The 71565-nt window shown below is 39.5% G+C and overlaps 5 protein-coding genes and 1 non-coding gene across 14 annotated transcripts in view; 4 read left to right on the top strand and 2 right to left on the bottom strand.

The window, feature by feature from the left end:
• The first annotated feature begins 37599 nt into the window (after positions 1 to 37599).
• LOC130743335 (ankyrin repeat-containing protein At5g02620) lies at positions 37600 to 41959 on the top strand. 7 transcript variants are annotated; one of them, XM_057595538.1, is made up of 5 exons: positions 37600 to 37740; positions 38092 to 38211; positions 38448 to 39006; positions 39528 to 39937; positions 41050 to 41959. In XM_057595538.1, the coding sequence occupies exons 3-5, from the start codon at positions 38682 to 38684 to the stop codon at positions 41926 to 41928; spliced, it is 1614 nt and encodes a 537-aa protein (XP_057451521.1). In that variant the 5' UTR covers positions 37600 to 37740; positions 38092 to 38211; positions 38448 to 38681; the 3' UTR covers positions 41929 to 41959. The 7 variants fall into 7 exon arrangements, with proteins under 7 accessions (XP_057451521.1, XP_057451517.1, XP_057451523.1 ...); XM_057595534.1 differs by having other exon boundaries at positions 38444 to 39006; XM_057595540.1 differs by lacking the exon at positions 37600 to 37740 and adding an exon at positions 37752 to 37876.
• Positions 41960 to 43225: 1266 nt separating this feature from the next.
• On the bottom strand, positions 43226 to 52829 carry LOC130743334 (probable NOT transcription complex subunit VIP2). Of its 3 annotated transcripts, XM_057595531.1 has the most exons (15): positions 52623 to 52828; positions 52017 to 52153; positions 50833 to 50941; positions 50586 to 50758; positions 50241 to 50289; positions 49914 to 50126; positions 48441 to 48650; positions 48256 to 48357; positions 46593 to 46681; positions 46279 to 46464; positions 45681 to 46106; positions 45552 to 45604; positions 45407 to 45448; positions 43613 to 43757; positions 43226 to 43479 (listed from the first exon to the last, which is right to left on the bottom strand). In XM_057595531.1, exons 2-15 carry the CDS (start codon positions 52032 to 52034, stop codon positions 43429 to 43431), a joined length of 1866 nt encoding a protein of 621 aa, XP_057451514.1. In that variant the 5' UTR covers positions 52035 to 52153; positions 52623 to 52828; the 3' UTR covers positions 43226 to 43428. The 3 variants fall into 3 exon arrangements, with proteins under 3 accessions (XP_057451514.1, XP_057451513.1, XP_057451515.1); XM_057595530.1 differs by having other exon boundaries at positions 49914 to 50289; XM_057595532.1 differs by lacking the exons at positions 48256 to 48357; positions 48441 to 48650 and having other exon boundaries at positions 49914 to 50289; positions 52623 to 52829.
• On the top strand, positions 50833 to 50913 carry LOC130709686 (small nucleolar RNA snoR35). The gene has a single exon (XR_009010163.1). It is a non-coding gene; the product is annotated as a small nucleolar RNA snoR35 (small nucleolar RNA).
• Positions 52830 to 57020: 4191 nt separating the features above from the next.
• LOC130743333 (receptor-like protein kinase HERK 1) lies at positions 57021 to 60358 on the top strand. The gene has a single exon (XM_057595529.1). The coding sequence runs from the start codon at positions 57539 to 57541 to the stop codon at positions 60050 to 60052; it is 2514 nt and encodes an 837-aa protein (XP_057451512.1). The 5' UTR covers positions 57021 to 57538; the 3' UTR covers positions 60053 to 60358.
• Positions 60359 to 68813: 8455 nt separating this feature from the next.
• On the bottom strand, positions 68814 to 69185 carry LOC130744330 (uncharacterized). The gene has a single exon (XM_057596520.1). The coding sequence runs from the start codon at positions 69183 to 69185 to the stop codon at positions 68814 to 68816; it is 372 nt and encodes a 123-aa protein (XP_057452503.1).
• A 1095-nt stretch (positions 69186 to 70280) lies between these two features.
• Positions 70281 to 71565, top strand: part of LOC130743332 (uncharacterized) — a 3874-nt gene continuing 2589 nt past the window's right edge. Inside the window, exons 1-2 of the mRNA XM_057595528.1 lie at positions 70281 to 70743; positions 71343 to 71565. The exon at positions 71343 to 71565 is cut by the window's right edge and continues 45 nt beyond it. Coding sequence (XP_057451511.1) covers positions 70567 to 70743; positions 71343 to 71565 — 400 coding nt within the window. The 5' untranslated portion in view covers positions 70281 to 70566. The remainder of the gene's footprint in view (positions 70744 to 71342) is intronic.

The following is a 71565-nucleotide window of genomic DNA, read 5'->3' as shown; positions in this document are numbered from 1 at the left end:
TCCGAGGGTATCCGTAAGCTTAAACCCTGGAGTAAATCATGGAGGGGCAATTTAGTATTTCCCCACTTTTAAGTGGGGTGGCAATTCTAATTCAAGGGTGGGAAATCTAATTCCCTTTGCACGATATATGTGTTCCTCATCTCTACTCTAACAGACTAATGTTCCTTTTGTCCTTTGTGTATTTATCTTTTACATATAAAACTAAACTTTTGTATATATACTTTATCAAGCGATCAGTATGATGTGAAAAAGGAAGATTCTTAGATGAGCAATCAACTTTTTTCTAAAAGTATAACTATACCATATTATTTTGCATTTACTATAAATAAGAAGTAAGCTGTTTTCATTAGCTATCTTCTCGATACATCGGAAAACTTCATTAACTATCTTCCTATTCAACATCTTCAAATAATTTTTATGTGAAGGTGCGAAAAACACTAGAAAGGGGGGGGTTTGAATAGAGTTTTTGAATCTCGGGTATACTTTTAAGCTTTTTCAAAACTCAAAGATAAAAACTAAGTGCTGAATAATAGGAAGTAAAGCACACAAGTATTTTATCCTGGTTCACTTGAGATAAAAGCTCAAGCTAATCCAGTCCACCTGTGAAGGTGATTTCTTCCTTCTTCTGATGAAGGCAATCCACTAAAATCAATGAGTGTTACAACTGCACTTTGCAACCTGCTAAGTGACTAACAATACACTGATTTTCTCACTAGTATCCTCTTAAGAAGCTGATCTACCGATCCTCTTAAGACTAGCTAAACACTGAATCAGCCTTGATTCAGTCCTCTCAAGATCCGACCAACCTTGGTCTCTTGATGAACTTTACAATATGATGTAAAAGGTTTCGGGTTTACAATGAGTGCTTCTAACAAGCGAATAGTAAACTCAGATGTTTTAAGAACAGTGAAGAAATAATGCTAAGAGAATGGTTCGTATGTGTTGAATATTTTCAGCAAAGTTTCTTGGCTTCTTTCTTCTTTCTTCAGCCTTTATATACTCCAAGACTTGTGATGTAGCCGTTGCTAGGGTTTTATCCGTTGGAGTGACTATTCTGTAATATCAGACTGCTAGGCTGTACAAGGTAGGTGGCGGACAGACTGAGACTTGTACGACGTTGTACTGTGATAGCGACCTGTCCTTTCACCAGTTGACTTGTGATGAAGGAGCTTCAGATGAACGTTGGTGAAGCTTCTGATTATCGTCAGATTGAAGCTTGGATTCTTCTGACCTTGCAACTTCTGCTACTGAACAAGTTTCTCAGAACTTCTGATCGTCAGAGCTAGAATAGCTTGGGTCTTCAGAACCAACTTCTTGCAGGTCTTCAGAACTTGAGTCTTCTGCTTCTGGACCGTTCCACTGGAACATCTGGTCTTCAGAACTTCTGACTTGAGTTCTTCAGATCTTCTTGAGAGCTTCCATCTTCAGAGCTTCTGAAGTATTTGCCACTGTTCAGAACGAACATGGTAGGTTAATGAGCTCTCTTTTTAGTAACCCTTGGTTCTTCTTCTTCTGAACGAATAGGCTTGGGTCAGATTCAGAACCTGTTTGTCACAACTCAAAAGGACAAACGTTAGGGTACCACAATTGTTCATCATCACAAACCTTAATTGTAATCATCAAAACATAGAGATGCAACCACTGATCAAACCTTGATCTTACAATCTCCCCCTTTTTGATGATGACAAAACAAGTATTTTGATGAACAATTTTTACACAATAAACTGAATACACAGGAAAGGAAAGATCAGAGATTAAACTTATCCTTGTGTAACGGTTTGCAATGCTCTTTCTGAATCTGGGTTAACACCTGATTCTGAGCTAGGGTCTCCCCCTGACTCCCCCTGAATCTATGACTTGATGAATCAGTGAATAGTCTAGATTCGGAGTCTGGTTATCTGATCAGAATTTACGCTTGAAGGGTTGTATACACATCAGAAGTGATGGTTCAGAACTTAGCGTATATCACATAATAGCATAGAGTCTTGTCTAGATATAATTGGAATAAGGCGTCAGAAGCAAGATTGGTTCACGATAAGAACAAAATGTATTCCTTATCTGAGACGCTTGACAATATCTATGTGCTATAAGTATTGATACTTGTTCTCCTCTACTGGTTTTATATAATATAAAAATTTATCAAAACCAATATATGTACTCCCCCTTTTTGTCATAATCAAAAAGAGTGAAAAACAAAACCAACAATAACAATAACAGGAAATGTTGCAAATAAATTATGTTATTATTACTGAACGGAGAAGAAGTACAAAGGAGAGAGAGGAATGAAGAAGACTAATCCTAGATAAATAGGAACGCTCGAGAATTCTTCAGGGAGAGAAGTTGAAGGTGGAGAGGACGAATGTCCTTATCAATTGAAGCTAACTGAGTAGCCAGTTCCTCCTTCAAGACAACATTCTCCTGGACCGCCTCTGGATCCGCTTCATCGTTATCTGCTTCATATTCCAGAAGCATGCAAATGCCCTAGAACTGATCTTCAACGTCCTTCCGACGATTGGTCAGGCGGAGGAGGTCATTCAGAACTTCTTGAAGGTTCTGAAGACAGTGAGTCTGATGAGAAGTGAGCCAGCATTTCAGAAGAGACTCAATCTTCTCAAGAGCGTGAGAGATCTGAGAAGAAGGTAGATTGACACTCCATGGAAAGACTTGGTCGAATACCAGAGTCTTGAGTTCAGATATCAAATTGACAGTAGTCATTGTGAGTTGGAAGAGATAAGAATAGAGAAGAATGAGATTGAATGTGAAGGGGAAGATGGACGCAGTGAATATAAAGAAGAAAAGTAACAGAAAAACATGCATAAAACTTATCAATCATAAACGCATGTGAGTTACTTAATGGACGGTGCATTGAATCAGAGAATGAAAAAAAAAATTAACACAAACAACATGAAATAAATTCAGTCATAATGAATAAATGCATGCATGATAGATGTGGGGGATTCATGGCTTGGAAGAGGAGGGAAGGTTGTCCATTAGGTATTTCATGATTGCTTCCATTTTGCCTGAGGATTCTTGAATTTGCTTGCTTTGCTCATTCTGAACACGTCCTTGTTCTTCAACCATCTGAAATAACCGCTGCTGATCATCCTGAATCCTGTCAATCCGGGCAGCAAGAACGGCAACTTCTGGAGCTGGAGCAGAAGTGGGAACTTCTGATGCTTGTGGATGAGTAGCAGCTTCAGCTTCTGAAGTCATGACAGTATCAACTTGAGTCGGCCCTTGCTTCTCAACCTCATGAATATCTGCATCTTCCAGAATGACTATACCATCTGTGCTTTCTTCTTCTTCCTCTGCTGAGAGCATCACAGCATCTTCTGAGGTACATTCAGAGACAACCCAAGGGCTTCCAGCCATAGCCCTTCTCAAGGGTTCACAAACCTTGTGCAGCACTCTCTGCCTCTGCTCATAGGCCCTCTCAGATGCATCATGAACTCGTAGTCTTTTCTCCCTGCTAAGTTGCTTCTGAAGTGCATAACCTTTGCCTTCTGACCATCTCTCAAAGGCAGACCATAGACCATCAACAAGAGAGGCATCAAACTGATTATCAGTTACCTAATACAGCCATTTCAGTCTTCTGGTGGCCTCTTCAGAAAACTCCTGAATGAGTTGAGTAAGATTCTGAGGATGGAAGGAGGTGGCCAGGGTCAGAACAGGTTGAGGAGTTCTGGCAGCATTGGAGCTTGAAGCATTTGATTCATCCATGTGCTCTGAAGGAATGGAATCAATCTCGTGGTCCTTCTCTACGCCTGAGTGATCTGATTCATCCATGTGCTCAGCTTCAGAGATAATATCTGGCCTTTGCCTTGAGGTGACAGTCTTCTCAGGTGAAGTGAAACTCAGATCCTGTGAGTTGACTGCTGAGTAATTGGACAAAGATACATAAGAGGTCTCAGCAGCATCTGGAATCCGATCTTCAAAATTGGAAGCAATTTGTTGAAGGGGCTTCACATTGAAGGGCGGCTCAAGGATCTGGACATCATCATCTTCCTTTTCTTTCTCAGCAGGGATCTCACCAGTCTGGGTTATGAGGAAGGTGTGTGGAGTGGTTGCAGGCTTGGGAGAGAACTTTTGAACTAAGGTTCTCAGAGTGGCCTCATGTTGAACAATACCTTGAATGAAGGAATTGAAGGGAGGTATTGGTTCAGTTGGGATGGATGTGGAAGAGGTGTAAATTGGAGTTGAATGGATGGCTGTGGTAGCTGTTTGGATGGGAGATTTGGGAGCTTGAGGTGCAGCTTGTGTTTGAGGTTGTGTTTTAGAGTGAGGTTCAGGTTGAAGAGGTTTGGTTTGGTTTGTGGTAGGTAGAGAGGTAGATATAGGCAAAGGTTGCTCAGGTATAACTACTAAAGCAGATTCAGAATTAATGCTTTCAGTAATTACCTTACTGGGGCTTCTGATGGGTGAGGTTCTGGTGAGACTTGCAGTCCTTACTGGATCAGAAGTGCGTTTAGATCTTCTTTCCCTCTGTACTTCTGGAGTTGGTTCAGATGTTTGTTCTGCTGCTGGTTCCTTCTGCTGAAGTGGTCCCCTCAGAGGAAGCTTCCTTCTCTTTACTAGGGGAATAGCATCAGAATCAGTGGATTCTTCAGCATCTGAAGCTTCCCTTATACCCTGAATCACAGTCTGGATGATCTCATGGTCATCATGCTCATCTTCCTCTTCCTCAAGAATGATTTTGCGTCTCTTAGCCAGAGGCATGTCTTCATCTTCAGTTTCCTCACTTGAGAAGTCTTCCCATGTATCTTCTGAGCTTTCAGAATCAGACATTTGTTGTTGTTGAGCTGAGGTTCTCTTCAGAGGCCGTTCAGGAGATGGTTCCCTGATGATCACAGTCTTGGAAGCAGCCTTCTTCTTTGCAGGTTCCTCTATCAGAATCCCTTTGCCCTTAGGATCTGAGGGCTTGCTGCTTGTTGCTCTCCTGGATTTCCTGGTAGTCAGCTTAGGAGGACTTTCAGGAAGAGTGTTAACAAATTCTGTAAGGGTGATAGGATCTCCTTGTCTTCTGAGCATCCTTACATATTCCAGAATGCATGCTGGATTGTCCTTCTTGGACCAAATGGGAAAGTCATCAATGGGGTAATACCTCCGACGAACTTCATCAGAAGTGTCTTCTTTGGGAGTAACTTTAATCTTCTCAATGATCTGCATTTTCTTCAACTTTGTGCCATTGAGAGCATCACCAACTGTCATGGCCAAATCTTCGTGAAGTCCAAGATCTGATAGAGTCTTGACAAGCTTATTTTGGATGAAGATGTCTGACAGCAGCCTTCCATACGGAATGTAAGAGATGAATCTCTTGTTCTCAGAACCAGTTGTGGTCCTTGATTTCTCAACACACTCCTTCAGATAATTGAAAAGTAGGAATGGCAGACATATAAGCTCACCAGTTGAAATGTAGTACATGATTACCTTCTGAGTTGCATTCAGGTAATCAGTTCCTCCAGTTCTGGGGTGAATGCAGTGCATGAAGATCTTTTGCCAAATCTTCATCTCAGACTTCAAGTCCTTAATGTTGTACTTGGTTTTCTCATAAGACCAGTTATCATAGAGCGCCTTGTTGACCACGGTCCTCATTCCAGCAACATTTGCTTCAACATTCTTGATCCTTTTTCCCTGCTGAAACTCCATACCCAGCAGTTTTGCTATAGATTCTTTAGAGATCACAATTTTCTTGTCCAGTACATGGGAGACGACGTAGTAGTCGTTGCAAACTGCATTCTTCCAGAACTCGACAACCAATTTGTGATAGATTGGACCAACGAGCCTGTTGAAGTACCCAGACCATCCTTGCAAATTGACTTGGTTCCTAATATCAAACCCATGTTGAGCAAGATTATCAAAATCAACTCTTGCTTCGCAGCACACACTCAGTTCTTCCACTTTCTTTGCACAGGTGACTACATTTGGTGCATTCAGAATCTTCTGTGCTTCCTCGAATCTTTGCTTCTCTTGATCTTTGGCAGTTTGCGTGGTAGAAGCAGAAACATTCGCCTTAGGTTTCCTCGATTTTCCCATAATTCTTAGAGATGGAGGTTTAGGGTTCAGAGAGAGAGGAGATGTTGGAGGAAGGAATATGAATGAATGCAATGCACACGGATAGTTTCAAAACCGTAAGTGTAAGTGAGTGGGAGATCGTGTGTGACAGTGCATATAGTGGGTTTAATGGTAACCGTTGACAGTTTTTCTAAGAAATTAAAGGCAAAATCAACGGTTATAAAATATATAGTCTGAAAATAGCATAGTAGAGGAGAGTAGACATCATCATTATAGCAGATATACCACGCGACTCAAGGAACTATGTCACAAATGAAGTGACACGTGTATTGTTGTCTACCACGGAAGTTTAACTAGTGGGTTAAGTGCTTCTGATCGAGTAACTTCTGAAAGGGGTAACATCTGATGACTTCAGAGGTACCATGGTCAGAAGTTCTGAAGAAAACCTTACTCTGCACAAAAATCCATGTTCAGGTTTTCAAGAATAAATAAAAACCTATCTTCTGCTAAGGGCTTAGTAAAAATATCTGCCCACTGATGGTCAGTATCAACATATTCTAATGATAGAGTGCCCTTCTGAACATGATCACGAATATAATGATACTTTACCTCTATATGCTTTGCTCTTGAATGTAGAATAGGATTCTTGCTGAGTGAGATAGCAGCTGTGTTGTCACAGTAGATAGGAACCTTCTTCATAGACAATCCATAGTCCTCTAGATGGTTCTTCATCCATATGGTTTGTGTACAGCAAGTGGCAGCTGAGACATACTCTGCTTCAGCAGTTGATAGAGCAATTGTGTTCTGTCTTTTGCTTGACCAAGATACAAGATTCGATCCAAGGAAATGGCAGCTTCCAGAGGTGCTTTTCCTTTCCACTCTATCTCCAGCAAAGTCAGCATCACAAAAACCTGAAAGTGTATACTCTGATGTTTTTCTATACATCAAGCCAAGGTTAGTAGTTCCTTTCAGATATTTGAGGATCCTCTTAACAGCAGTTAAGTGAGTCTCTCTAGGATCTGATTGGAATCTAGCACAGAGATGCACACTAAACAATATATCAGGTCTAGATGCAGTTAAGTAAAGAAGAGAGCCTATCATTCCACAATAGAGCTTCAGACAAACCTTAGAGGAAACTTCCTCTTTCTCAAGAATGCATGTTGGATGCATTGGAGTCTTTGAGATGTTGCAGTCACTCATGTTGAACTTCTTCAGAAGTTCCAAGGTGTACTTCTTCTGATGGATATAGGTGACTCCTGGTCGTTGATCTATTTGAATTCCCAGGAAGTATTTAAGTTCTCCCATCATGCTCATTTCAAATTCAGCCTGCATTAACTTAGAAAATTCTTTGCACAAGGAGGGATTAGCAGAACCAAAAATGATATCATCAACATAAATCTGAACTATAAGAATGTCATTCTTATAGGTTCTGCAGAAAAGAGTATTGTCACCTTTACCCCTTACAAACTCATTCTGTAGAAGAAAGGAGCTGAGCCTTTCATACCATGCTCTGGGAGCTTGCTTCAATCCATAGAGTGACTTCTTGAGCTTGTAGACATGCTCTGGGTGTTTGTCATCTTCAAAGCCAGGAGGTTGCTTGACATACACTTCTTCTGAAATGTAGCCATTGAGGAAGGCACTTTTGACATCCATCTGATGGAGAATGATGTTGTGATTTACTGAGAAGGAAATCAGTAGCCTTATAGCTTCAAGCCTTGCTACAGGAGCAAAGGTCTCAGTGTAATCAATTCCCTCTTGTTGACTGTAGCCTTGAGCTACCAGTCTTGCCTTGTTTCTTGTTACTTCTCCTTTTTCATTCAGCTTGTTTCTGAATACCCACTTGGTTCCTATGACATGGAAACCTTTGGGTTTGGGCATTAAGGTCCATACATCATTCTTGGTGAACTGATCTAGCTCTTCTTGCATTGCTTGAATCCAGCTTTTGTCTTCAAGAGCTTCATCAACTGATTTCGGCTCAATGAGAGACACAAGTCCCTTCAGACTCAGAAGAGTCTCTTCTGAAGGTTTGAGCATAGACCTGGTTCTGACGGGAGCATCTTTGTTGCCAATGATCAGTTCTTCTGGATGAGAAGCAACTATTCTTTTCTTCTTCTGAAGTGGATCAGAAGTTGTTGGAAAATCTTCAGATGCTTCTGCCTCTGGAGCAACATCCTCTGGGCTTTTCATTAGTTGATTTGCTTCTGAACAGTCAATGCTTAAATCTGCAAATCTTTCAAACAGCTTTGACTTTTCTGAGCCAAGCTTATCATCAAATCTAATCTGGATGGATTCCTCAACAGTTTGATGAATAATATTATAAATTCTAAAACCTTTAGATCTTTCAGAATAACCAAGAAAATAACATTTTAAAGCTTTAGAATCGAATTTACCCAATTGCTCCTTAGTGTTGAGCATGAAGCAAGTACTTCCGAATGGATGGAAGTAAGAGATGTCAGGTTGTCTTCCTTTGCATAGCTCATAAGGAGTTTTCTCCAGAATTGGTCTAATGGAGATTCTGTTCTGGATGTAACATGCAGTGTTGACTGCTTCTGCCCAGAAGTGTTTGGCCATACTTGATTCTTGCATCATGGTGCGAGCCATCTCCTGAAGAGTTCTATTCTTTCTTTCAACTACTCCATTTTGTTGAGGAGTGCGAGGACAAGAGAAGTTGTGAGAGATTCCTTGAGAGTTGAATAATTCTTCAAAAGCTTTGTTCTCAAATTCTCCACCATGGTCACTTCTGACAGTAATCACAGAAGACTGAAACTCCTTCTGAACTTGGGTAATGAAGTTGGTAAACACAGTATGTGTTTCATCTTTGTGCTTTAGGAACTTTACCCATGTCCACCTGCTATAGTCATCTACAATAACTAACCCATACTTCTTTCCTCCAATGGATTCAGTTTTCACTGGTCCAAAAAGATCAATGTGAAGTAGCTCAAGGGGCCTTGTTGTAGATACCACATTCTTTGCTTTAAAAGGCTTCTTGGTGAATTTACCCTTCTGACAAGCTTCACATAGAGCCTCTGATGAATACTTCAGACGAGGCAATCCTCTGACGAGATTTAGCTTGCTAAGTTGAGAAATTTTCCTGAGACTTGCATGTCCTAGACGTCTGTGCCAGATCCATTGCTCATCATTAACTGACATAAGACACTTGACCTTCTGAGATAGCAGTTCAGAGGATCTGATTTTGTAAATATCATTTTTTCTCTTCCCAGAAAATAAAACAGATCCATCTGTTTGACTAACAGCTTTGCATCCGGTTTGATTGAAGATCACATCGTAACCTTTGTCAGCAATTTGGCTTATGGAGAGCAAGTTGTGAAATAATCCTTCCACCAGAAGTACATCATTGATAACTGGAATTTTTCCATCTCCTATGGAACCTTTTCCAATAATTTTTCCTTTCTGGTTTCCTCCAAAGCCAACGTCTCCTCCTGACTTAAGCGGTGACAGTTCTTGGAATATAGACCTTGTGCCCGTCATGTGTCGCGAGTGTAAGATCAAGTTTTGATCTAGTAGTACAACTCTATGTTTTGATGATTACAAGTTAACCTTTTGATATGAACAATTGTGGTACTCTAACGTGTTTTTCTGAGTGTGCTATTTACAGGCTCTGACCTCAACTCAATCTCACACAAAACAGAAGCACTGTGTATAAAGAGTGACCCAAGCAACGCTTTCGCATTCACCATGTTCAGTATGAACAGTGGAAAAGCTTCAGAAGTTCTGAAGCTATACAAACTCTGATGTGGACTCAGTCGCTAGAAGCTCTGAAGATCCAGAAGTTCTGATAACCAAGAAACACTGAAGGTTCAGATGTTCTGATGGTGTAGAAGACTCTGAAGATCCAGAAGCTGAATAGTGGAAACTCTGAAGTCCAGAAGCAAGAAACTCTGAAGGCCATGTTCTTCCCTCTGAGTTCAGAATCAGAAGATACAATGGTCAGAGGATCTGTGCTTTCCCTTTGACTCTGATCAACCGGCTACACAAGTTCCAATATGAAGTATTCCCCTGATCAGAAGTCTCCTAGGTTAAAAGGTCAAGTCGCTATCCAAGTACAAAAGCAAGTGTACCTTCCTGACGACCTACCTAACGTTCTCAGCCACAGCAGAAGCTGGATTTTCCAGAACTGCCCTCCAACGGTAGCATTTCCCATGCAACGCTCAACCCTAATCCTTGGAGTATATATAGAGGCTGAAGATTGAAAGAAGCGGCTAAGAAAAAGAAATACACACGCGCAAGACATATTCAAAATATTCTAAGCTTTCTTTCATCTGAAATTCATTGTGTTTACTATTAGCTTTTTAGAAGCAAATCTCTTGTAAACAATTCTTTGATAAACAGTTTGTTTAGTTCCTTTAGGAGATCAAGGTTGATCGGATCCTAGAGAAGACTAAGAGAGTGAATCTTAGTGTGAGCTAAGTCAGTGTAATTGTTAGTCACTTGTAGGTTTCAAGTGCAGTTGTAACTCTTACCTGATTAGTGGATTGCCTTCATTCTAAGAAGGAAGAAATCACCTTAACGGGTGGACTGGAGTAGCTTGAGTGATTTATCAAGTGAACCAGGATAAAATCCTTGTGTGCTTTTCTATCTCTTATCTTTAGCACTTAAGTTCTCGAAAGATTTGTCAAAATCTTTAAGGTGGAAGTTTTGTTCTGAAAACGTTATTCAAACCCCCCCCCCTTTCTACCGTTTTTCATACCTTCAATTGGTATCAGAGCGCAAGTTCTGATTACCACACCTAACAGTGTTCAGTGATCCGGGCCGGTGTGAAAAACAATGGCTGCCACCACCAGTGAAACTCAAAGAGATGGTTACAACGCAAAGCCTCCTATGTTCGATGGTCAAAGGTTCGAATATTGGAAAGATAGACTGGAAAGTTTATTTCTGGGTTTCGATGCAGATCTCTGGGATATTATTGTGGATGGCTATGAGCGTCCAGTTGATGCAGATGGCAAGAAGATCCCAAGGTCAGAGATGACTGCAGATCAAAAGAAGCTGTACTCACAACATCACAAAGCAAGAGCAATTCTTCTAAGTGCTATTTCCTATGAGGAGTACCAGAAGATTACAGATCGTGAGTTTGCTAAAGGGATTTTTGAATCTCTGAAGATGTCTCATGAAGGAAACAAGAAAGTCAAAGAATCAAAGGCATTGTCTTTGATCCAAAAGTATGAATCCTTCATCATGGAGCCAAATGAGTCCATTGAAGAAATGTTCTCCAGATTTCAATTGCTTGTAGCTGGCATACGACCTCTCAACAAGAGCTACACAACAAAAGATCATGTCATAAGGGTCATCAGGTGTCTTCCTGAAAGTTGGATGCCTTTGGTGACTTCAATAGAGCTCACGAGAGACGTTGAGAATATGAGTTTAGAAGAACTCATCAGCATTTTGAAATGCCATGAGCTGAAACGCTCAGAGATGCAAGATCTGAGGAAAAAGTCCATAGCCTTAAAATCCAAATCTGAAAAGGCTAAGGTTGAGAAGTCAAAGGCTCTTCAAGCTGAAGAAGAAGAATCTGAAGAAGCATCAGAAGATTCTGATGAAGATGAGCTGACTCTGATCTCCAAGAGACTCAACCGCATCTGGAAGCACAGGCAGAGCAAGTTCAAAGGCTCTGGAAAGGCAAAAGGAAAGTATGAGTCCTCAGGCCAGAAGAAGTCTTCAATCAAGGAAGTCACATGTTTTGAGTGCAAAGAATCTAGGCACTACAAAAGTGATTGTCCAAAGTTGAAGAAAGACAAGAAGCCAAAGAAGCACTTCAAGACGAAGAAGAGTCTGATGGTGACATTTGATGAATCAGAGTCAGAGGATGTTGACTCTGATGGTGAAGTCCAAGGACTCATGGCAATTGTCAAAGACAAGGAAGCAGAGTCAAAGGAAGCTGTTGACTCTGACTCAGAATCAGAAGGAGATCCTAACTCAGACGATGAAAATGAGGTATTTGCTTCTTTCTCTACCTCTGAACTGAAACATGCTTTGTCTGATATCATGGATAAGTATAACTCTTTATTGTCTAAGCATAAAAAGTTGAAAAAGAACTTATCTGCTGTCTCCAAGACTCCTTCTGAACATGAGAAAATTATTTCTGATTTGAAAAATGAAAATCATGCTTTGGTAAATTCTAACTCTGTGCTTAAGAACCAGATTGCTAAGTTAGAAGAAATTGTTGCATGTGATGCCTCTGATTGTAGAAATGAATCTAAGTATGAAAAGTCTTTTCAAAGATTCCTAGCTAAAAGCGTGGATAGAAGCTTAATGGCTTCAACGATCTATGGCGTAAGCAGAAATGGAATGCATGGCATTGGCTATTCTAAACCAATTAGAAATGAGCCTTCTGTGTCTAAAGCTAAATCCTTGTATGAATGCTTTGTTCCCTCTGGTACCATATTGCCTGATCCTGTACCTGCTAAAATTGCTAAAAACCCTCTTAAAAAGGGATCTTTCTCTATGACTAAATATCATGCAAATATTCCTTTAAAATATTATGTTGAGACACCCAAGGTGATCAGAACCTCTGGGGTAACTAACAAAAGAGGACCCAGAAAGTGGGTACCTAAGGACAAGATTATCTATGTTGCAGATATCCTTGATAGCTCCACTGAAACACCAATCATGGTATCTGGACAGTGGATGCTCGCGTCACATGACGGGAGAAAAGCGTATGTTCCGAGAGCTGAAACTTAAGCCTGGAGGCGAAGTTGGCTTCGGAGGAAATGAAAAGGGTAAAATTGTTGGTACTGGTACTATTTGTGTAGATAGTAGTCCATGCATTGATAATGTTTTATTGGTAGACGGCTTAACACATAACTTATTGTCTATAAGTCAATTAGCTAACAAGGGTTATGATGTTATATTCAATCAAAAGTCCTGCCGGGCTGTAAGTCAGATCGATGGCTCTGTTCTGTTTAACAGCAAGAGGAAGAACAACATTTATAAGATCAGATTATCTGAGTTGGAGGCTCAGAATGTGAAGTGCCTTCTGTCTTTTGATGAAGAGCAGTGGGTATGGCATAGACGGTTAGGGCATGCCAGTATGAGAAAGATTTCTCAGCTGAGCAAGCTAAATCTTGTCAGGGGCTTACCCAATCTGAAGTTCGCTTCAGACGCTCTTTGTGAAGCATGTCAGAAAGGCAAATTCACAAAAGTCCCTTTCAAGGCAAAGAATGTTGTCTCAACCTCAAGGCCGTTAGAACTTCTGCATATCGACCTGTTTGGACCAGTGAAAACTGAGTCTATAGGTGGCAAGAGATATGGGATGGTTATCGTTGATGACTATAGCCGCTGGACATTGGTAAAGTTTCTAACCCGCAAGGATGAGTCTCATGCTGTGTTCTCTACCTTCATTGCTCAAGTGCAAAACGAGAAGGCTTGTAGGATTGTGCGTGTCAGAAGTGACCATGGTGGAGAGTTTGAGAATGACAAGTTTGAGAGTCTGTTTGATTCCTATGGAATTGCACATGATTTCTCTTGTCCCAGAACTCCTCAACAAAATGGTGTTGTTGAGAGGAAGAACAGAACTCTTCAGGAGATGGCTAGAACCATGCTCCAAGAAACTGGTATGGCTAAGCACTTTTGGGCAGAGGCAGTAAATACAGCATGTTACATTCATAACAGAATCTCTGTGAGACCAATTCTGAATAAGACTCCTTATGAATTGTGGAAGAACATAAAACCCAACATTTCTTATTTTCATCCTTTTGGCTGTGTTTGTTATGTTCTCAATACTAAGGATAGATTGCATAAATTTGATGCTAAGTCTTCTAAGTGTCTATTACTTGGTTATTCTGATAGATCTAAAGGTTTTAGATTTTATAATACTGATGCTAAGACTATTGAAGAATCTATTCATGTTAGATTTGATGATAAGCTTGACTCTGACCAGTCAAAGCTAGTTGAAAAGTTTGCAGATTTAAGCATTAATGTTTCTGACAAAGGCAAAGCTCCAGAGGAAGTTGAGCCAGAGGAAGATGAACCAGAGGAAGAAGCTGGTCCCTCTAACTCACAAACTCTGAAGAAGAGCAGAATCACTGCAGCTCACCCTAAGGAATTGATTCTGGGCAACAAAGATGAACCAGTCAGAACCAGATCTGCCTTCAGACCCTCTGAAGAGACCTTGCTGAGTCTGAAAGGATTGGTGTCCTTAATTGAACCCAAGTCCATAGATGAAGCTCTTCAGGACAAGGATTGGATTCTGGCCATGGAAGAAGAATTGAATCAATTTTCCAAGAACGATGTTTGGAGCTTAGTGAAGAAGCCTGAGAATGTTCATGTTATTGGAACGAAATGGGTATTCAGAAACAAGCTAAATGAGAAAGGAGAAGTAGTCAGAAACAAGGCAAGGCTAGTTGCTCAAGGCTACAGCCAGCAGGAAGGAATAGACTACACTGAAACATTTGCTCCCGTAGCAAGACTGGAGGCAATTAGACTGTTGATCTCCTTCTCAGTAAATCACAACATAGTTCTACATCAGATGGACGTAAAGAGTGCCTTCCTAAATGGTTACATCTCAGAGGAAGTCTATGTTCATCAACCCCCAGGTTTTGAAGATTAAAAGAAACCAGACCATGTGTTCAAATTGAAGAAATCACTCTACGGTCTGAAGCAAGCTCCCAGAGCATGGTATGAGAGACTTAGCTCATTCCTTCTGGAGAATGAGTTTGTAAGGGGTAAAGTAGATACAACTCTTTTTTGCAAGACTTATAAATATGATATCTTAATTGTGCAAATTTATGTTGATGATATTATATTTGGTTCTGCTAATCAATCTCTATGCAAAGAATTTTCTGAGATGATGCAGGCTGAATTTGAGATGAGTATGATGGGAGAATTAAAGTACTTTCTGGGAATACAAGTTGATCAAACACCAGAAGGAACATATATCCATCAGAGCAAGTACACTAAAGAACTTCTGAAGAAGTTCAATATGCTGGAATCTACTGTGGCCAAGACTCCAATGCATCCTACATGCATTTTGGAGAAAGAAGATAAAAGTGGTAAAGTATGTCAGAAGCTCTATCGTGGAATGATAGGTTCACTTCTATACTTAACTGCATCTAGGCCAGACATATTATTTAGTGTTCACTTATGTGCTCGTTTCCAATCAGATCCAAGGGAAACCCACTTAACTGCTGTTAAGAGGATCCTAAGGTATCTGAAAGGCACCACTAACCTTGGCTTGATGTATAAGAAAACATCAGAGTATAAGCTTTCAGGTTATTGTGATGCTGATTATGCTGGAGATAGAACAGAGAGAAAAAGTACTTCTGGAAATTGTCAATTTCTGGGAAGCAATCTAGTCTCATGGGCAAGCAAGAGGCAATCAACCATTGCACTATCAACTGCAGAGGCAGAATATATCTCAGCAGCAATATGCAGCACTCAGATGCTCTGGATGAAACATCAGCTGGAGGATTATCAGATCCTTGAGAGCAATATCCCAATCTATTGTGATAACACTGCTGCAATCTCATTGAGTAAGAATCCTATCTTGCATTCAAGGGCAAAGCACATTGAGGTAAAGTATCACTTTATTAGAGATTATGTACAGAAGGGCGTACTTCTTCTGAAGTTTGTTGATACTGACCATCAATGGGCAGATATCTTTACAAAGCCCTTAGCAGAGGATAGATTTAATTTTATTCTGAAAAATCTAAACATGGACTTTTGTCCAGAGTGAAGATGGATCAGAACCTCTGACTATGATACTTCTTGATCAGAAGATGTCTAGTCCAGAAGGTAACTCAATCAGAGTGTGTGTGCCCACTGGTACTGACTCTGAAGCTGAGACAACAACACGTGTGTCAGAATTTCTGATGCATAATTCCTTGTGCCCGTGTGACAGTCTGTTATGATTGCGTGTAGATATGCTTATCTCCTGTGTGTGATTGTGTATTTTACTGTTACTATCTATCTTTAATTTTCAACCGTTGATCTTAAAGTGCTTTTTGAATCAACAACGGTTATTTGATAAAACCCACTATACACACACGTTCTCGTTCACTTCCGGTTTTCACTCTCGCACTCTCTGCTTTTCAAAACCGCCTCTTTCTTGATTTCTCTCTCGATCTCTCTTCATCCTTCAAACTTCATCTTCTACCTCAAACCTTCAACCTCTTCAAAATGGTGAGACAAACCAGAAGATCTACTGCAGATGCACCTCAGTTCCCTCACATGGAAGTTGGTTTGGCAACGGGTCAAAGGGGCTCTGAGAACCCAGCACAAGAACAAGTTCAAGTTCAAGAGCAGATTGTTCCAATTGCAGAACGGGGCTGTGCCGTTCACTGCGTATTTTCTCCTGAGGAACTCCAAGTCCTGGCAGAATGGAGATTCGACCTCGACAACCTGGCTGCAAATGGGTTTGATCTTCGTCCTGAAGTCCAAGCTCAAGGTTGGGGAAACTACTTCAACCGACTTCGAGGACCGGTGTATGAGAAGTTGGTCAAGGAATTCTGGAAGCACGCCGACTGCGATGATACTCAAGTGGTATCTCATATTCTTGGCAGGAAGATCATCATCACGGAGAAGTCATTCGTGAATCTGCTAGGTGCAGACACTGCTTATGGGTTTCGATTCCAATTCACTGAGTCGAAGCTGGAACCCAGCACCAAAGACAAAACCAACCAGGCCCTGTACACCACTTTCAAACCGGGCAAGACAAGTTACAAGGTGATGGACCTTCACCCCAAACTCAGGATCTGGCACAAGATCCTGCTCAACTGCATCAATCAGAGACCGAAGGGCAGTTCCCCAGATTACATCAACTTCAACCAGAAGGCGATGCTGTTTTTCATTCAAGACAAGAGGAAGATCTGCCTTCCCTACTTCCTGTTCTCCTACTTGAAGGAGTGTATCCGGAAGTCTAGGACTACTGCCTCAATCAAGTCAGCAATCAAGTATATCCCCTTTGGGAGACTGCTGTCTGATCTCTTCATTGAGAGTGGCCTCATTCAAGACCTGATCAATGCTGGTTGCACAGAGGACTTGAGCACAATTGTCAGCGATGTCTTCACTGCCAACTCTCTGAAGAAGATGGGTTTGGTCCAGAAGAAGATTGCTCCTGCTCATGAAGACACATCTTTTGAGATCAGAGGAAGAAGGATGCCTCTGAATGACTACCCACTGTGGACTCAAGCAGACAATCTTGAAGCCATCAGATGCTAGGTTGAAGACCTCAGGGCTCAAGGATTCGAAATTGATCTTGATGATTTCTTCAGCAGACTGCCGCCAGCTCCAGAGTTTCCTTCTCCTCCCAAGAAGAAAGCTCAGAGGAAGATGGTTCTGGAAGAATCCTCTGAAGAATCTGATGTCCCTCTGGTCAAGAAGACAAAGAGAAAGCCTGATGATGGTGATGATAGTGATAGTGAGGATGGTCCTCCAAAGAAGAAGCAGAAGAAGGTCAGAATCGTGGTGAAGCCTACTCGGGTGGAACCAGCTGCTGCAGTGGTCAGAAGGACTGAACCTCCTGCCAGAGTGACTCGATCATCAGCACATTCAAGTAAGCCTGCACTTGCTTCTGATGATGATTTGAATTTATTTGATGCACTTCCTATTTCTGCCTTGCTTCAACACTCCTCAAATCCCCTCACTCCTATTCCTGAATCCCAACCAGCCGCACAAACCACCTCTCCACCACATTCCCCACGATCCTCCTTCTTTCAACCTTCTCCTACCGAAGCACCTCTCTGGAATTTGCTTCAGAACCCAACCTCTAGGTCAGAAGATCCAACCTCTCTCCTTACCATTCCGTACGACCCATTATCTTCTGAACCCATCATCCATGACCAATCAGAGCCCAACCAAACAGAACCACAACCCAGAACGTCTGATCACTCTGCTCCCAGAGCATCAGCACGTCCTGCTGCCAGAACCACGGATACAGACTCTTCAACAGCCTTTACACCTGTATCCTTCCCAATCAATGTTGTTGATTCTTCTCCCTCCAATAACTCTGAATCAATTAGAAAATTCATGGAGGTTAGAAAAGAGAAGGTGTCTGCCTTGGAAGAGTATTACCTTACCTGTCCAAGCCCTAGGAGATATCCTGGCCCTAGACCTGAACGTCTAGTTGACCCAGATGAACCTATCTTGGCCAATCCTATCCAAGAGGCAGACCCCTTAGTTCAACAAGCTCACCCTGTCCCTGACCAACAAGAGCCCATTCAACCAGACCCTGAACCCGAACAATCAGTGTCTAACCAATCCTCGGTTAGATCACCTCACCCTCTGGTTGAAACTTCAGACCCTCACCTTGGAACCTCTGAACCCAATGCTCCCATGATTAACATTGGTTCTCCACAAGGTGCCTCTGAAGCTCATAGCAGCAATCACCCAGCCTCTCCTGCACCCAACCTCTCCATAATTCCCTATACTCACCTTCAACCCACATCTCTCTCTGAGTGCATCAATATCTTCTATCATGAAGCCTCCTTGAGGCTCCGCAATGTGCACGGTCAGACTGATCTCAGTGAGAATGCTGAAAATGTGGCTGATGAGTGGAACAATCTGAGCACTTGGCTAGTGGCTCAAGTTCCGATTATGATGCAGCTCCTGCATGCAGAGGGCAGTCAGAGCATTGAGGCTGCAAAGCAAAGGTTTGCTAGAAGGGTGGCTTTTCATGAACTAGAACAGAGAAATAAGCTTCTTGAAGCTATTGAAGAAGCCAAGAGCAAGAAAGAACAAGCAGAAGAAGCTGCACGTCAAGCAGCAGCTCAAGCTGAACAAGCCAGACTTGAGGCAGAGCGACTTGAAGCTGAGGCTGAAGCTCTTAGATGCCAAGCACTTGCACCAGTTGTGTTTACTCCTGCTGCCTCTGCTTCCATTCCAGATCCTCAAGCTGCTCAGAATGTTCCTTCCAGTTCTACTCAGACAAGCTCATCCAGACTCGACATCATGGAACAACGTCTTGACACTCATGAATCCATGCTGATTGAGATGAAGCACATGATGATGGAACTTCTGCGACGCACTGACAAACCTTAGTTTTAGGATCTCTTCTTTTTCTTCTTTTTCGTTACCTTTGTTTTCCTTTGTTAAACTCTGTTTCTTTTTATTTATTTCTTCTCTTTTGTTCGTTTGTGATTATATATGCATAACTATATACTTATGTCACATATGTTTGCTCAACTCGTTTTATTCATAATTGTTTTGTGTTTACATCATATTTCTTTCCATCATATAATCTAGATTGGAGGATCTCTCCTCATTCTTCTGCACTCCTGGCGCTGCTCTGACCTATCCTTCTCCAGACGCTCCAGTACATGCTGGATGTTGCTGAGCCTGATCTTTAGCTCATCCAAACTCTCTTTCTCTTCCAGCAGCTTGAGTTCAAGCCGGCTGAGTTCTTGCACCTCCTCCACGAAGGCAAGAAATTCCTTCAGGTCTCTCTCCAACTCTGGACGCAGGTCCTCTTCCAGCAGTGTCCGTGTCAGCTCCGCGATGGTAGTTGCACCCTCTGGATGCCTGATGTTCAGGAACAAGTCTTCTTCAAAGGCCTTCTTCCTCAGCTCTTCTAGTGCTACGTTGTATGATGCCATTTTTTTCTTACTGAAAATTATTCGAGGTGTGAAGCCTACCTTTGTCTCCAACGCTTTTTATAGGCTTCACTTTCTCTCTGAAAGTTAATGCTCTTACAGTTTCTCGAGGTTAAGTTCTTGGTAACTGACCCTTCTATTTACTCACTTGACCGGTGGTAAACGTTCATCCCTTGCATTAACTCTTCTATTTATTTTCGCCTAACTCTGATTCTTACATCGTTTTCATTTTCTTTTAAACTTAGACCTTCTCTAAGGGGGAGTACCTTGTACTTCAAGCTAAGTTTTTCACACCCCAAGCTTTTTGCTTATGACAAAAAGGGGGAGTAAACCCAGTTTATGATTTGTAAGATGTGTTAGTGTGACTTATTTTTCTTTTGGAGATTTTAAGAGTTCCACCTTCATGACCATAGATGTGTCACTGGGCAAATACAAGGAATACATTTCACTTCTTCTGAAGTGATTCTAAGTTGACTCTGATACCCAAGACTCTGATACCTTGTCCCTGACTCTGATCACTTATGCGCTCTGATTATTCGTTTTTCATCTATGTCATAAGCTTTTCACTCTGAACTCTTATATTTTTTAGCTCAGAATCTAGACTTTACTAACGTTTTCATCAAGTATTAGATTCAGGGGGAGCTAAGCTCAGAATCAAGCAGTGACTTGAATTCAGAATGAGCAAGATAAACTATTCACATCAGGATAAGTCTTATTCTATATCTCTAAACTCTGAGTGAATTCAGTTTAATGTTTAAGAATTGTTCATTAAAAATCTTAGTTTTGTCATCATCAAAAAGGGGGAGATTGTAAGATCAAGTTTTGATCTAGTAGTACAACTCTATGTTTTGATGATTACAAGTTAACCTTTTGATATGAACAATTGTGGTACTCTAACGTGTTTTTCTGAGTGTGCTATTTACAGGCTCTGACCTCAACTCAATCTCACACAAATCAGAAGCACTGTGTATAAAGGGTAACCCAAGCAACGCTTTCGCATTCACCATGTTCAGTATGAACAGTGGAAAAGCTTCAGAAGTTCTGAAGCTATACAAACTCTGATGTGGACTCAGTCGCTAGAAGCTCTGAAGATCCAGAAGTTCTGATAACCAAGAAACACTGAAGGTTCAGATGTTCTGATGGTGTAGAAGACTCTGAAGATCCAGAAGCTGAATAGTGGAAACTCTGAAGTCCAGAAGCAAGAAACTCAGAAGGCCATGTTCTTCCCTCTGAGTTCAGAATCAGAAGATACAATGGTCAGAGGATCTGTGCTTTCCCTCTGACTCTGATCAACCGGCTACACAAGTTCCAATATGAAGTATTCCCCTGATCAGAAGTCTCCTAGGTTAAAAGGTCAAGTCGCTATCCAAGTACAAAAGCAAGTGTACCTTCCTGACGACCTACCTAACGTTCTCAGCCACAGCAGAAGCTGGATTTTCCAAAACTGCCCTCCAACGGTAGCATTTCCCATGCAACGCTCAACCCTAATCCTTGGAGTATATATAGAGGCTGAAGATTGAAAGAAGCGGCTAAGAAAAAGAAATACACACGCGCAAGACATATTCAAAATATTCTAAGCTTTCTTTCATCTGAAATTCATTGTGTTTACTATTAGCTTTTTAGAAGCAAATCTCTTGTAAACAATTCTTTGATAAACAGTTTGTTTAGTTCCTTTAGGAGATCAAGGTTGATCGGATCCTAGAGAAGACTAAGAGAGTGAATCTTAGTGTGAGCTAAGTCAGTGTAATTGTTAGTCACTTGTAGGTTTCAAGTGCAGTTGTAACTCTTACCTGATTAGTGGATTGCCTTCATTCTAAGAAGGAAGAAATCACCTTAACGGGTGGACTGGAGTAGCTTGAGTGATTTATCAAGTGAACCAGGATAAAATCCTTGTGTGCTTTTCTATCTCTTATCTTTAGCACTTAAGTTCTCGAAAGATTTGTCAAAATCTTTAAGGTGGAAGTTTTGTTCTGAAAACGTTATTCAAACCCCCCCCTTTCTACCGTTTTTCATACCTTCAGCGAGCATCCACTGTCCAAGTACCATGACAGGTGTCTTAACTGAGCTGCATAAGATGTCTCATCATCATTCTCAGAGTCTGAGTCATCTTCTGAAGCTTCAGCACCTCTGCTAGTGGTAGCGATTAGAGCCTCCACAGCTTCATCTTCTTCTGACTCAGCTTCATCAGAATCAGTTGCATCAAAGGTTATGAGAGCTTTCTTCTTGAAGACTTTTCTTGGCCTCTTGTCCTTCTTAAGCTTGGGACAGTCACTCTTGTAGTGCCCAGATTCCTTGCACTCGAAGCAAGTGACTTCCTTTCCTGATGACTTCTTCTGACCAGATGAAGATTCATATCTTCCTGAGCTTTTCTTTGGTCCTTTGCCCTTGTTGTTTCTGTTCTTCCAGAGTTTGCTTAACCTCTTTGTGAAAAGAGACATAGGCTTTTGCTTTGTCAGACTTTGACTGTAACACCCCGATTTCGGTGGCGTCACTTTAGTAACTCAAAAATAAAATAAAGCGGAAAAGCAGGTATTTTTTTTTTCGTTTTGTACAAATAAAAAGACTTGTCGAAATAAAGACTCAACCCCAATCGCGATTAACAGCGATTAATATACAATACAAGCACAGCCCTCGCTGCAACTCAAAACATCGTCACAAGTGTCCTCAAGTGACGGAAAGTAACACCAAGTAACTAAAAGTATTGTCCAACGGCAAACAAGTACGACTCATAAATAGAGTCATAAGTTTTATAAATACAGTCCTTCGAAAAGTAAGCCAGCCCAAAACGGCTTCCAAAAAGACTCCCTACGTCCGACTACTCCATGCGATTCCCGTCTACTGAGAACCACACCGAAAGCAACCTGCCGGAAACTACCCGGTCCCAAAAGTACAAATGACGAATCAGAGCTATGACAGCAACAACCAGCTCAAAAGACTCTAACCACCCATAGCCCACACTACTATCATCGACCCTTCCTCGATCAGGCATGAAGTCCGGGTCCTCGTCGAAGGCTTCAGTAATAGTCATTTCGCTCCGGGTCTTTCCCGCACAACGAATCATCACGAACCGGCTGACGGACGCCTGGCAGCAGGCCGACCGCCCAAACACAAACATACAAACAAAGCCAAGGTGCGAGGGTTAACTCACAAAATATAATAGATAATACAAGCAACATGTGATGAATTAAGGGGTATATATATATATAGGTTGTATATATACATATAAGTTATGTATCGTCTACCCTAAGGTATATACATAACATGTTATCAGATCTCTAGTAACAACACAATATTCAATATCTCAACAATTCAACAAATAACATGACAATGTTCACCAATATCAAATCATCAAAATCTCAACATATGAAGTTAGGTGATAAGGTTAGTCAAACAATGTATCGTCCTCCCAACGCACAAGTGTCTAACTAAACAAATGTTCCCTGTCGTTTTCCCTAGGGTAAACGACGATGAAATCTCACGCTTCCATGAAGTCTCACGCTTCCATGAAGTCTCACGCTTCAATGGAGTCTTACGTTTTCACGAAGTCTCACGCTTCAATGAAATCTCACACATTCACGAAGTCTCACGCTTCAGTGAATTTTCGCGCATTCACGAAGTCTCACGCTTCAGTGAAGTTTCGCGCCTTCATGAAGTCTCCCGCTTCAATGAAGTTCCACACCTTCACGAAGTCTCACGCTTCAGTGAAGTTGCACGCCTCCGCAAAGTCTCCCGCTTCAGCAAAGGTGTACGCCTCCGCAAAGTCTCCCGCTTCAGCGAAGGTTCCCGTCTCCACGAGGTCTCCCGCCTCAGTGAAGTTTATGCTTTCACGAAGTCTCACGCTTCAGTGAATTTGCGCACTTTCACGAAGTCTCACGCTTCAGTGAAGTTCCATGCTTTCACGAAGTCTCACGCCTCAGTGAAGCTTCTCGGCTCATCCTTTGGATGGCTAAATAAACTGCTCAAAGAGCGAAGGAGTACCAATGTACTTGGAAACTTATAGTTCCCCCGGCTTATCCTTTAGATAGCCAAACAACAAACTGCTCATCGAGCAAAGGAGTATCAACATACTCATAAACTTATTAGTTTCCCCAAAACTTGGATTCGGCGACACTTCTCATTTTCCAAAACTAATTTCCCAGCCCTAAGCTTTCATCTGACATTGTTATCATTATTAAAAGGGTTCAGAGGTTGTTTAGTGTATTATGAATTTTCCTTGTAAAATAGTTTCCATTTCGTTTTATCTCTAATCTTATGAGTTTAAAAGCCCATCATCCCAAGTAACTCCCAGAGAAGGTCTCGATCCACTAAAATAATAAGGGTCCGAACCTCGATTCGTCCCATCAAACTTTTCCAAAATCTCATGATAAATTTGGCATAACTGCTCGTTATCCTCTCTGACGTACAACAGATATATGTGTAATTTCATAATCAAAGTAACACAATCCAACAATCATGGCACATATATCAACACGTCCTAGATTAACCATTTAGCACATAGCATATAGGGCAGATATCACACATCCTAGATTAACCAGGTAGCATTTAGCATGTGAATCAACCTCAATAACAATCAAGCAATAAAAGATTATCAATTGTCAGCCGTAGCCTCAGAAAACGTTTTTCCCAGTCAAACACAATCAAGTGCATAACAATAAATCAAGTCGAATTCATCGACACCTAAAACATTAGCTAGCAAGGTAAGTTGCCCTCACCTCGAGTTGTTCCAGTCTCGCGGTGTAGGTCTCGCTCACAAGCTTGTTCAGTCAATCCCAAAGTTTCCACAATCGAACCTTTGAGCAACAAAGCAATAATGAATCAAACCAAGTCGATACAGTCGAAACAATCCTAACTAATGTTCGACAAAGCTCAAGAAGCTTCAGAGTACAACATTTAGGCACGAATGGAAGGGCTTTCCCCGAATGGATGAGTTTTGACTCGATTCAAGTTTTGTACAAAAACACTTTATTCGCTAGAACGTGCATAACTCGAGCTACAGAACTCGGAATGACACGAAACCGGCGCCAAAATTTCGACAATTGAAAGAGCTACGCAATGGCTCAGGTCATAGAGACCCAAAAATTATTTTTGGACACGGTACCCAAGCAAATAAGTTTCGGCCACTATGGAAAATAGGGTTTTCGAACTTTTTCTTCGATCTAAATCAATTCCTAGGTATTCTTAGGCGATATCTAGGCCAGGGAAACTCTCAGAAAAATTATCGGGTCGAAAATTGTCGCAGGGGTATTTTGGTCATTATTTTTAGCTCGGAAACTCAAAATCAGAATTTCGAAAAACAAATTAGATGAGCTCGATCCTAACGACATTTATAACAACTAATCCTACTAAAGCTAAGCTCAGTCGTGAATTTTCAGCTTAAAGAACGGAACTTTACCCAGAAATGGGTTTTTCCAACAGAAATTGATCCCGGCGGCATTTCGGCGACATTCAGCAGAAAACAACCGGATATTCATGCTCTAGAGCACGTAGGCAATAAGTTTAGACACTGAAATCAGCTTATTTGGACAGTTTTACAAAAAGCTCAAAACTTTGAGCACAGAAAGACATAGAGAAAAGCGACAGAATTGACGATCAGAAGTAAGGGATAGCATCAGTACCTCGATGTCTACGCGTAGCAACGAACGGAACGACGATCGGTCAAGATTTGGAAAAAAAATCACTTTTCCTCCTTTCCTCCAAGAGCTCTCGGCCGTGTGTGTGTGTTTTGGGATTTTTTTGTTTTTTTTTTCATTTTTCATACTATATATAGGAAATGGGAAATGCGGAAAAATGAGAATTTCGCGATTCCGATTTTTCCTACTGATTCCAATGTATTTTAGACACGATATTCTTCCCGCTGAATCTTCTAATTCTCCAAAAAAATATCAGTATGATTTTTTGTTTTCGGGGCTTGTTTTTAATGTGTACCGGCTTAAAATGCACTTTATACACTTTATGATTTTGACCTCGGATGCAGAAACTTCCTTCTGAAGAAAGATTCGGAACGTCGATTAGAGTGGGCGATCGCGGATGAAATCTTTATTTGAAGCTCCGAATGGAAAAAGTCTTCATCGTCCGTCGATTTTAGGGTTTCTGAACTATCAGGGTTTCGGTTTCGGCAAACTTCCGAGTATTGGAATTTGGCGTTCGTACATTCTAGGGTTTCGTATCGAAACGCTGGTTATGGAAAGGAATAAGAGAAAGTCTTATATTTCTCTAGAAGATTTTTGGAAAATTTCCTATAGTGTTCCAAGGGTGGAAGTTAGTTGGAAATTATATTCCTATAGTGTTCCAAGGGTGGAACATAGTTTTGTTTCCTAAGGTTCTTGTCCTAGGTTTAAATGCGAATATTAGTCGTGCTATAACTCTTATCGACTTTGATACCATCTTTAGCCTTTCTTGAACTTTCTCCTTCACAAATTCATTCCATCCATGTACCCCTTGTTCAGGTTTTTCCCTTCACGTTACATCAAATTAATCGTGAAAAGAAATTTTATTCTGTTCATTCCAAACTTAAAAAAACTGGGTCTCACATTACTACCCTCCAAAAAGAAAGTTTCGTCCTCGAAACTTAGGGTTCAGCAAAGACTCCGAATATTATTCCTTGGTCTCTTCATCTAACTCCCATATAGCACCATGAAATCAATCTTCTACTTAGTCACCCTTCAAATTAAACCTCGACTTGAGCCTTAATACCTAGTGCATCACTAGACTCATCCCCTTGAAGATCAACTTATACTATATCTCAAGGGACTTAACTAGTCATTTTATCATTCGATCCTTCAACTTTCCGAGGTTTAACCGTTATCGTAACCGCTAACACCACTAAATTCCTTATGCGTACATGAATCTCAGCTCACTAGGTCAACCTTAGCCCTAGGATCCTCATTCAACTTAGTAGAATTCATTGGTTAACTCTAGTATACCTCATCAGAATCCATAACAAGGTTCCATTCGCTCTTAGACTCTATGAAACTTGCCCAAATATAACGACTTCAAGTATTCATCTTAATACTAGAACTTTCCTTTCTGTATCTCAATCACCATCTCGTCAATCAACTTCTTAATCCCCCAATCAAGTTCTGGCAAACTTCGAGTCCTACACACCTTAGACAGAAATCCATAGATTTAAAACCTAAACCTTCACCAAGTTTGGTCCTCTAATGACCCTTAATCCTTCAATACTTCTTAAGTGAATATCCATTTCTTAAAACTATAACTCCTTCGCTTACACAAACGACCTGATAAGTGTCGTCATGCTCTCACACTCACAACTTGATCCTGATATCCATAATCATAACTTGTTATGCTAACATCATTCAAATCTTATCACATGGTTCATTATGTCCGCAATCTCATAATCAACATCAATAGATTACCAACTTATAACCAACCTTAACACTCTACACAACTCAGAATTTCTTTACTTCAAGATCTCTCTTATACTATACCTCAATGGTCTTAACCCGCAACTCATCTTCAGATCTCCAATCTCCCACTAGTACGTGATTCTCAACTCTCAAGGTCAATCTTAACCCTAAGATTCCAATCCCACTTAGTAAATCTCACTTAGTAATCTGAGCATATTTCTTTGAAATCCATATCAACAACCTCAAGGATTCAACTTATGCTAAAACTTTCTTTTTCTAACTTAATCATTGATTCAACACTTAGTCACTCCAGCAAACTCCTGACAATTCTCTAAGTCTTACACATTCAATTTAAACTTCATGGGCTTAAAATCTAAACTTTTATCTAGTTTGCATCGGTAATGTCCTTTGACCCTTCAACGCTTTTCAAGTGAAGATTCATCTCTTAAGACTATAATGTCTCCACAAATTAATCATGCACTTAGCAAAACTTATTCCTCGAACTCGACTACAACAATCTAGTTCAAAGTTAATTCTTCTCAATCTTACTACTATCAAGCTATCATCTATAACCTGATTAAATCCAACCTATTTGGTCTCTAACAATTCCACTCAGTAATCACATAACCTATGACTTCATAACTTCCGAGAAAATACCTAATATTTTTCCAACATTAAATCTCTTGACTTAGTCTACCTCTACTTGGAGTAATCACACGAACCAACCAATTAATGTCTATACGACAATCATCAACTTCCAAAGGCTCAAATCTTAATCTTGTACAATCAAGTGCTTAATACAAACTTTCCTCCCAAATCCGACTAAACCTCGATCAATTCAAATTCATCTTACACATCCTTCTATCAAAGTCCATTACCAGTTCTGATTCCGAATATCACCCCCTCAATATTAAGTTGATCAAGCCTAATACATCGAAGGTGAAATTTAGAAAAACCCACTGGAACAGTCAATGAGTTCCTATCATCCAGTAGTCACAGTTATCCCGACATCCCATCCTTAACGGTCCCGCTACGGAACTACGCACCCTCAACATAACGCGTATACTATCCATATGGAATCTCTCTAGGATTCGTTCCCCAGCTACTATCTTCCTTATAATCGCATTGGTGGAAGACTACTTTCTAGACTTAGTGTGTTATTCTAAACCTCGTGTAACTTCTATAGTTAAAACACGAGCGGCAGTCAAATAAATTCTTAGTAGGTGTAATAACTGTAAGGTCAAAGCTCAAATAGTATAACGAAGTTAGGCGTGTTGCACTAGAATGAGAAAGAATAGTTAGAAGGTTACCATCGTTCTTGCGCTCTCCTCTGGTTAACCCCTCATCTCCTTCACCGTCCATGATATAAACCCTTCCTCTAGTAGCAGGGCGCTTTCCCCTTGCAACATTGACAGACGGCTCCGCCTTGGGTGCCCTACACTGACTGGCGTTGTGCCCCGGTTGGTTGCAGTTGAAACACTTGGGCCTCGATTCTGAGCACGCACTTGCATAGTGCCCCAACTTTCCACACCTGAAGCATTTCACGTCTTGGGTTGCAATCTGGTTTCCCGTTCCTCCAGCAGCAGCCGTAACCATAGGCTTGTACGATCCTGGGGTAAACCTTTCCCCCACAGGACGCTGATAAGGCTTCTCCATCTGAAATTTTCCTTTTCCTTGATAGCTCCGGGAACTCGACCACATTGGTCCCCCAGTTCCAGCCCGGTCCATCCTCCTATTCTTCATCAGTTCCACCTCGGTGGCCTTCTCAACCAAAGCTTGAAACCTCATAATCCCCAATGGCCTCACTGAATCTTCGATGTCTGCTCTCAGCCCATTTAGAAATCGCTTACACATGTAGCGTTCATCAACATTGTTGTTGAAAAACTGGAAGTGCTTAGCCAATGATTCCAGTTTGGAAGCATACTCAGGTATGGTCATGCTTCCTTGACAAAGGGTCAGAAATTGTGCCTCCCGCTCGTCTCGAGCGCTAGTTGGAAAGTACTTCTCTAGAAATGCAGCACGGAAAGAGTTCCAATTTACCTCTTCGTTGTTAGCTTCCATAATTCCTCTGGTACCCCTCCACCAGTACTCAGCATCGCCCAGCAGCAGATAAGTTGCCAGGCCCACCTTGGCCCCCTCCGCCGTCTGCAGTACTTCGAAAATCTTCTCAATCTCTTGGATCCATAGATCTGCATTGTCCGGGTCAGTCCCACCCGTGAACTTGGGTGGATCCTGCCTTCTAAAATCATTCAGTCCCCTGTTCTGGTCCAGGGCTGCTTCCCTCTGAAGCCGGTGTAGCTCACGTGCATCCTCAGCAGCACACCTATGTGCATTGTCATTCGTTTGTACCGTCATTGCTTGGACCAAAGTGGCCACCATCTCAGCAAGTTGGTTCGCGTTCACCATGTTCTGTATTCGTTTAGCAAACAGTCAGTACCAATCATAAGATAGTATCTAGCATAACTATACAATATGATTAAGCAATAACTTCAATCAATTCTAAGCGAAAAATCGCTTGCAGACAATCAATTTTTTTACTCTTTACAGAGTCACACAACCTAGCACAGAAGACCTATTCCCCAAAGACTCCCGAAAGACTCGACAAGCTCTGATACCACAATGTAACACCCCGATTTCGGTGGCGTCACTTTAGTAACTCAAAAATAAAATAAAGCGGAAAAGCAGGTATTTTTTTTTTCGTTTTGTACAAATAAAAAGACTTGTCGAAATAAAGACTCAACCCCAATCGCGATTAACAGCGATTAATATACAATACAAGCACAGTCCTCGCTGCAACTCAAAACATCGTCACAAGTGTCCTCAAGTGACGGAAAGTAACACCAAGTAACTAAAAGTATTGTCCAACGGCAAACAAGTACGACTCATAAATAGAGTCATAAGTTTTATAAATACAGTCCTTCGAAAAGTAAGCCATCCCAAAACGGCTTCCAAAAAGACTCCCTACGTCCGACTACTCCATGCGATTCCCGTCTACTGAGAACCACACCGAAAGCAACCTGTCGGAAACTACCCGGTCCCAAAAGTACAAATGACGAATCAGAGCTATGACAGCAACAACCAGCTCAAAAGACTCTAACCACCCATAGCCCACACTACTATCATCGACCCTTCCTCGATCAGGCATGAAGTCCGGGTCCTCGTCGAAGGCTTCAGTAATAGTCATTTCGCTCCGGGTCTTTCCCGCACAACGAATCATCACGAACCGGCTGACGGACGCCTGGCAGCAGGCCGACCGCCCAAACACAAACATACAAACAAAGCCAAGGTGCGAGGGTCAACTCACAGAATATAATAGATAATACAAGCAACATGTGATGAATTAAGGGGTATATATATATATATATATATATATAGGTTGTATATATACATATAAGTTATGTATCGTCTACCCTAAGGTATATACATAACATGTTATCAGATCTCTAGTAACAACACAATATTCAATATCTCAACAATTCAACAAATAACATGACAATGTTCACCAATATCAAATCATCAAAATCTCAACATATGAAGTTAGGTGATAAGGTTAGTCAAACAATGTATCGTCCTCCCAACGCACAAGTGTCTAACTAAACAAATGTTCCCTGTCGTTTTCCCTAGGGTAAACGACGATGAAATCTCACGCTTCCATGAAGTCTCACGCTTCCATGAAGTCTCACGCTTCAATGGAGTCTTACGTTTTCACGAAGTCTCACGCTTCAGTGAAATCTCACACATTCACGAAGTCTCACGCTTCAGTGAATTTTCGTGCATTCACGAAGTCTCACGCTTCAGTGAAGTTTCGCGCCTTCATGAAGTCTCCCGCTTCAATGAAGTTCCACACCTTCACGAAGTCTCACGCTTCAGTGAAGTTGCACGCCTCCGCAAAGTCTCCCGCTTCAGCAAAGGTGTACGCCTCCGCAAAGTCTCCCGCTTCAGCGAAGGTTCCCGTCTCCACGAGGTCTCCCGCCTCAGTGAAGTTTATGCTTTCACGAAGTCTCACGCTTCAGTGAATTTGCGCACTTTCACGAAGTCTCACGCTTCAGTGAAGTTCCATGCTTTCACGAAGTCTCACGCCTCAGTGAAGCTTCTCGGATCATCCTTTGGATGGCTAAATAAACTGCTCAAAGAGCGAAGGAGTACCAATGTACTTGGAAACTTATAGTTCCCCCGGCTTATCCTTTAGATAGCCAAACAACAAACTGCTCATCGAGCAAAGGAGTATCAACATACTCATAAACTTATTAGTTTCCCCAAAACTTGGATTCGGCGACACTTCTCATTTTCCAAAACTAATTTCCAAGCCCTAAGCTTTCATCTGACATTGTTATCATTATTAAAAGGGTTCAGAGGTTGTTTAGTGTATTATGAATTTTCCTTGTAAAATAGTTTCCATTTCGTTTTATCTCTAATCTTATGAGTTTAAAAGCCCATCATCCCAAGTAACTCCCAGAGAAGGTCTCGATCCACTAAAATAATAAGGGTCCGAACCTCGATTCGTCCCATCAAACTTTTCCAAAATCTCATGATAAATTTGGCATAACTGCTCGTTATCCTCTCTGACGTACAACAGATATATGTGTAATTTCATAATCAAAGTAACACAATCCAACAATCATGGCACATATATCAACACGTCCTAGATTAACCATTTAGCACATAGCATATAGGGCAGATATCACACATCCTAGATTAACCAGGTAGCATTTAGCATGTGAATCAACCTCAATAACAATCAAGCAATAAAAGATTATCAATTGTCAGCCGTAGCCTCAGAAAACGTTTTTCCCAGTCAAACACAATCAAGTGCATAACAATAAATCAAGTCGAATTCATCGACACCTAAAACATTAGCTAGCAAGGTAAGTTGCCCTCACCTCGAGTTGTTCCAGTCTCGCGGTGTAGGTCTCGCTCACAAGCTTGTTCAGTCAATCCCAAAGTTTCCACAATCGAACCTTTGAGCAACAAAGCAATAATGAATCAAACCAAGTCGATACAGTCGAAACAATCCTAACTAATGTTCGACAAAGCTCAAGAAGCTTCAGAGTACAACATTTAGGCACGAATGGAAGGGCTTTCCCCGAATGGATGAGTTTTGACTCGATTCAAGTTTTGTACAAAAACACTTTATTCGCTAGAACGTGCATAACTCGAGCTACAGAACTCGGAATGACACGAAACCGGCGCCAAAATTTCGACAATTGAAAGAGCTACGCAATGGCTCAGGTCATAGAGACCCAAAAATTATTTTTGGACACGGTACCCAAGCAAATAAGTTTCGGCCACTATGGAAAATAGGGTTTTCGAACTTTTTCTTCGATCTAAATCAATTCCTAGGTATTCTTAGGCGATATCTAGGCCAGGGAAACTCTCAGAAAAATTATCGGGTCGAAAATTGTCGCAGGGGTATTTTGGTCATTATTTTTAGCTCGGAAACTCAAAATCAGAATTTCGAAAAACAAATTAGATGAGCTCGATCCTAACGACATTTATAACAACTAATCCTACTAAAGCTAAGCTCAGTCGTGAATTTTCAGCTTAAAGAACGGAACTTTACCCAGAAATGGGTTTTTCCAACAGATATTGATCCCGGCGGCATTTCGGCGACATTCAGCAGAAAACAACCGGATATTCATGCTCTAGAGCACGTAGGCAATAAGTTTAGACACTGAAATCAGCTTATTTGGACAGTTTTACAAAAAGCTCAAAACTTTGAGCACAAAAAGACATAGAGAAAAGCGACAGAATTGACGATCAGAAGTAAGGGATAGCATCAGTACCTCGATGTCTACGCGTAGCAACGAACGGAACGACGATCGGTCAAGATTTGGAAAAAAAATCACTTTTCCTCCTTTCCTCCAAGAGCTCTCGGCCGTGTGTGTGTGTTTTGGGATTTTTTTGTTTTTTTTTCATTTTTCATACTATATATAGGAAATGGGAAATGCGGAAAAATGAGAATTTCGCGATTCCGATTTTTCCTACTGATTCCAATGTATTTTAGACACGATATTCTTCCCGCTGAATCTTCTAATTCTCCAAAAAAATATCAGTATGATTTTTGGTTTTCGAGGCTTGTTTTTAATGTGTACCGGCTTAAAATGCACTTTATACACTTTATGATTTTGACCTCGGATGCAGAAACTTCCTTCTGAAGAAAGATTCGGAACGTCGATTAGAGTGGGCGAACGCGGATGAAATCTTTATTTGAAGCTCTGAATGGAAAAAGTCCTCATCGTCCGTCGATTTTAGGGTTTCTGAACTATCAGGGTTTCGGTTTCGGCAAACTTCCGAGTGTTGGAATTTGGCGTTCGTACATTCTAGGGTTTCGTATCGAAACGCTGGTTATGGAAAGGAATAAGAGAAAGTCTTATATTCCTCTAGAAGATTTTTGGAAAATTTCCTATAGTGTTCCAAGGGTGGAAGTTAGTTGGAAATTATATTCCTATAGTGTTCCAAGGGTGGAACATAGTTTTGTTTCCTAAGGTTCTTGTCCTAGGTTTAAATGCGAATATTAGTCGTGCTATAACTCTTATCGACTTTGATACCATCTTTAGCCTTTCTTGAACTTTCTCCTTCACAAATTCATTCCATCCATTTACCCCTTGTTCAGGTTTTTCCCTTCACGTTACATCAAATTAATCGTGAAAAGAAATTTTATTCTGTTCATTCCAAACTTAAAAAAACTGGGTCTCACATTGACTTAAGAGCAATAGACTTGTCTTTCTTCTGAGGCTTGTCTCCTTTGAGTTCAATCTCATGGCTTCTGAGATGACTCACGAGCTCTTCTAACTTCAAAGAGTTCAAATTTCTGGAGAGTTTCAGGGCAGTGACAAAAGCTCTCCACTCCTTAGGCAAACTTCTGATAATCTTCTTGACATGATCACCAGTAGAGTAGCCCTTGTTTAGCACTCTGATTCCAGCAATCAGAGTTTGAAACCTTGAGTACATCTCCTCAACGGTTTCACCAGATTCCATCTTAAACTGCTCATATTGTTGTATGAGAGCAAGAGCCTTGGTTTCCTTGACCTCCTCATTTCCTTCATGCGTCATGACCAAGGAGTCAAAGATGGATTTAGCAGTTTCTTTGTCAGAGATCTTCTCATACTCAATATATGATATTGAGCTGAATAGCATGGACTTCGCCTTGTGATGATCCTTGAAACGCTTCTTCTGAGCATCAATCATTTCAGAACGAGGGATCTTCACTCCTGAAGCATCTACTGGATCAGTATAGCCTTCAATGACCATATCCCAGAGATCTGGGTCAGTGCCAAGGAAATAACATTCTATTCTATCTTTCCAGTACTCAAACTTTTCACCATCAAAGATTGGTGCTCTGAGTTGATTGTTGTTGTTGTTGTTGTCAGCGGAAGTATTGGCTTGGGCCATCGTTTGTTTTTCACACAAGGTTCTTGATCACTGAACACTGTTAGGTGTTTAAATCAGAACCGGAGCTCTGATACCAATTGAAGGTGCGAAAAACACTAGAAAGGGGGGGTTTGAATAGAGTTTTTGAATCTCGGGTATACTTTTAAGCTTTTTCAAAACTCAAAGATAAAAACTAAGTGCTGAATAATAGGAAGTAAAGCACACAAGTATTTTATCCTGGTTCACTTGAGATAAAAGCTCAAGCTAATCCAGTCCACCTGTGAAGGTGATTTCTTCCTTCTTCTGATGAAGGCAATCCACTAAAATCAATGAGTGTTACAACTGCACTTTGCAACCTGCTAAGTGACTAACAATACACTGATTTTCTCACTAGTATCCTCTTAAGAAGCTGATCTACCGATCCTCTTAAGACTAGCTAAACACTGAATCAGCCTTGATTCAGTCCTCTCAAGATCCGACCAACCTTGGTCTCTTGATGAACTTTACAATATGATGTAAAAGGTTTCGGGTTTACAATGAGTGCTTCTAACAAGCGAATAGTAAACTCAGATGTTTTAAGAACAGTGAAGAAATAATGCTAAGAGAATGGTTCGTATGTGTTGAATATTTTCAGCAAAGTTTCTTGGCTTCTTTCTTCTTTCTTCAGCCTTTATATACTCCAAGACTTGTGATGTAGCCGTTGCTAGGGTTTTATCCGTTGGAGTGGCAATTCTGTAATATCAGACTGCTAGGCTGTACAAGGTAGGTGGCGGACAGACTGAGACTTGTACGACGTTGTACTGTGATAGCGACCTGTCCTTTCACCAGTTGACTTGTGATGAAGGAGCTTCAGATGAACGTTGGTGAAGCTTCTGATTATCGTCAGATTGAAGCTTGGATTCTTCTGACCTTGCAACTTCTGCTACTGAACAAGTTCCTCAGAACTTCTGATCGTCAGAGCTAGAATAGCTTGGGTCTTCAGAACCAACTTCTTGCAGGTCTTCAGAACTTGAGTCTTCTGCTTCTGGACCGTTCCACTGGAACATCTGGTCTTCAGAACTTCTAACTTGAGTTCTTCAGATCTTCTTGAGAGCTTCCATCTTCAGAGCTTCTGAAGTATTTGCCACTGTTCAGAACGAACATGGTAGGTTAATGAGCTCTCTTTTTAGTAACCCTTGGTTCTTCTTCTTCTGAACGAATAGGCTTGGGTCAGATTCAGACCCTGTTTGTCTCAACTCAAAAGGACAAACGTTAGGGTACCACAATTGTTCATCATCACAAACCTTAATTGTAATCATCAAAACATAGAGATGCAACAACTGATCAAACCTTGATCTTACATTATGTAATTAATTTAATTTTCCCCTAAATAATATATGTGGCCATCTTAAAAATTTACTAGCTATAATATATTAATTTGGAAGTTCACTTAATAACTCAAAAACCTTATACTATAAATTTATAACTTTTCTTTAAAATAAAAAAATACATTTAACATTTAATAAAATTTATTAAATGATAGTATTTATTTAATTTTTTCAAAAGAAAAAGAAGCACTCTACCTCTAGTTCAGTTGTGTGTGAACGTTCACTCACATGGCATGGCAAAAGAGTGTTTGTTTTGATGCAAAATGACAGGATTAGAAATTGGTGTGATTGTGACCGTTAGGACTGACGTTAGGAATGATAGTGAAATGAAACTAGAGTTAATTAAATTACTATTTATTAATGTAATGTCTTTTTTAATTACATGATTTGTTAGGTCAAGAAACTAACTAATGTCAAATTCGTGGCCCTCCTCAACCTCACGTGGGCCTGCTCTATACTACACATCCATACAAAACCTGTGGGGATCAACTTTTACTCCTATGCAGGACTCTCTTATTCAATTTGTACCCCATTAATTGCAAATAATAATTCCAAAAGAATTAGCTTCATTGTTCAAACCCAGAGATATGTTTATACTGATGCTCGATCAGTGCTTCCGATAATCATCCACACGGATATTTTTGTACGAGTGAGAAGCATTTATGTCATGGTAGGACTAACTCTTTAAATAGATTTATTTTCATCCATAAACTTAAACTTGAAACTTTACTTTAAAGAAATCATACATCCCAAATTGAATCAATCACCCATTAGTAATAAAAAAATGATACAATTAGAACTTTTTAGGAGGTCACTAATTTTAATATTAATCTCATTTAAGTACATTTAACTACGAATCTCTAATATGGAACTGGAAATTCAATATCTAACACAAAATAACAATAAAAGATTTGTTTACTACAAAAGTTGATAGCATCTCTAGAATCCAGCTTAGTAATCACCCAATCAAACATGACCTTCCGTAAAGCAAAATGAATAAAATTACTTCCACTTTTTGAAACTGTCCGGATATTCCAAGTAACATGGTTTTCCGCCTCTCAAACTATCTAGCTAAGAAAATATTCATAGCAACAATGGTAGAAGTCATGCATTGAATTTCTTCCTGGAAACAAATACATAAAGGTGTTTCCATCTAACCAAAGTAGCATGCAAGATTAACGACTATAAGCATTAGCGACGGTTAAAAACTGTTAGAATAATATAAAACTATTAAAATGACCCTTACCCAACAACTTAAGCTTTTTGGATAAGTGGTTGTTTGACATGGTATCAGAGCCTCTATGACTTAGCGGTCTAGAGTTCGATCCCTGCTCCCCTCACTTTCTAATTAAAAAAGTGGAATTTAATTAAGCACATGGTAGGCGGGTCTGTGCATTATCCACGCTTCAAGCCCAAAGGGCTCTTGCGTGAGGGGACGTGTTAGAATAATATAAAACCATTAAAATGACCCTTACCCAACAGCTTAAGCTTTTGAAATAAGTGGTTGTTTGACAAAAACTATCATTAATATGTATATTTGTTATTGAATATCACCTAAAAACAGAATATCTACACATATATCAACAATTTAATAGTTCATTTTATCTCTTAACTATAAGGTCAAGAGTTTGATCATCGCTCATGAGAATGAAACGCATATCGTGATCAATTGTTTACCGCTTAGTATGAACACTCATAATAAAAAAGATTAATCAATATTGTCAGCACGATAACATAATTGCCCTTGGCTTGAAGAAGCCATAACATTCTTAGCACTTCTTGGTTATTTCTAAATTAGTTGAGATTCAAACTAGTATAATTCTAAAATTAAGTTTATATAGCTATATATAACAACAACAAAAATTAGTTGGATACCATATATAAAATAATTGACCTTATATATTTTAAATCCAATACATCAAACTAAGTTAAAAATACTAATAATGTTTTTGAGTTTGTACTCTGTATTGTTGTTACATTACAAAGGAAACATGTAAATATTTGGTGTTAAGCAATTGCATCTTCTTCACTCGCGCCACTTTGCGCGTGGTTCTGTTATTTCCGTTTGTCTTCATTTCGCAGGTTTTGCCTCTCTCTTTCTCTCTCTCAAAAGTCTCTTCATGTCCCTATTTGATTCCCAAACATAAATCTTTTCGATTCAAATTCCTCAAACATCATCACCACCTTTACAAAAGTTGCTTCATTTTCGTTGAGCTTGGTGCGTGTGATACAGATTCATATAAAGCTGTCTGTTCCTCACATGTGTCTTTCACGTTTCATTTCTTAATTCCCTGCTTCTCTGTCTTGTTGTTTTTCTCACTCTTTCTTTCTTTCTTTCTTTCTCTGTCTCTCCCAACAAAATATTTCTCATATTACTTTTTGTGCATGCACCTTATATGTTTGAGTAAATGCGCCATTGAACATTCGTTACAGGGTGTGCCACCAAGCTCATGGGTTTCTAAGAGCCCCCTTCCTCAAATTCTCTTTTTTTATGGTTTTCATGGTGGCACAAGGAAGCTGGTAAAAGGGTTGAGGTTCTTCCGTTAAACCCAGGTCAAATTCATCTTCAAGTTTCATTCTTTCTTAATTTCTTTCACATAATGATTCATTATTCAAGAGATGCATTAACCAAGCTATTATTGCTTTCTTTTTGTTTTTTTTCAAAAAATTTCTATGTGGGGTTGATTGTTTAGAAACTCTCTCTCTCTCTTAAAGGACAATGATAATGCAATAAAAAACATATCCAGGTGCAATGTTTTTAACCCTCTTTTTTTTTTGTGACCAGACAGGCAGAAAGAAGGATCAGATATTTCTGACATGAGAGATAAGAAATAATCATGAAGCTTTGCAATAAATTAATAAAAATATATTCCACAATAATTTGATGATCCTCTCCTTTGGGTTGCTGTGTTATGAAAGATGCAAGTGTTGACCTGGGATTTTTTGGAGGAATCAAGAAGAGAAGGTTGTGATATATGAATTAGCATAAAAAAAGAGGAGATTTTTAGGGAGGTGAATCCAATATGGCTGCGCCTGTAAGCACCCCTAGGAAAAAAATGACCAAACAATTGACAGGAAAAAGGGATGATACCCCTTTGCATTCTGCAGCAAGAGCAGGGAATCTGGCTGTGCTGAAGGATACCCTTACCGGTATCGAAGAGGATGAACTTCATGAGTTATTGGCCAGGCAGAATCAAGATGGAGAAACAGCGCTTTATGTGGCTGCTGAATATGGTTATGTTGATGTAGTCAGGGAGATGATTCAGTATTATGATCTTGCTGATGCTGGGATCAAAGCAAGGAATGGTTTTGATGCATTTCACATTGCTGCCAAACAAGGGGATTTAGGTATGTCTTCAATGTAGTTTTCGTATATTTGTTTTCTTTGTAGTTTGCACCATATGTGAAATGTGTATCAACTTCTTTTTTCTGGGAATCAATTCTGTCCCCCAGAAGCTACTCACATAGTGCAAGTTTGAATCAGGGTCTAATATTGATTATGAATTTATGATAAATTTGAGTCGAAAGTGATGTGATGTGATTTATGTAGGGATACTCTCACGATTAAAGTGGGTTTTGTAGGGTAATATTGTGAAATTCAGTTGTGAAATCTTAGAATTGATTATGTTCAACATAGAATCTACTCTCTCTAGCTTCCAACAAAATTGATTTTGGAGCTGAAACCAATTCTCCAAAATGACTCTCAACATCTATTTTATAATCCAAAATTGATTCTAATCTATAATGTCAATTCTCCAAAATGGAACCCAAACATAAATATATCAGTTTTACTGAAGAATTGATTTTGATTTTAGAATCAGTAAAAGTGTTTCCAAACATGCACTCAGATTCTGTTTTCCCTATTGCAGATTTACTGAAGATCCTTATGGAGGCTCATCCTGAATTGTCAATGACTGTGGACCCATCCAACACCACAGCTTTGCACACTGCTGCAACACAAGGGCATACTGAGATAGTGAAGTTCCTTTTGGAAGCAGGAAGTAGCCTTGCAACCATTGCAAGAAGTAATGGGAAAACAGCTCTGCATTCTGCTGCGAGAAATGGGCATGTGGAGGTTGTGAAAGCGCTTCTTGAGAAGGAGCCTGGAGTTGCAACACGGACCGATAAGAAGGGCCAGACAGCGCTTCACATGGCAGTGAAGGGACAGAATCTTGAGGTGGTGGAGGAATTGATAAAAGCAGATCCCTCGACAGTAAACATGGTAGATAATAAGGGAAACACAGCATTGCATATAGCAACCAGGAAAGCCAGGACCCAGGTACATTGAAATTTGCTCATAACTTCATATATAGTGTTGTGACTGTAAGTGAACTGCGATTTAGGATCACCATCCGTATGTTCTTTTCTATGGTTTGTCATTAAAAACTATTACCCTCAGCTTTGAGTACTCATAGTTTTGACAGTATTCTCCAGTAATGGTTCTGCTATCAGCTTGAATGATTTTTCTAGAAACAAGCATTTCAATTATTACAAATTTAGTACAAGTATGTTTTGTTTGTTTTTGTCATAAACGTGGATGTGAAAAGAATCCAGGTTTGGCTCACATTTGGATTGATCTAGTAAATGATTGGTCCCGACCTGTTTATTGTCCTCCAGAACATAAAGTTTTGATGTGTGGACATCTTAGAACAAAGTAAGAGCCAGTTTGTACATTACTTGAGATTTGAATAATTTTCCATCCCCAGCAGTGATAAAAACATGGGTGCCAAATCATGTAATCAGCCAGGCAATATTTTATTTTTGATATTAATATACATCATCCAAGAACTGAAGTTGGTTAGTTGAATTTAAGTTCTAGTTCTCATGGTAGTAGCTTTTTGATGCACTATTCTGAAGGTGTCTTGTTAGCAGATCATTTATGCAACGCCTAGATCATAATTAATTATTAAGCAAGCAACTAAAACTTTTAGGTTAAGTATATAATAGTCTTAAAAGGTTACTGTTGAATGTTGATAGATAATACTTAATAGTGATATTCCTCATTTATAAAACCATCCTTTTCATATAAGCAATAGCAAAAACCCCTTGATGATATGAGAATGAGTCACCTCATTCTATTTGTCCAGTCCAAACTATCTAAGTGCATGTCTGTTTTCACGATTTGCACAGAATCTGAGGCATGTTTACTCATAAAGTAACACTTGTAGCTTTTAAGCAGAAGATATTTTAGAACATCTATCTGTAGAACCAAACATACTATAAAAGTTGCTTCAACTCAAATAAACTGCTGGCTAGTATATGGCAATGCTCCTGATATGTGAAAATCTGTTTGAAAAATTATTTCAATATCTGTTTTTGTGTCCATTTGTTGTGCCCTGTGATATGTCGGATTAGGGGGAGAGGCTAAAATATCTTAACTGATCACTGCAGATTGCAAAGATGCTTCTCGAACATAAGGAAACAAATACAAAAGCTGTTAATAGATCTGGTGAAACTGCTGTAGACACCGCTGAGAAAATGGGGAACCAAGATGTCAAAGCCATTTTGTTGGAACACGGTGTTCAGAGTGCCAAAGCCATAAAGCCACAAGGTACTTCTACAGCCCGTGAATTGAAACAAACCGTTAGTGACATAAAGCACGAGGTCCATTACCAGTTGGAACACACGCGCCAAACCAGAAAACGTGTTCAAGGAATCGCGAAGCGCATCAACAAGATGCACACAGAAGGGCTCAACAATGCAATCAACTCCACAACTGTGGTAGCAGTCCTAATTGCCACTGTTGCCTTTGCTGCTATTTTCACAGTCCCTGGCCAATTTGTTGATGACCCAAAAAACATTCCTCCTGGGATGTCTCTTGGTGAAGCAAACATAGCCCCTCAAGCTCCGTTTATCATTTTCTTCATCTTTGATTCGATCGCGCTCTTCATTTCGCTGGCAGTGGTGGTGGTGCAGACCTCGGTCGTGGTTATTGAAAGCAAAGCAAAGAAGCAGATGATGGCCATCATCAACAAGCTAATGTGGCTGGCTTGTGTGCTTGTTTCAGTGGCCTTCTTGGCACTGTCTTTTGTGGTGGTAGGAAAGGAAGAGAAGTGGCTGGCAATTGGAGTTACCATTATAGGGACAACCATAATGGCAACCACGTTGGGAACCATGTGTTACTGGGTCATTAGGCATCGCATTGAGGCCTCAAATTTGAGGAACATTCGGAAATCTTCATTGGAAAGCAAGTCAAGGTCTTTTTCACAGCCTGCTCTTTCAGATTCAGAGCTACTTAACAATGAGTTTAAGAAAATGTATGCAATTTAGGAGTTGAGTTACTGAGCCTGTTCCCTTTCCACTCTTTTTTTTTGTCCAACTATATCCAACTAAGGTGGAACTTCCAAATGTATATCTCAGAAAAAAGAAAGATGGTTGAACCTCCAAATGTATATATATCTCAACAAGAATTAATGGCTAATCTTAATAAATCATATCAATAGCTAAAGGGGCAAAACATAGTTGAATTAGTCTAAACCGTCCAATTCTATCTTTTCTGGCAACAGATTCCTTGAGTTTCTCGCTGTTATGGAGCGTTTTACAGATACAGACATCACTGCAACATTTATTCATAGTTGATAGCTTAGCAAAAATAAACCACCAAATGACTAATGAGATCATAAATATGTTCATGTGTAAGTTATACTCTATATTTGGATTGATGGAACATACTGAAACGGAATGGAATATAATATAATGGAACGAAATGAAGTGAGATGAAATGAAATAAAAATTTCTACTATTGGTAGTTAGAACCCAAAAATTGGAAAACAAATTTAAATGTTTCTAAAGGTTCAGCAATTCAGTTGTTTGCTGTATTGATCAAGCACCACTTAGGGCTCATTGAAAAAAAAAACAGCTTATTACTGCTCAGGTCGTGATCTGTGGCTGACATGTTCTTAACAGAACTCATTTAGATGATAGGCTAAAGGAAAATCTTTTGTTGACACTCAAACCCACCTTTATCTTTAGAGAGGGATATGAATAGAAGAGTGAGAAATGAAAGATATAATGTGGTATAACAGAAGACGGACAGACAGACAAGATAAACTAGGTGAGAAGGAAATATGAGAGAAGCTAGGTGTGAATATATTAGTGTTGATAGGCTAAATATGACTATATAAATGAATTAAGTTTCATTTACACTGAAAATGAGGTGGAGAGTAGAGAAAGATAGGAAGAAAAGATAAAATAAAAAAAATAATAAGAAATGTGATGAGTAACATGAATGAAAGAAAAGAAGATAGTGAATTGGAAATGAAGCAAATACGTGAATGAATCATAACTTAACAGTCTACATGAAAATCATGTTCAGCAAGAATGGGGAAGTAATCATTTGGCACTTTACTGAATATAACTATGCGGCAAGTGTAATCATTTGTTTTTCTGGCTATCTATGTCGGTGCCAATTATAGGGAGAAAAAAAAACACGATAAGCTAATCCTTCTTATTTCCCTATTTGGAGGCTATATTCTGCTTCAGGACAGGTTAAGATAACTACATACTTGTGCGTTCAAACCTATTTAAGCGCATGCATGCATTTGGGCTGGGCAAACAGACAGCTAGGTTATCCTTAAGTCTACAATTTTTATCTATAATCCATATTAAGGTGCCAAAAAAAAGATAGTAGCTCTCAGCGCATCAAATTTAAGAGTGCAATAACGCCAAATTGAACAAACGCTAATGCTGCGAAATTACTTGCATCCTATCTAAACAAATCCATAAACAGAAACTTTACATTGAAGGTTTTCTTTCCTCTCCTCATCAATGTTAAGCCAGGGGTCTCTTTTCCACCATTTCATAATAGAGAACAAAATTATCCTGCGAGGAGGTTGAGCATTAGAGGCCTGAATGGGACAAAATTGTTCAAGAATGATAAAACATATAATTGAAGTCGGGTGGGTGCGGGTGTCGACTCATACAGTATATACAGTATATGTTTACAAAAACTCACCTTCTGGACCGTTTTAAAACTGCTTGGATCAAAACAATGGTAAGATCCTCTCTCGTAGGCGTTTGTTTTGACAAGTGGCTCCATGTTGGGAACTCTTATAAACCACAAACGATGTTCTTTGTGATAAAACCAGCCCCGTTTGTAACTGAGAGCAAAGACCCTACCTTGTCAGTAATTATTGCATGGATAAAACACTTGAATTTGATAAAATAATACTTGTATTTCATTGATAATACTTGACTAGACTACAGTATATATAGACTAACAAATAGATAAAAAGAAACTAAATCTATCTAAACCTATCTCTATTTAAATAGATATTATCTCTATTTAAATAGATACTAATCTAAAATAGAGAAACAAATCTAAACTATATCTCAATGAGATAAGACTAATAGTAAACTAAATCTAAACAGATATTCAACACTCCCCCTCAAGCTAAAGCTTACTTAGCTTTAAGCTTGTAACAAATCGAACCCAAGAAGAAAATTATCTTAATAGATATCCCTTAATAATGACAGTCTTGGCGAATTTATACACCAACTTGAGAAGCAGCTGCTGCCGGAGAGAGATATTCCCAAAAATAGTCCAAAATTTATACACCAACAAACCACACAATGCAAAACCAATTCTCCACTTTAATAGAGAGCAAAAATCTTTTCCAACTCCAAAACCACACTGTGCCAACCAAAACCAAGAAACCAAAAACAAGAATCTAGAACAACCCAACACACTAATTGAGAACTGGATTGGACCAAAGAGCCACATGGTACTGCTTCATTCTGGCATCATCAGAAACTTCCAATATCACCATCCCAACGCATTGGCATTCCATATTTCCACTTCATGTAACCAATACTCTCGCTGGCAGTGAAGAATTATTATGTCATTCCAATCAAGAATTCTTGAGTAAACAATTGTTGAATCAATTCCCACAATTTCTTCCAATCACGCAACTGCATTAAAGGAAGGAAAATCTGGAGAAAACAAATCTGGAACAGAACCAGGAGGGAGAGCCAAATATCCTGACCAACTAGACTACAACGGACGAACATGTATGTGGTCGTCGCGTCGAGTTCAAGTTTGTGCGTTACCTTCACGCGCCGAAGAAGAAGGCGCGGTTGTTTTAAGTATTAAGAAACAAGGGTCAATAGGGTTCCAAGACAAAGGGGACCATAATCAGAAAGAAACGAGGCCGTAAGAAAAGGCTAGAACGAACAAGCGCGGAAGCACAGGACGAGTGAAAATAATCCAAAGAGATTTGGAAGGTCACCATGAGGGGGCTCACGGGGGAGGAGCCCCCTCACAGCGGTAGGATCGAAACTCGCTCTGACACCAACTTGAATTTGATAAAATAATACTTGTATTTCATTGATAATACTTGACTAGACTACAATATATATAGACTAACAAATAGATAAAAAGAAACTAAATCTATCTAAACCTATCTCTCTTTAAATAGATACTAATCTAAAATAGAGAAACAAATCTAAACTATATCTCAATGAGATAAGACTAATAATAAACTAAATCTAAACAGATATTCAACAAAAACTACCAAGAGTTACAAGTTAAAAATTCCTGACAATATTTCAAATTTAAGAATAATCATATGGATGAATGGTTACCATTTATTAAGAGTGGTATATGTGCTTGATAAACCATATATAAAGCTAATTATTCCCAAATCAAAAAACAATTTGCCAGAACTTAATAATCTTAAAATAATTTGAAAATAAGAACAAATCATTCAAAAACAACACAATAAAAAGGTGTATGAGAACGAATGCATACAGTTCATGTGCTGCATATAGTTGTGCTTCATCTCTAGGCATGCTGCAATAAAGGTCAAACATAAACTTTAATTACAACTTATAATAAGTAATAACAAGCTAGATAGTGTGAAAATGAATAAATAGGATCAATCATCAAAAAGTACCTGTAAAATATATAAAATAATGTTTCCACAGAGAACTTTGAAAAATATCCTTGCTGCATCATGCAAAAAGTCTTAGATCAAATAAAACATAGGAAAATAAGGACAGTGAAATTATAAAGAACAACTCACGTGCAGGGCGGGAGGTTGTTTAGCATTATAACATTGTAGCACAGTGAACTCTGGATCACTCTTAGCTGGTTCGTCAGACCACGGAGACGCAAAAGTCTTGTGAAGATTTTCTGATGAATTCAAATTCAACCCTAGTGTTGTAAGATCAACTCCGAGAGCAAGAGATGTCAGATCAGGATCGCTCATCCTGATCACACTTAACAAGCCAAGCAAACCAAATGGATCTGGACTAGATTGCACAGTTTGCATAGACTTCATGCTCTGATCCCTAAAAGACTGATTTGCAGCTGACATTTGCTGAAAGCGGAACTGGGATTGGTTCTGGTGTTGTTGATATTGCTGGATGAGCTGGTCATATGATCCCACACCAGAAATTGTATTTGGAGAATTTGGAGGCCTTATTCCAATTCCAGGAGGTCCGCTGGTCTGAACCAAAAACAGTATGTCATTAGAATGTAAAAACCTTGCTTTGATGGGAATACACAATTTCAGTTCACATGGGCATCCCATATGATATCGTAACACAGTTAAAATTAACGAGATCAGAGGCGCATTCTCATACAAAAGCAAGTACCTCACAGAGGTAGATCTAGCATACCTGTGAATGATAAGTAGAGTGCGAAGATGGAAAAATATCCGATCCATGCAGGTGGAGAAGATCTTGGCTGTTTACAGGTGAAAAAGAGACCCCACTGCTACTGACTGAAGGAGCATGCTGCTGTTGTTGCTGTGAACGATGTGATGAGTATGATCCCCCCAAACTGAAACCAGTAGACCTACCCATCTGCAGATTGAATGCAAATAAGATTGAGAATAGATTTTGAATTTTTTATCAATTAATATCATAAAAAATGGAATAAGGATGTGTATGCATAGAAAAAATATCTCAATCTTTTACTAGAAGAAACTTACAGGGAAATGCTGCGATTGCATCATTGACACAGGATTGTCATGAAGTTGTTCTTTTTGGTGCATATCCATAGCAAAATCTGCACTGCCGCCTATTACAAATACTATGGTCAAATACAAATGCAGAAGCCAACTTACTAACTTCAAGACAATTAGAGTTCTCAGTTCTGTAAACAAAGTAGACCGAAAATAATTAGAATGTCATCAGATACAGGCAACTACCGAGATATGAACTCCACAGGCTGTCAAAGTTGGCACCAGTGCAAACTTAAGACCCAGTTAATTGCTCTATAACAGTAGGAACCATCAAAGCATCCTCAACACAGATCAAACAGCCATAGACACACACACTCATATGGAGGAGGGATCAACTTACACCCGTCTCTTACACCACTAATCTTACACCATCAATAAGTATTGATAGAATTATTTTTGTCAATCCAACCGTTGAATAACAATTTTTCATCATCTTCATTATTCGTGCCAAATTTTAAAAAGTATAAACTTGTAATCAAATAATTCTTATTTTCATATATATTGAACTGTCTATATGGCGTTAATCTTGATTTATCTAAATGTCATACTAAATGATTTTGGATTGATGTAAAATTCTATAGATATGATCTATATGGTAGTAGAGACTTTCAATCAAATGGTGGATTTCAAAATTCAATTATCCGATAAAAACTTATTGAATGGTGTAAGATTTACAGTGTAAGACATGAGTGAAACACTGGAGAGAGGAGCTAGCCATTATGCAGTCAATACCAATCAAAACTATCAGAGATAGAGTGAGGTAGAGACAGAAAGTGATATTTATAGTGTTGCACATCATAACTGCGACTAACAATCTCTAACAGAGTTTGTTGAGGTTTTAACCAACTTTAACCTAACCTAAGCAACATGTGACTAACTTCGCTAACCTAAAGCTAACTCTATTATACTCTAATATCCCCGTATTCTCTAAAACTTGGGAAGAGAAGGCAAACTGAGTTTTTTCAAACACCTTGAGTTTGTCACGCAAAAAAAAGGATTCACTGAGGAGGAAGAGACTTGTTCAGGGCATCTGCCAGTTAACCTTCAGCAGGCAAGTAAGCTACAAACAACTAGTCACTTCGCAAGAACAAGTTCTTGAACAAAGAGATCATACCCCATTTTTTGGTACGTGTGAATAACTGGGTTATGGGAAAGAAGAACAGTGCTAAGATTGTCACAAAGAATACACCATAGTAGGAAGAAATAGAACTCCAATCTCACTAAGTAGAATTTGAATCCAGAACATATCCTCATTGGTTTGGGCCAGACTGCAATATTCAACCTCAGTACTGGAACGAGCTATAAGGGGCAAAGAAGAATGCAAGAGCCTGAAGTAGAGCAAAGATGATCTTGGTTCGAAGCCCAGTCAGCACCACATAAAGACCACTCAGAAGAATATAGGGAGAAAACAGTGATGAATACTGCACAACATTAAGAAGCAAATGCCAAAAATTGACGAAGCTAAACACAAAATAATATCCAGAAGCCCTTCCAAAAGAGAAAGCATAAATTTCATTCTACATTCTAGAACCTCCAAAACAAGAAAACAACACAATTCAGCTGCTAAATTTCCAAACAGGAAATGTGTAACCAATTAGCTCGCGTATATTAGCCAAACAATATGCAGTACCTTTGTATCCTGGTAAAGCTGGGAAATCTTCACTTTCAATTCTAAACTCTTGATTTTGTTGGCCAATGGGGCCTCCTCCCAGACCCTGTTTTCGTAAAGAACCTGAAATTTATAGATTTACATCAGGACCTACTCCAAGACCCTCCTCCAACATCTTAACCAAGACAACATTATCCTTCACCTACCCAACTGTCCCTGAGACCCACCAGCAGAACTAGGACGACTTGTTAGTTGAGGGAACTCATTGATGTCAAAAGGAGAACTGTCACCGGAATGCAAATCATTCAACATGCCCATAGAGTTCAAGTTATTTAATGCTTGAACATGGCTTTGTGAAAGCTGACCTCCAGCACTAGGATAAGAATTTCCTAACATTGACATTACTTGTGGTGATCCTGAATCAAAAAGTGGTTATCACCACAAAGTAACATTTAATCTATATATTGAATCAACCCAGTATTACAGAAAAAATAATTTAAAAACGATCAAGCATTTTACTAAATCATCAAAAAGCAATAGTTCTTTAACAGGTATTACTACTTACTAGCACATGTAGGTACCTTAGTAGCAGACCAACATATATATATATATAACATTCAAACACTTGAGAAAACAAAGGATATAGCACAGACACATAAAGGAAACAACAAATTCAAAGCATGTAGACAAGAAACAGCAGATGCAAACAGAAAGATTATGCACAAATCACAATCTACACACATTATTATGATATCAATTGCATATTTCTCTTTCCTGTTGAGGAGAATAGTCCTCCAGTGTTGTCAATGGCCACACCATGGCAGAGTGCCATACTGCCATGGCAATGAGGTTCCATTATAAACCCCCATGGGATGGTGTCTTCAACAAAGAAGCACTAGCACACCTACTATGTACAGTGATAAAATGAAAATAGTGCCCACTATGACACTTGCCCTGTCTAATACACTTATTTTTTTCTGAAATTATGGGTGTCTTGATTAGCAGCCACCTTGCTTCATGATGATCCCTATATCATCTACCATCATATCATGATTCATGACAGCTTTGGGGCCTGCCTAACCCATCAACATCACAGTAGTCTAATCTCGGTAATATGGGAAGAAATGAAAATTTAACTTTCATTATAAAAGGAGAGAAAGAAAAGTTAGATCAACTCAATTTTGTATCCAAATTCTCCCCATAAAACAAACAGGAAAGTTTAGACAAAATACTATTCCTCATAAGTCATAACAAATCATATATCAAGGGGTATAAACCTCAAATAAAGATAATGTAAGGTAATGCCCAAGGGTCACAGCTAGAAAAAAAAATTATATTAACCTGCGAACATTGTGACTAATTTCTTGGTAGTCAAACAACTTGTTATCTAATGCTACAAAGTAGATAATAAGAAAACTTTGTCCAAAACAATCCACTTAGTAAGATATGAAAAGTTCATCATTAAAAAGGAGTGCAGTAATAAACCTTTCTAGATAGAAATAACTTTATAAGTAAAAGAAATATATGAACAAAGTTTGCATCACTTTAATATCTGAGTAACCTTTTGAAAGAAATCTCAACCAAACAAATGAAGACAACCCAACACAATCAGATATTTCTTTGGAGAAAACAATACTTTCATGTCACTTCAATGCACTTGTGACTACCAAAATACATACCTTGTGGAAGCACACCACTCATTAAACGATTTTGTCCTGGTACACCTATGCCACCAGATCCACTGCCTCCACTTAAATTTAAACGTGAAGCAAGACCAGAAACAGACAATCCTCCAGAGCTTATCCTCCCAATGTTCCCTCCACCAACCATATTTCCCATAGAACTTGTGATTCGAGAACCTGCATTTCCCAAAATTGGGGATACTCCCAACCCTGGAACAGCATTTCTGTTACCAATTGCAGCAGAAGTTGGAAGAATCCCAGGAATAGAACCAGTAACTCCATTTGAGCTAGTATTAAATCCAGGGTTTCCGACAACACTTATACCTCCTCTACTGTTGACTCCTGAATGTCCATGGGAACTTCCATGAGAAAGCTGCAAATATGATTGATAGACATGAAAATACATCAAATTATGCAACACAGCAACAGTAGAAACAAAATGTCAGACATAACAGTAATTACGCTCAGCTATTACTCTCAAGATGCTCAATAGGGTTTTAAATTGCGGCCCACAAACGCCATTACGGCCGCAACGTAAAAGGATTTTGAGTCTCTACAACAATGTCACGACCGCAATCGCAGCAGCATCAACACGCGCTTGTCCGCAATTTCGCGACATAAGTCATAACCACAACCGCAATTTAAAACCCTATGTGTATTCACATATACCTGTGACAAAGCAACTGGTAGATTATTTGACGCAAATCTTCCACTAGAAAGATTCGCTGTAGGTTGTTGAACCCCTCCAGTAGGATTTATTGTTAAGTTTCTTGATGTAAGTGTATTCGGCATGTTGGGAACATTAAAGCTCCCGTGAATATTGTGCAACCCCTGAATAGTTCCTGCAGGAAGAAGCTAGAAATTATGCAACTATTGGAGAGGAGAAAAAGGATTGACTTGCGCAAAATTTTCTCACCAGAGTGATGAAAAACTGGGGAGGCTACACCCGACTGACCAGAGAAAGACGTCGCAAAAGACCGCCCCGTACCATCTGGAAGATTTGACGCAGATCCGTTCAGAGAAGACTGCAAATAGAACTCTGTTATAATTTACATCGACGGCAGAGATGTGCCAGAAATGGATATCAATTTCTAATAAGATATCATGATGATGATGATGATTAACATGGAAAGTTACAAAAACTCTTGCTCATTCTAATGCATAAAATACTGAACAGGAAGCAGATATTTTACTTTTAATAGGTTTTCATGGCAATCAATAATACGCTAACCATACACAAAGATGAAACTGCCAGTAAGTAGCAAGCATATAATGGTTAGCACTCATCGTATAAAGTTTTGTAACTTAAGCAAATATAAAGTTAAAACATACAATCAATATCTAAAATAAAAATATTGCATGCAAACACATATGAAGTTTAACCATTCATTGGCTCTTCCTTTCACCGTAGGCACTCTCCTTGAGGAAGAATGAAGAAGCATATTTTGATTCGATTAGGATTGCACATTTTAGGAAATTGGTATTTGACTAGGATTTTATATTTAATTGAGATTTATTATGATTTTTATAAGCTTTTGGTCATAAATGTATTATACGTGCCTTATGTTCATCAAACATTTTGCCTAATTATATAATGAGATTTTCTTTTCCTCATAGAGTATCGGAAATCCTAGTAAGAGGAGTACTTTGAGCTAGAGTAATCTAGGTTTATTGTTTCGGTCAGAGGGGTACTAAACCAAAGTGCTCTAGCCCTAGGTTGATTGGTCTACAAAAAAATCAATCATTGGAAAAGACGACAATATTGAACTGAATGTGATGGGAATATATAAGTAATAAGTGTGTGTATGTGTAAACATGTGCCGGCTTTCCGGTGTCGTTAAATGCCAATCCATGTGTCTATGTCCTTATTTTTCTAATGGACATTTTTTGCCGAAAAAAACAATATCAAACTGATAGTCGAGGATAAAGTCATAAAAATCCCAGTGTAAGCCATTTACTTCAATCTAGTACTATAAACAAAACAAAAAACCAAAATTTCAATCAAAATTTTAAATCATAGAAACAAACTGAACAAAAGGACCAGATAAGATGAGAAACTACTGAAAACAGTCACTTGTTTTACAGGAAACAGGGGAATACATTAAGTAAGCCCGACATTGCATGAACTTCAATAGATCATGCCAAAATTCCCTGTGCAGAAAGACAGCCCTCCCTTGTGTCCAGTATCAACAGAAGCGCGAACAATCAGATAAGTTTATCCAAAACCAATCAACAACCTGAGTATAACAAAATGCCGCGAGAAACAAATCAGGCTCGATATGATTCAGTTGTAAGCATCCAACTCTAAAACAAAGTAAGCATCACAGTTCACAAGCAAAATCTATAGCCTCACTGGGCCAATTGAACATAAACACTAAGCCTCAGCGAAAAAAACAACACAGCGCTAAATTCTACAAGATTGAACAGATTTTGAATCTGAAACCAGACTTCAAATGTACTATTCTGCAGTGATCAATCAACCAGAAATTCAATCCAATTTTACAATCGCCGTTTCGTTCAAAATTTTATGAACACTAAAAGAACCACACTGGAATTGAAGTGCATAACCAGAACAAGAGAACCAAATGCATCTTAGCGCGATGAAAACTCATCAGTGAGGAAAAACTATAAACAGTGATGAAACGAAGTGGATCGAAATCAGGGATTAACGAGCACGAAGAGAAGAGAGAAGAAGGAACGGAGTACCTGAAGAACAGAGAGCAGAGATGAAGGTTCTGAGTCAGAGACCGAGTTGGAGTGCCCTAAATCGGAACCAGAGAGGGGAAGCTTCGAGTAGAAGAAGCTGTGGGTTAGGTTGGGACGATGAACGAAGCAAAATGAAGTGTGGAGAGTAAACGTTTTATGCGGCGAGGCTTAACTGCGAATTTAGATTCGCTATATTGGACCTGACATTAACAGGCTTATTTTTTCACCCCAAGAGCTTTAGTTTGTATAGAATCAATTCAACCCAATAGAAAAAAAATGTATGAACATCATCTTTGGGGTACATCTAAACCAAATATTTTATAAATTTTCAACACACATGAAAAAATTTAATCATGAGTGGTCAAGGTATGCAAATTTTCAAAATTGCTTTATAAAATATATTAGCATGTCTTTGATCCAACTGAAACTCGATCACTTAAGTATACAGTTTCAAAATCGCTCGGTAATCATAAGTGCATAATACATATTTCGTATAAAAAGTCTTACTTGAGGCTGAGCTAAAATGAACGATTGCGATTCTTCGACCTGCGACGAGAAGACTTGATGGTGGTGCAAAGGGATTTTAACACCCAAATTTGATTACGATGGAGAGTTATAAGAAGATTAGGGCAAATAGTATCTCTACCTGAAGTGGTATAAGAGTGTATGAGAGTCGTATTTATAAGCCCTAATAGGTGACATGATTGATAATCCGCCTAGCACGGAGTCCAAGTTAAAATAGTATCTACTAGGTTTCGATTGTATTTAGTTCTAAAGTGATGGTACACAGACAAAGAAGAAACACGTACATTGGATTTCCTCTTATTTTGTAAACTCGGTTCACTTCTTTTTTATGACAATTATTTCTTCATCCATTGTTGAGAGGACTCTTCAAAAAATTATTGGCTCATAATTTGTAAATAGAGAAATATTGATAATCTTTTCATCCCGAATAATCATTATCATTATCGATAAATAGTTTGTGTTGTAATTTATGAAAAAAAAATTCTCACATTTACAATTTAATTTTTTTCTGAGTTGGTCTCGACGAGTGAGCGTATGCTATTCATCAAATTGATCATCTTTTTATAAATAATATCTTTAACTGTTAACTAAAATATTTTGTACTTCAAGGTTCTTCATTTAACTTGCGTAAAATTGTCTAGACACTTAGCCCTAATGTGTTATGGAAGCTTCATTGTTCTAACGAGCCATTTTTCCTTTTTTGGGTGTTTCCAGGATATCCACTGCCGATAGCAATGACAAATTTCCTCGTTGTGTGTGCTCGCACTAAGCAATAAACAACTAGCCACAATATGCGCTTCATTTCCATGCGTGAAGGTCAAACCCTCAATCTCATAGTTAAGGGACAAAGTGAGCTAACCACTATGTCACACCTTATGGTTCTTTGCTTCAATTTTTTTCCACATTTATCCTCACGATTTTCTTACCTTTATTTCTCTCTTGCTCTCTGTCTTTGATAACAAAATTAAAATATATTCTTAAATGATGTTCATTGTGATTTATTGATTTTAACTAAAAAATTTCTTCTAATTCGATTCTTTCAAAGTACCAATTTTAGATGAAAGTTTAAAGTAAGAGACTCACTTTATAGGATAAATCTGATTTAGATAACTCACTTTTAAAGTACAATGCCCTTAAAGGCTTATATCTTCTTACCATTGATCCATTGCCCTCGTTGAACCATAAATATTCCCCTTGAGCACAAGGCGAATGAGTGAAGACTATTACTAGAGCTAAAGAGGAGTGTGGAAAGGTCATGGATTTACTATTATTTAAATATTTAGAGGAAGGTCATACAATTATTTTTCACAAAATAAAAGACTTTGATATTTATATTATAAGATAAGTTCAAATAACATATTATAAACGCAATGTTAATCAACGTTGAAAATGACATTTGCATCAATGTAATTTTCGCAACTTGAATGGATTAGAACTAATACATCCCACTTTACAATTTTCATTTCACACACTCGTCTTAATAATAATTGTTATCAATTCCCTTTTTAATTTTTATCGAGTGGATAGTGTTTCTATCAATTCCAATCTTCAAACACATAAGTCTCCAACAGTAACAATATCCACAAGACCTTACTTTTTCTCTCTATTTTTATATCACATCTATTACTTATTTTACTCTTTTCCTTTCGTGTCTTACTATTTCGGTTGTAGACACTCCAACTTCGGCTCTACCACCAAGTCATCCTTAAGATTGAAAAAACTTTGCAACCACTAATGAGAAAGAAATTGGTGCCACATGAAGAGAGAAGGACAACGATGACTTAAACCACAAGGAAGCTATTATGGAGCAAAGCAAAAGAGCATAAGCACTAGACTCCGCTTCCTCTCCACATAATGGACAAATAGGATCAACTTCCAATCCCCTTCGAGCTAGAGCCTCTCTCGTTGGGAGCACACCATGACATATGTGAATTGATTTTGCCTTCCATAACGCTTTCCACGTTTCCACTTTACATCCAGCCATTGAAGTAGAGGGAGCATCCGCTACAAAACATTGCAAAATAAAGGAATAAATTGTCTTTGTAGAGAAACAATCATCCTCCATTGCCACCCAAACTAACCCATCCGAAAACACTACAAGACAATGGAATTTTTAGAATAAACGTTGCCTCATAGGGATAAAAATATCACATAACAGCCCACGATTCTAGAACATCAAGTCATGAACAATAAGTATTAAGTTGTGACACAACAAATAAGTTCTCCACATCATGTTGATCAAGTGGCCTGGGGAGAGCCTAAAACCCGCAGCCACCGACACCCATTGATCTTCCCAAATTATGATATTGTGACCCAAACCAACCCGCCAAATACAATCCCTCTCATTAACACATTTGAAGTCATGAATGTTATTCTAAGTATAGCTCGACCTAGAACACCGTCTACAAGGGTTTAAGAAGATCATCGAAAACAACAACCTTAAAAGGTCTTGCCACCAAAGATTTATCATTCTTAAGCAAGCACCACCACTGCTTAGTCAAAAAGAGTTGTATTGAAAGATTTAACAGATCACCGACGAAAGCCACCTGTTTAGTGACATTACTAGCCCAACAAAATTTGTTTATCATCCCCTCAAATTGCAACTTCAAAGTTCTCTTGATAATGTTTGGTATGATAGGAAACTTGCAAACTTGACTCGGTAGTCTTTTTTTTCTTACACTGATATTAGTTTATTCGTTCAATGAGTAAAATTTTCTAATATTCTTGCGCTCATAAGAATCTCACGACAAGAGAGAGGTACATTCACTTTTCCTTTTAAGTGAGCAAGTAGTTAAATAATACAAACTTTTTCATCTCTTGTTGTTAGTGGTGTTTGATAAACTTCATTTTACGTGATTATACTTGATTACATTTCAATTTTGTATGTCAATTTCGTATAATGTGGCAAGGATAGCATGAAATTCATACTTATATGTAGGGATACAATATGTTAGAGAAAACAAGAGATGTAATACATTACATAATTGGCAAAAATAAGATTAAAGAGAAACTTAATAACAACAAAATGAGATGTGAATCATTAAGAACTCATATGATATATGATGTTATATATGAAAATAGACTAATGATAAAAAGTGAGATTTATATGAAATATTTTTACTATTAACAGTTAAGATATTAGAATTCCATGAGTTAGAAGGTGAGGGAGCTCACACCTCAAGTAGAAGCCGAAAATAAAAATTTACAGAAAGAAATACATTGACATTCAACTCCACCCTACAATTAGAGATAGGCATAAATAACAAAGCGATCATAAATATGATCAGAGATATGTGATAGAAAGAGAAAATAAAGATTACAAAGAAAATATGAATGAAAATGAGGTACAAAAGAAAATTAATTTTTATGCACCGACGGTGTAAATAAGTTTTACACAATCATGCAATCGCATACCCTTCATTTTGCAATCGCATACCCTTCATATTACTAGCTCATGAAAGAGACGATGAACTTTTAGAATATTAACTTGGAGAGATAAAATCATAGGCTAGTAAATAAGGGTAAACTAAGAAAGCTAATCATTTTCTTCATAAATTTATTACTAGTAACTATTTATCTTAATCTAAGAGAATTAGCTATTTGTGAGTTATATAGTAACAGAGAGAGTATAAAAAAGAGTGACCATATGAAATTTAAAAAAACATCCATCAACATCATTGATCATCTCCTAATTAATATATGTGCCATTCATTATAATGAGGAGCAATGAGTCACCCCCCCTTTTTTTTTCTCTTGAGCAAGTTATTACCTAAACACCCTCACCCCACCAATCTGTATTTATTTATTTAGTCTTTTATTTGCATCCCACCACATGCTTCCACAAGAAAATTTGTGCACCAAACTCTTATGAGTTTGACCTTGCTTCCACAGTTTATATTCCTCCTTTCTCTCTCCCTTTTATTTTAATTTTTAATTTTGAAATAAAAATAATAATCTGTGAATATGTCAACAACTAAGGTTGTCACCAAGGGTATTCCAGCTTGTGCTGACCTAGATTCTTGCTGAACATGGATTTGTTCTTCTCCTACCACCATTTGTAAATTGAAAGCTCTCTTTCAAAACAGCAAAAGGGCTCACCTACCAATTTGTCTTCTGCTTCTCTGGCTTTTGGTTCATACAGGTCCAGGTGTAGCTGTAACAGTGTTAAAGGTGTCATCTTTCTTCTTTTGTTCTTCCTTCCTCTTTCTCCCTGTGTTTGACTTCTGTGGTTTTATGCTTGATTAGTAAAAAAAACTCGTTCCTTTCCTTTTCTGCTTGTACTAGATATCTATCATCCAAGGATTCAATTTGCTTCAAAAAGATACAATTTTGAAAAGGAAAAACAAAATCCCCATATACCCATTTGGCAATTTCTTTCATTTCTAGATGTCATGATGGTGGATTTGAGAAAAGTTGGTTTCTTTTTTTGTGTTTTCTACATCTTGCCTTTGGCGTGTTTTTCTGCTACCTTTGTTCCTGTTGATAACTACCTTATAGATTGTGGAGCAACTTCAAGTACTCCAGTAGGTAACCTCAATTTCTCAGCTGATAGTTTCTCTAAGAAACTACTTTCCACACAAGAAGATATTCTTGCTAGTACCTCTTCAAAATCTGTTAATTCTTCATCTGATGAGTCCCCTTTGTACCAAACTGCAAGAATCTTCACTGGATCCTCAAAATACACTTTCCAAATTAACCAAAAGGGGAGACACTGGATCCGGCTTTACTTCTTTCCATTTACCTATGAGAAGTACAATTTGAATGCTGCAAGTTTCTCTGTTGCTACACAAAACCATGTTCTTCTTGGTGGCTTCACTGCTCAGAAAAATCCTGTGATGAAGGAATTTTCTGTAAATGTCACTACAGACACCCTTGTGCTCACATTCACGCCTTCGGAGAATTCCACTGCTTTTGTGAATGCCATTGAAGTTGTTTCTGTCCCTGATGAGCTCATTGCTGATGATGCTTTTCAGTTAGAAACATTAGCAACCTACACTGGGCTGGTGACACAGGCTGTGGAGACAGTTTGGAGGGTTAACATGGGTGGTCCGGCTGTCTCCTCCGGCGATGACCCCCTTCGTCGAACCTGGATTCCGGATCAGAGTTTCCTTCGGATACCAAACCTTGTTTTGGATGTTTCGAATATTGATGCTGTTAAGTATGAGGATGGAGGGCCAACACAAAACATTGCTCCACCTACTGTTTATGGTACTGCCGCTCAGATGAACACGAGCAGTGATCCACGTAGTAATTTCAATATCACATGGCAGTTTGATGTGGTTCCTGGATTTCAGTACCTTGTTCGGCTTCACTTCTGTGATGTAGTCAGTAAAGGTCTCAACCAACTCTACTTCAATGCTTATGTTGACTCCTTGGCGGCTGCGAACCTTGATCTCAGTATTCTTAGTGATAATGTTTTGGGTGCTCCCTATTACAAGGATGTGGTAACAGCCTTGGCTGTCAGCAATACACTCCGTGTGAGCGTTGGTCCATCTGATGCAAATAATAACAACCATAATGCCATTTTGAATGGGCTGGAGATAATGAAAATGAACAATTCTGCCGGGAGCCTCAGCGCAGCGGCAGGGGCGGGGGTTATAACCTCTGGTTCGAGTTCTAGTAAAGTTGGTGTGATAGTCGGTGTGAGTCTCGGGCTACTTGGTGCAGTGGTATTGGCTGGTGTTTTCTTTGTACTATGCTGCAGAAGAAGAAAGTTGGCAAGACAAGCGCAGTCAAAGACATGGATTCCTTTGTCCATCAACGATGGAATTTCCCACACGATGGGAAGTAAATATTCCAATGGAACTACAATAAGCGCTGCTTCAAACTTCGAGTATCGTGTCCCTTTTGCTGCAGTTTGGGAGGCTACAAACAATTTTGATGAGAATTGGGTTATTGGGGTAGGTGGTTTTGGGAAAGTATACAAGGGAGAACTAAGCGATGGCACAAAAGTGGCTGTCAAGAGGGGCAATCCAAAGTCCCAGCAGGGGTTTGCAGAATTCCGAACTGAGATTGAAATGCTGTCTCAGTTCCGTCATCGCCATCTGGTATCTTTGATTGGTTATTGTGATGAAAAGAATGAAATGATCTTGATATATGAATATATGGAGCAGGGAACACTGAAGAGTCATCTATACGGTTCAGGTTTCCCGAGCTTAAGTTGGAAGGAGAGACTTGACATATGCATTGGATCTGCTAGAGGACTTCATTACCTACACACTGGCTATGCTAAAGCGGTTATTCACCGTGACGTGAAGTCTGCAAATATCCTACTTGATGATAACCTAATGGCCAAGGTTGCTGATTTTGGATTATCGAAGACCGGACCTGAACTCGATCAGACACATGTGAGCACAGCTGTGAAAGGGAGTTTCGGGTACCTTGATCCAGAGTATTTCAGGAGGCAACAACTAACAGAAAAGTCAGACGTGTATTCGTTCGGGGTCGTTCTGTTTGAAGTTCTTTGTGCAAGACCTGTCATAGATCCTTCCCTTCCTAGGGAAATGGTGAACCTTGCAGAATGGGCGATGAAATGGCAGAAAAAAGGGCAGTTGGAGCAAATCATAGATCCGACACTCGCCGGAAAAGTCCGACCGGATTCTCTTAGGAAGTTTGGAGAAACTGCGGAAAAATGCTTGGCCGACTATGGTGTTGACAGGCCTTCTATGGGGGATGTGTTGTGGAATTTGGAGTATGCTCTCCAACTCCAAGAGGCTGTGGTTCAAGGTGATCCTGAAGAGAACAGCACCAATATGATTGGTGAACTCTCACCACAGGTCAACAATTTCGACCACGATGCGAGTGCTTCTTCTGCTGTGCAATTTGAAGGTTCAACTGTGGATGATCTCTCTGGTGTTTCCATGAGCAGGGTATTCTCACAGTTGGTTAAGTCTGAGGGTAGATGAGTGCTGGTATCCAATCTTCTGAATTATGTATTACAATACTCTTCTTTTGTGATTTTTGTTGTCTATCTTCTGAATGCGATAACTTGATTAGTAGTTATCTGCCCCAACATAGGAGATTGGGGCACATCGAGCATGTTTGGTTCCACGGTAAAATGCTCTAGGATCACTTCTGGTAAGAAGCAGCTATAAGTCTTAGCTTCTGAGTAAACGTGCATTGCATTTTCTGAAAATTGTGAAACCAAGAATATTATTTATAGATTTGTAAAGAAATATGGAGTTAATGAAACATGTTTGCTTAATTGGTAATAGACTTCTCCTTGTTAAAAATCTCTGGCTTCTTATCAGGGTTTTTGCATTGGTCTTTGATAAAAATTGAGTGTAAGCTGTGCAACTGTTAATTTGTCTGTATTTCCTATTGAAGAACTTAATTGGTAATCTGGATCTGTTTATATTTATAGTTAAGTTTTTTATTTATCTAGAATAATTCTAGATTTCATGAGCGTTTCACCAGAGAAAAGTTTAATGGACCCAGAACTGTGTTTCTCATCACCAGGGTCCATGTACTCTTAAATTTATCTTTTTTGTCTATACATAGTTAAATAGCTCAAGATATGTGGGGAAAAAACATATTTACCTTCATTTGCAACTTCAATGGAAGACTTTTTGATAGAGACCTGAATGTTAATTTGGGATTGGGAAAGCCCAAAGTGTGGAAGGTTTACGTGAGGAAAAAGGGAAGAAAGGAGTGAGCTGGCAGAGTTAGTTATATAAGAGAATAATAGAGTGAGGGGAGGATTCCATTCATGATCAGTTTTTCTGTTTGAGGAGAGAGAGTATCTTTCTTGTTGAGGGGAAGTCGTTAGCACTTCTTGGGTTGTTAGCTAGCTCTAACAATACCTTTTCTTTTCATTCTCTGTAATTGTTCTACTGATCAATACAATTCCAGTTAAATTCCTTCTTAAATCCTTGTTATTCTCTACTGTTCTCTAAAAATCTCCATCAATTGGTCCGACCTGCCGGATCCACACGCATCTCTGGAACCAGTGCTAGTAGATGCCACCCAAGATGGTTGATCGCATGGAAGCTCTAGAGACTCAGATGGGTACTGTAACCGATACGTTGCACGAACTGGCGCTCCAACTGCAGCAACAGAGCTTAGTTTTGACTGAGCTGAGCAAGCAGATAGGGAAGAAGGCTGATCACGAAGAGGAGACCTCGGCGACCGTTTCCAGTCCGGGTGAATCGCGCCTCGCCGGAAAGAAGGTGAAGTTACCGGTGTTCGAAGGAGATGATCCAGTGGCCTGGATCACGAGAGCTGAGATCTATTTTGATGTGCAAGGAACTCCCGATGAACTTCGGGTGAAGCTCGCACGTTTGAGTATGGAGGGATCTACCATCCATTGGTTCAATCTGCTCATGGAGACAGAGGATGAACTATCATGGGAGAAGCTCAAGCGAGCCTTAATCGCGCGCTATGGAGGACGGAGACTGGAGAATCCGTTCGAAGAGCTATCCACGTTGCGCCAGCGAGGGAGTGTGGAGGAATTCGTGGAGGCATTTGAGTTGTTGTCATCGCAGGTGGGAAGGTTGCCTGAAGACCAGTACCTGTGATATTTCATGAGTGGGTTGAAGCCACCGATTCGCCGGCGAGTTCGCACTCTGAACCCCAGCACTCGCATGGAAATGATGCGGATCGCGAAGGATGTCGAAGATGAGCTCAAGGAAGAAGACGACGAAGAGGGTAAACGGGTAATCAGGAAACCCGGGTACGAACGAGCGGGTCAGGGAGATTGGGCCGGGTCCACTGCTGCTAAAAATGGGCTTTATGCGGCTAAGGACTTAACCCGTTTCTCTAAATCAAGCGGGTCAATTCCGACCCGTTCGCTAAGCTTGAGTGGGTCTAACTCTACATCCTCAAACCCTACATCGTCAATGGGCTCGACGGCGAGAAACACTGGTGGCGACTACCGTTCTGGATCATCGGAGCGATGGAAGGGGGTTCGCCGGTTCCCAGTAGATGAAATCGCCGAGAGAAGAGCAAAGGGGCTCTGTTTCAAGTGCGGGGGAAAATATCACCCGACTCTGCACAAGTGCCCCGAGAGATCGTTGCGGGTTCTGATCCTAGGAGACGGAGAAACGATCGACGACGAGGGAGAGATTATAATGCTCGAAGGCGAACAACCAGAGGAAGAGGAAGAGGAAGAACCAGAACCAGTGGCGTTTAAGCTAATGGGGGTTCTGGGCTGTATGGAGGAGACACATACGATGAAGCTCTCTGGTCAAGTGGGACATGTGGAATTGTTAGTCTTGATTGACAGCGGAGCAAGCCATAATTTCATTTCTCCTACGATTGCTTCTGCTTTGGGCTTGACGATTACGACTACCCATTCCAGGAACATCAAACTTGGCGATGGCCACAAGGTGGTTACTAAGGGAATTTGCAGAGGAATTAAAGCCAAGCTGGGAAACATCGAAATCACCATTGATGCTTTGGTGTTGGAATTGGGTGAGCTAGACCTGGTACTGGGAGTGGCTTGGTTGAGAACTCTGGGTAAGGTACTCATGGACTGGAAAACGTTAACCATGCAGTTCATGTATGGAGGTCAGATAGTGAAACTACAAGGGTTGGGGAACAAGGACAGCCAGCAGCGCAATTTGCATTCCTTCCTTACTGACACTCAGGGCAGAGAAAACATGGAGTGGTGGTGGTCACAACTTCGTCTTGTTGAGGCTACCAGAGCAGTTGAAGAGAGCCCACACCAACTTCAATCTCTTTTAAGAGAATTCCAGGCAGTCTTCACCACCAAGATTCAATTACCGCCTGAGAGGTCCAAGGTTCATCAAATAAACCTCTTTCCTGGCCAGGGACCCATAAATGTAAGGCCCTACAGATACCCTCATCACCAGAAAGAAGAAATTGAGAAGCAGGTGTTAGAGTTGATGGAAGCAGGAATTATTCGACCAAGCATGAGTTCTTTTTCTAGCCCCGTTATCTTAGTGAAGAAGAAAGATAAGAGTTGGAGGATGTGTGTGGACTATAGGGCACTGAACAAAGCAACTATTCCAGATAAATACCCTATCCCAATTGTGGATGAATTGCTAGATGAGTTACATGGGGCAACAATGTTTTCTAAGATAGACCTTAAGTCTGGATACCATCAAATCCGGGGTACATGAAGATGATATTCCCAAAACTGCTTTTAGAACTCATAATGGCCACTATGAATATTTAGTTATGCCATTTGGGTTGATGAATGCCCCTGCCACTTTCCAAGCCATAATGAATGACATATTCAGGCCTTACTTAAGGAAATTTGTATTGGTTTTTTTTTATGATATTCTCATCTACAGTAAGGATCTAACTGAACATATTGATCACTTGAAATTGGTCTTAACCGTGTTACTGAGCAACTGTTTTGTGGCTAATCAGTCCAAGTGCAGGTTTAGTTGTGGTCAGGTTGATTATCTGGGACATCTAATCTCAGGAAATGGTGTCGCAGTAGACCCTGACAAGGTGCACTGCATTGAAGCTTGGCCTGAACCAAAAAATGTCAAGGGGGTGAGGGGCTTCCTGGGATTGACAGGCTATTACAGGAAGTTCATAAAAAACTATGGGAAATTAGCCAAACCACTCACCGAGTTGACCAAGAAAGACAATTTCTCATGGGGGCCCGAAGCACAGCAAGCTTTTACCCTTCTCAAATCTGTCATGACTACCTCTCCAGTCCTAGCCCTCCCCGATTTTACCCTTCCTTTTGAGGTTGAATGTGATGCTGCAGGGAGGGGTATTGGGGCAGTCCTGATGCAACAGAGGAGGCCCATAGCCTATTTCAGTAAAGCATTGTCTGCTGGAAACTTGGCCAAGTCAGTCTATGAGAAAGAACTGATGGCATTGGTACTGTGTATTCAACATTGGAGGCACTATTTGTTGGGGAGGATTTTTACTGTTTATACAGACCACAAGAGCTTGAAACACTTCTTACAGCAAAGGGTTTCATCTCCTGACCAACAATGTTGGTTAGCCAAGTTGTTAGGATATCAATTCGAAGTCAAGTACAAACCAGGGCTGGAAAATAAGGCAGCTGATGCTTTGTCCAGATGCTTTGATGAGGGGGAGATGCACTCCTTGGTCTCTTTTCCTCTGTGGCAAGATAGGAAGAGACTATTGGCGGAGTTAGCTCAGGACTCTTACATCCAGAACCTGACTGCAGAGGTCCTAAAAGACCCTCATTCTAAACCTGGGTTTGTGATTCAGCAAGGGATCTTGTTGTATCATGGAAGGCTAGTGCTATCACCTCAGTCACCATCTATTCCTTGGCTATTGGAAGAATTCCATGGTTCCCCAACTGGTGGCCATTCAGGTTTTTACAGGACATATAGGAGGCTGGCTGATTCTCTTTATTGGGTGGGAATGCAAAAGAGAGTCAGGAATTTTGTGCGGGAATGTGAGGTGTGCCAGAGGCAGAAGTACAGTGCTACTACCCCAGGGGGCCTTCTCCAACCTCTCCCGATTCCTAATGCAGTTTGGGAAGATGTCTCTCTTGATTTCATCACTGGACTCCCTAAATCTAAAGGCTATGAGGCTATTCTAGTAGTTGTGGACAGACTCTCTAAGTATAGCCATTTCATTCTTTTGAAGCACCCTTACACTGCAAAGTCTATTGCTGAAATCTTTGCCAAAGAGATAGTGAGGTTGCATGGTATTCCTAGTTCTGTAGTCAGTGATAGGGATCCCATCTTTGTGAGCCATTTCTGGTCAGAACTGTTCAAGCTTCAGGGTACAAAACTCAAAATGAGTTCTGCCTATCATCCTGAGACAGATGGCCAGACAGAGGTCATCAACAGGTGCTTGGAGAGCTATTTGAGGTGCTTTGCTTCTGATCAACCTAAGACTTGGTCTTACTGGGTACCCTGGGCGGAATTCTGGTATAATTCCACCTTCCATACCTCCATTAGCCAAACCCCTTTTGAAGTAGTTTATGGGAGGAAAGCTCCTCCTTTGGTGAGGTTCCTTTCAAATGAAACTAAAGTAGCTGCTGTGGCCCTGGATCTTAGTGAAAGGGATGAAGCTATTAAACAACTCAGAGAGCATCTTAAGAAAGCACAGGAACAAATGGCTAGCTATGCTAACAAGAAACGGAGAGACTTGCATTTTAAAGTGGGAGAATGGGTTTTCTTAAAGCTCAGACCACATAGGCAGCAGTCAGTGGTCAAGAGGATTAATCAGAAGTTAGCTCCCAGGTTTTATGGGCCTTTCCAGATAGAGACCAAGATTGGTGCAGTTGCATACAAGCTGAAACTCCCTGATGGTTCTAAGATACATCCGGTTTTCCATGTGTCCCTACTGAAACAAGCCATTGGCAGCTCTCAGGTTCAGGGTCAATTGCCTAGGGACTTGGAGATTGATGACCTGAATGACATTTACCCTGAAGCAATCATAGGAACCAGGACTATTCGTCAGGGAGACAGTGAGGTGCACCAGAGTCTGATAAAATGGACTCACAAGTCTTTGGATGATGTCACTTGGGAAGACAATGCTGTATTGGCTGGTCAATTTCCTGATTTCTGCCTTGAGGACAAGGCTGTTTCTGAGGAGGAGGGAATTGATAGAGACCTGAATGTTAATTTGGGATTGGGAAAGCCCAAAGTGTGGAAGGTTTACGTGAGGAAAAAGGGAAGAAAGGAGTGAGCTGGCAGAGTTAGTTATATAAGAGAATAATAGAGTGAGGGGAGGATTCCATTCATGATCAGTTTTTCTGTTTGAGGAGAGAGAGTATCTTTCTTGTTGAGGGGAAGTCGTTAGCACTTCTTGGGTTGTTAGCTAGCTCTAACAATACCTTTTCTTTTCATTCTCTGTAATTGTTCTACTGATCAATACAATTCCAGTTAAATTCCTTCTTAAATCCTTGTTATTCTCTACTGTTCTCTAAAAATCTCCATCACTTTTCTACCCTCTTAATCAGATTTTTCTTTCTCTTCAATAGGAGATTTCTGTCCTTAATGTAGAATTTTTTCCTCTCTTTTTTCATCACACAACTGCATTTGTAGCAGCTTGTTGTCACCTCCTCCATCCACACATGTCTCTTGTTTGATATCTGAGTTGTTGACCTGTATTTCCTGCAGTCAGGTACCGTGGGGAATCCCCCGCATTTAGCGGAGTCAAGGGTCTGTAGCCATCCGATCAATATTGGATGAGTCCAATTTAAAGAAGCTATTGTACACTTAAAATCAGTTTCTTTAAATCGGAGTCAAATGAGCAAGATCGGACGCTACATTCCATTGTCTTTACTGAATTCATGGTTTCGTAAGTTAGTTGCTACAAATGAGATAACCATTTTGTGCTTGCCCTTCATATGATTAAGGAAAAACAAGGGGACTTCAATTGGATAAATAGGTCCAGGGATGAGAATTCCTTGATGAACAAAAAATGATATATATGTTCTCACTTCTCATTAGCTCATCATGCTAGTTCTAGCCGCATTGACTACTAACTCTTAATTGCCCTTGTACCCTCTTCCTTGTTACTGAATCTTACAAACCCAAAATTGCCTTTTTCATAGTGGCTTGAACATAAGAATCCCTTACACTCACAGGATTAAACCAAGTAGCTTCTGATTTGCAAGAGCCACTGCATAGAAGAAGTTAGAATATATGCTTGAACATTGAAATTGCTTGAACATAAAAATTGATTTTTCTGTCTTTCTTTCCTTGTGGCTTGAACATGAGAATCCCTTACACTCACAGGATTAAATCAAGAAGCTTCTGATTTGCAAGAGCCGATGCATAGAAGAAGTTAGAACATGATCATCATAGAGGCCATATTCCTGAGAGAAAAAACTTCATTTATATCATAATAATCAATTTGATAAGCTTTTTTTTTGGACCAGTATTTTTCCATAGCTTTTGGTCTTGCAAGGGTTGTGGCAGTTTAAACAATTCAGGTTGCCTGCAAAAAGACTCTTGTTTCTAGCTTCAGCTCTTAATGTTCAAATCAATCAAGGGGAAGACTTTGATACAGTTCTATACATGATGTTTTTGTTGTTCTCTAATATCAACACAACACAGGTTGAATATTCGGAAGTTAACAGTGATAAATACCATGAAAGCGAGTGATTGAGTTTTTCTCTGGCCAACAACACGAAAAACAATCATGGAACAGTAGTTAAGTTTTGTACATTAATCAAGATTCAAGACCAAAACAATTTACATTAACTTGCAATCATGAAACATAAGCCCCTGGATTTAGAAGACCAAGACATGAAGGAGACATGAATAGGCACGAGTGTGATTCTCTTCATGCATATTGAACAAACGAAAATAGTGAAAGGATGGGTCATCATCATGTGGAACAACTAATGAAAGAGTATTTATTGATAGAAAATTAAAGTGTCTACGGTAGGATATTTATTGATTGCGTAAAAAGAAAGTTTTTTTTTTTGAAATGAGTAAAAAGAAAGTTCTAAATGTGATAAATGAATTAATAATGAAATTCTGGTTCCCGCACAGGACAGATGTTCTATGTGATGCTGGGACAATCGGTTCAACAACTGACTAACAGTAACAACATAAACTTTAGAAGCATAAGTAAACAAGAAACAAGAATTGTTAACCCAGTTTGGTGAAACTTCACCTACGTCTGGAGGGTTTGCACCCAAAGAAAGGAAATCTACTATCTCAAGATTCAGGAACTACAGACACTAATGAACACCACAGTTCATAGTTCTCTTCCTAATCTACCCAGTGTATTTCTACTTAGTATCTCAACCTAAGTATGAGAGCCCCTCTCACTTTCTCTCAATCACTGCCACAGTGAATGATAACAAACAATCGACAATCATAATTTGAAGAATCAAACAACACAGAACACAACTTTGCTTTATAGAATCAATGAGCAAAGTTTGTTCACAACAAAACAAGGACAAAGACAAAATAACAATCTTAAAACACTTGATCTCTATATTAGCTTCAGTGGTCTTCATGTTTTAGGTCTTCATCCTTTTATATACTTCAGCAGCGACATTAGGGTTTGCTTGGGCTGAAGAACAGATTGCACCAACAATAAAATAAAACGCAATCTTCAAAGATATGATTACGTTACAAACGAGTAATCATAGAAACAAATCTTCAATCAAAGATTGTTTCAACAAATAACAGCCCGCAATTAATTCCCTTCTCGTACAGCTACTTGAACCGCAAGTAACTACAAAACAAATCTTCATAAGATCTTCAAGGGCCCAGAATCACGCTCCACGCAAAGGACTGATGTCCTAGCTTCACAAAGACAGATGTCAGAGCATCGTCTTCGACATCAGGTTGTTTTTTACAAAATGCAAGACAACCAAAAGGAACAACAATCTCACCCTTTGTCAAATTTTGTCTAAAACAACTTGAGAATCAGAGAGGGTAAACATAGAGAAACATAGCTCCCCCTTAGCAGCGGAACTCCCCCTCAAATGATGCATCCATACCAACACAAGTATACTTCAAAAACATAGTTGGAACAAAGAACATGGCAGCTAACCACACTAATTATCCAACAAGTGTAAACTAGTAAACCAGCAGTAACTTGAACATAACAGCTTGGAGAACTACACAACAATGACTTGTCTTGTCTTGAAATTGTCTTCAAATTATTATAGACCCAAGCAAGCAAACAGAAAACCTAGTCTTCACAAGAACCAAAAAAACATGCAGCTAACATGCAACTACTCCCTCTTTTTAACATAAATTTGGCAAAAGGGTCTTCAGCATAAAAAAACCATCAGTTCTTAAACCAGAATGACAACAATTCATGAACATTTTTAATAACTGACTTCTTACGACCGATAGATGGTTCAGAACCCAAGGTAGATTGATGGATTTGGAGATCAAGTTCAGATGTGTCAACAATGGGGTTTAGATTTCTAGCAGAGGGTTCCATATTCACATCTGAAGTAGTCTCAACTAATGTCTCAACATGGGGTTCAACATTGGGAACAAAAACAGATTCAACTGATATCTCATGAATCACACTAGGCACAATAGCATTAGGATCTGCACTTACAGATTCACCTATACTTGCATGAACAGTTGCTGGTGCATTTGAGACTTCAAGAGAACTTGCAGCAACAAATTTCTTCCTCCACTCCTTCATATGATCTACGCCAGAACTCTGAGATTTAAGAAGAGCAACATCCTTTGAATATGATTTATTCACCCTAGATGGCTGTGGAGACATCTCCTCCTCGCCGAAGAACTTGACTCTAACTCCTTCTTTAGGTTTCCACTCCTTCCTTAATTAATCTACATATCTTAAAATATACCAATAATCTTGGATCTTTCAATGTATTATGGGCTGAACTTTGGGGTATTTTCACTGTTCTATCTTTAGCGTGGAGCAGAGGCATCCGCAGAGTGATTGTGGAGAGTAACTCTGGCAATGCGGTTCATCTTGTGAATCAGGGCTGTGATCCGTGTCACCCCTATGGTGGTCTTGTAACTCAAATTCGTGCTTGGAAGGAGAAGGAGTGGCAGTTATGTTGCATCCATGTGTGTCATGAAGCAAACCAAGTAGCGGATTTTTGGCTAATATGGCCCATGCCTTGCCTATTGGTAACCATGTGTTGGAGAACCCTCCTCCTTGTGCTTCATCGTTGCTTTTGGCTGATGTTGTAGGGATTTCTTTTCCTAGATCTACTCGTGTGTAGTTTTTCTTTTCGAGCTTGAGCCCTCCATGTAACCAAAAAAATATATATACCAATATCCTAACAATAAAGAAAGATATGTGTATGGTTAAAAAAACAAAAAGGAAATGTATGTTAAAAATTCTCAATTTCTTTTTAATGGAAACCCGTTTAGAAACACAGTATAATTAAGCGCTTATGACATAAGCCCTTATTTATAAGCTATTTTAAATTTTTTATTGGAATAAATCGAAAATAAGTTATATATAAGCATAAGCTCTTTTTCATAAGCTATCCTGAGTAGCTTATGAAAATAAGCTCAAAACAGCTTATGGTGGGTCATAAGTTGTTTGCATAAGCTCTCCCAAACACTAGCATAAGAGCTTATGCTATCAAATAAGCTCAAACAATGTCTTCCAAACGGGCCCTAAATCTTCTACCCTTAATTTCCTAATCCTGGTTACTGTTCACGGGGCCATTTTTTTTTTGGGACAACTTCTCTTTCCAATGGCCCATGTGGATGATGGCCCATGTTGTCACACAATTGCATCATGCCCAACCTCAGAGTCGACTCTCTCAGCATTTCCGTCATCACACAACCGTTTGCTCTGCCCTCTGTGCTCCTTCTCTACTTCTCCTTTTTTACTTCTCAACCCATGTTGTCACACAATTGCATCATCCCCATTCCAGAGTCGACTCTCTCAACATTTCCGTCATCACGCAGTCGTTTGCTCTGCCCTTTGTGCTCCTTCTCTACTTCTCCTTCTTTACTTCTCAATTAGGTTGCCTTCAGGCTCGAATGTTGGCCTACGGATTACGTATTTTACCTCTCTGTGACGCTGTTCTCAGCAGATGCCCAAAGTATTCCTGAAGAAGGGTTTTTTGTCTGTGTATGCAATCAGCAACTGCATGGGTTCATACTCCCCAAGGCTCTTCGTCATCTTCCCTCATGCTACCATTAACAGCTGTGTAGGTTGCTTTACAGATGGATCACATATTACAGATACAGATGGAGGCTCTTACTATACGGTAAGCAAGAATTTCCCCCTATAAATTCACCATCCACCAAGTGTATTTTCTTGTGCTTCATTCTGTGCTTTGAACTGAATTAGAGATAGAGATAGAGCTAGAGAAGAGGTAGAGATGGTTGGGCGTTTGAATCAACTAAGTAGCTTACGTTCGGGTAAAAGTAATGGAAGTATTAGGGTTAGGATCATTCGTATGTGGGAAAGTTGCCCAGTGAATCTACCAATGAAGCCATATTCACTTCACATTGTGCTAATTGATTATGAGGTTTTGCACCAACTTCTTTAGATTTTCCTTATGTCCATGTCTATGTCTATGTCTATTTATGCCTGCTTATTTGGTTCCTTTATGTATATGGATTTACTGTTTACATAATCGGTACATTTTGTATTGTGTATTATGTACATTAGATATTAGATATCATATGTTTGTTATTCAGACCAATCTTCATTACATAGATGTGTAGATTACCATGTGTTATTGTGTATACTGTTTATGTTTATGTTTATTCTCCCAATTTGGTGTATGGTAATATATATTCTTCCCAGTTGTATATACAGTTTTAGCTAATATCTAATTTTTATCTTCCCTCTTTTTGCTAGGGGGTTAAAATTGAGGCCATTGCTAGAAACAATCTAATCACTAAATTTAAGAATGATCTACTTGAAGGGAAGGTTTACCGGATTTCGACTTTTATGGTTTCAACCAACAGTGGCTTTTTCATGGCTGCCAACAACGAGTTCAAGATCAATTTGGTTGACAAAACTAAGGCTGTTCTTGAAGAGGATCCCTTGATTCCATTGAACATGTTTACCTTCAAGAATT

This window comes from Lotus japonicus, chromosome 3, assembly GCF_012489685.1.
Source record: "Lotus japonicus ecotype B-129 chromosome 3, LjGifu_v1.2".
NCBI lineage: Eukaryota > Viridiplantae > Streptophyta > Magnoliopsida > Fabales > Fabaceae > Lotus > Lotus japonicus.
Note: the sequence above shows the minus strand (reverse complement) of the source record. Positions and strands in the feature narration are given on the sequence as shown.

Excerpts from the sequence above, each read along its gene's own strand:
- LOC130743335 (XM_057595538.1), top strand. The coding sequence starts at position 38,682 with ATGGCTGCGCCTGTAAGCACCCCTAGGAAAAAAATGACCAAACAATTG. Across the intron at positions 39,007-39,527 it reads TGCCAAACAAGGGGATTTAG|ATTTACTGAAGATCCTTATG; the intron begins GTATGTCTTCAA and ends TCCCTATTGCAG. Across the intron at positions 39,938-41,049 it reads CCAGGAAAGCCAGGACCCAG|ATTGCAAAGATGCTTCTCGA; the intron begins GTACATTGAAAT and ends TGATCACTGCAG.
- LOC130743334 (XM_057595530.1), bottom strand. Across the intron at positions 50,290-50,585 it reads TACCAGTTGCTTTGTCACAG|CTTTCTCATGGAAGTTCCCA; the intron begins GTATATGTGAAT and ends TCATATTTGCAG. Across the intron at positions 46,682-48,255 it reads AGCTTTACCAGGATACAAAG|GCGGCAGTGCAGATTTTGCT; the intron begins GTACTGCATATT and ends TATTTGTAATAG.
- LOC130743333 (XM_057595529.1), top strand. The coding sequence starts at position 57,539 with ATGATGGTGGATTTGAGAAAAGTTGGTTTCTTTTTTTGTGTTTTCTAC.
- LOC130744330 (XM_057596520.1), bottom strand. The coding sequence starts at position 69,185 with ATGAAGGAGTGGAGGAAGAAATTTGTTGCTGCAAGTTCTCTTGAAGTC.